The sequence below is a fragment of the Eschscholzia californica genome, unplaced genomic scaffold (assembly GCF_041429995.1).
Source record: "Eschscholzia californica isolate CP2 unplaced genomic scaffold, dmEscCali1.0.p SCAF_3, whole genome shotgun sequence".
Classification (NCBI taxonomy): Eukaryota; Viridiplantae; Streptophyta; class Magnoliopsida; order Ranunculales; family Papaveraceae; genus Eschscholzia; species Eschscholzia californica.
In genome coordinates, this window is record NW_028238420.1 from 36223504 (window position 1) to 36281597 (window position 58094).

The 58094-nt window shown below is 34.2% G+C and overlaps 3 protein-coding genes and 1 pseudogene across 4 annotated transcripts; 3 read left to right on the forward strand and 1 right to left on the reverse strand.

The window, feature by feature from the left end:
- Positions 1–14521: 14521 nt before the first annotated feature.
- On the reverse strand, positions 14522–17015 carry LOC147549894 (MYB family transcription factor). Its single transcript, XM_086671441.1, has one exon. The coding sequence runs from the start codon at positions 15984–15986 to the stop codon at positions 14673–14675; it is 1314 nt and encodes a 437-aa protein (XP_086527567.1). The 5' UTR covers positions 15987–17015; the 3' UTR covers positions 14522–14672.
- Positions 17016–27283: 10268 nt separating this feature from the next.
- Positions 27284–30324, forward strand: LOC147549895 (uncharacterized). Its single transcript, XM_086666968.1, has 3 exons — positions 27284–27816; positions 27978–28042; positions 29817–30324. The coding sequence occupies exons 1-3, from the start codon at positions 27690–27692 to the stop codon at positions 30072–30074; spliced, it is 450 nt and encodes a 149-aa protein (XP_086523094.1). The 5' UTR covers positions 27284–27689; the 3' UTR covers positions 30075–30324.
- Positions 30325–30385: 61 nt separating this feature from the next.
- Positions 30386–35009, forward strand: LOC147549896 (mini-chromosome maintenance complex-binding protein-like). The gene is made up of 14 exons (XM_086666967.1): positions 30386–30941; positions 31024–31137; positions 31249–31356; positions 31563–31694; positions 31812–31859; positions 32293–32412; positions 32572–32730; positions 32935–33009; positions 33130–33243; positions 33322–33524; positions 33900–34035; positions 34161–34388; positions 34471–34538; positions 34631–35009. Exons 1-14 carry the CDS (start codon positions 30774–30776, stop codon positions 34743–34745), a joined length of 1788 nt encoding a protein of 595 aa, XP_086523093.1. The 5' UTR covers positions 30386–30773; the 3' UTR covers positions 34746–35009.
- A 7920-nt stretch (positions 35010–42929) lies between these two features.
- Positions 42930–44913, forward strand: LOC147549897 (CBL-interacting serine/threonine-protein kinase 14 pseudogene; annotated as a pseudogene). The gene has a single exon (XR_015237843.1). The product of XR_015237843.1 is annotated as a CBL-interacting serine/threonine-protein kinase 14 pseudogene (transcript).
- Positions 44914–58094: the final 13181 nt, after the last annotated feature.

Here is a 58094-nt window from a genome sequence, read left to right on the forward strand (position 1 = left end):
GAAAATATGAAAGTTAAGAAGAATTTCATATCTATTGATTTCCCTTAGTGCAATAAAAATATAATGAGAAAGCTCGTTACCTAGCAAATCAAGTTGCCTGAAATACATCTCAAATGACTTCAGACTATGAATACCCATACAAAAATATTTTGTAATATTTATTCATTGTTTTGTTATAGTATAGATTCAGCATAGTTCAATAGTATATATTTATAAAGTAATAAGTTGCAAACCCGAGGAAGAGAGATTTGTAAAGAAATGTTGGAAATTAAAAAATACTTTAATTTCTGAGTGATAAAGGAAACCAATTTCACACAGATAAAGAAGAATGAAGAAGGAATAAACTGAATTGAATTACTTGACTTGATTTTATCTAAAATTAACTACAAAGACTGGTTTATTTATAGACCCAAATTCTACCCACTAACTAAGACCACTACTAACATGATCCCACTAACTCATTCATTAACCCACTAACTAGTACATTAACCCCACTAAAATTAACTCTCTAATTACTTAACTAATAAAATATATCTACTCATTAAAATTGAGTTTAAATACATTTAACACCCTCCCTTAAACTCAAACGACATAACGCCCATCATAATCTTCAACTTAAAGTTGAATGGACCTTCAATGGGTAATAAAAATATTTGCCACTTATTCTTCAATTTAAAATTTCACATTAATCTGGTTCTTGATCGTACTTTTTCATTACTAATTTGTCTACTTGACCATCATCTTGTTTGTACTTGTTTCTGAAAGACCATTTCAACTCAATTGACTTCTTTCCTGTAGGTAGAGAATTTAATCCTCAATTATCATTTTTCTCAATTGAATGAATTTCATCATCCATAACTGAAATCCACTCCCCATTTTTTTAGTGCTCCTTTAAAAGTGATAGAATCGGTGGGATTACAATCTGCAAAAGATACAAAACTTGCAAAATCCTCGTCAGACCCACTATTATCATTGCTTACAACGCAGTCATCAAACATTGACGACATATCTTGAATACAAGTTGAACTGGGACATAATTCTGGATTTGAATTATCATGAATATTTGGGGAAATAGGTGTAATCCTAATTAGTTAAGATTCTGAAGCTAATGTCCCATCATCAATATCAATTTTTAGTTGATGATTTTATTTAACAGGACAACCCCAAACTCCATCTTCATCACCTTCTACTGAATAGTCATCTAAATCTTCATCTGAATCTTTAACTATTCTGCAAGCTAATAAAACAGTTTCCCCTTCTTCTACATCATCTTCAGCAAAATTAGCATGTTCTGAATATTTCTTGGAAACTCTACATTCCGACTTATAATGACCTAATTTTTTGCAACGAAAACATCTAACTTTAGATTTGTCATACCTTCCAATTCTTTTGGATTCTTTACCATGGTTCTCTTCACCGTTAGAACCACCTTTTTTAAGCAGAGTCACTTTGCTTTAAAAAGCTTGTTCTATAGACCCTGCAGCAGCTCTCTGGTTCACCTATGGTCATGAGAACATAATGAACTTATCAAACCTTCAACTGAAATAGTTGAGAGGTCCTTTCCTTCCTCAATTGCAGCAACAACATAGTCGAAAAGACCTGTTAATGATCTCATGATTTTCTCAATAACACGAAGATCAGTTAAATGTTCACCATTAACCCGCAATTGATTAACAATAGATTGAACTCTAGAAAAAAATCAAAAATATTTTCAGAGTTAATCATATTAAGAGATTCAAATTCACCTCGTAAAGTCTGCAACCCTACATTTTTTACTATCTCGTCACCCTTGTAGGATCTTTGCAACAAGTCCCACACTTCTTTAGCTGTTTCAGCTCTTGAGATTTTCTCGAAGACAATCTCATCAACAGCTTGATAGAGAAAGAACAATGCCTTCTTATCCTTCTTTCTGTTCTCTCTCAAACTATCATTTTGGACCTGAGAGAAAGCTTCATGTGCTACCCGATCAACTGGTTCTACATACCCAAGTTCGACAATCTCCCAAATTTCCTGGAAGCCAAATAATGGTTTCATTTGGATACACCATTGATCAAAAAATTTCCCACAAAATCGCGGAAGCTGAGGTTGGATTGACCCGTTCATTTTGCAATTCAGTTAGTAATCACAAAATATTTCTAGTTCGGATACCAAATGTTGGAAATTAAAAAATACTTTGATTTCCGAATGATAAAGGAAACTAATTTCACACAGACAAAGAAGAATGAAGAAGGAATAAAATGAATTGAATTACTTGACTTGATTTTATCTTAAATTAGCTACAATGACTGGTCTATTTATATACTCAAATTCTGCCCACTAACTAAGACCACTACTAACATGATCACACTAACTCATTCATTAACCCATTAACTAGTACATTAACCCCACTAGAATTAACTCTCTAATTACTTAACTAATAAAATATACCTACTCATTAAAATTGAGTTTAAATAAATTTAACAAAAATACGGCGAATATTGAATTTGGGATTTCAGTGCCCCATGCAATGCACCCATGGGAGGACTCACCAAGTCAGTTTCACTATATGAAGTCTGATCAAACGCAGCAAGGTTCCTGGTTATTCCATGCTCGTGCATGATGGCGTGAATATCATCAGGGCCGGCCCTGGCCCAAAGCGAGCAAAGCCTCTCTTTGGGCCACCAAATATTGAGGGCCACATTAACCTCTAAAACTACGGCGCCTGAAAGAAAAAAGATAACCAAACTAGGCCCTGAAAGAAAACTAGTCTAATAAAGTGGGCCGTAGAAATATCCTCACCGTAAGAGGCCCACTTTTCCATCCTTGCTTTGTATTTTTGTGTGTAGGGTTGGTAGAACTTACACGTGGGTCTCAAGTTTCAGCTCTTATTTGAGAGGCTTAATTCCAATTTAGCCCCTAATTGTGACTCATTACCAACTTTGACCTCCATATTTATCTAAGAATCAGATTTGGTCCCCAACCTTCATTCCATCAACGGACCTTTCTCACTTTCTCCCTCTCTTATGCTCTCTACGTCTCTTCTTCGTGTCTCTTTCTCTTCACCTCTTTATCTCTCCGTCTCCCCATCTCACTTTTAGAAATTCAAGGAATTTTTTTCGGGAGTTTTAAAAGAGATCTCGAAGAGGATAAGGAAAAACTCTCTTCTTCATATATGTTCGAGGGATTTTATACACACACAAATATATATATATATATATATATATATATATATATATATACATTTATTGTAAAAGAAATTGAATTAAGTTTCATGTTTGTCTCGGTTAAAGTACATGTAAATACTTTTTAGAATTCTATTCCTTGAGCAAACCGGTGCACACTGTATAAACTAGTGAAACATCCAACATGTAAATCTTTCATAATATGTGTAAGCTTCTGTAAACCTTACTATTTGCAACCTCTAGATAACTCACTCACAAAGTTCATATATATATATATATATATATATATATATATATATATATATATATATTATAAAATAAATGGAGTCAAATATCATGTGTACGTGTAAATACCTTTTTAGAATTCTACTTTTTTATCAAACCGGTGTGCTATGTATAAACTGGTGCGATATGTAAATCTTTCATAATGTATTATAAAAGAAATTTGAGTCGAATTCTATGTTTGTTTCGGTTAAAAGTACATGTAAATAGCTTTTAAAATTCTATTTATTGAGCAAACGGGTGCACTATGTATAAACTGATGCAGCATGTAAATCTTTCATAATACGTGTGAGCTCCTTTAAACCTCACTATGTGCAACCTCTAGAGAACAAAGTATGGGGCTACATTTTCTTAGTTCCCTTCGGGCCTCAAAAAAGTCAGGGCCGGCCCTGAATATCATCAAACTACTCCGACTTCAGGGTTCATCAAATTATCTGTTTTCATGACATGCATTTGCCCTGAGACACCAAAACTAATCTCTACTTTTAATTTGCTAAGATTTGTTATCATAACATGCATTCACTATATTCTAACAGATTAATATAGTTTTATAAGCACGGGGTAATTTGCTAAGTTCAATGACTCGTTAGAAATCAATTAGCCAAGCCATTAAATATGAGATTTGAGTCTTTTTCAAGCCAACACTGATTAATCTCAGGGAACCGATACAACCAATGTTGGCTTGAAGTATACTCAAATCTCATATTCAATTGCTCGGCTAATTGATTTTTAACAAGTGGTTGAGCTTAGCAAATTACCCAGTACGTATAGAACTATATAAGTCTGTGAGTATATTGAAAACATATGATTTAATGCATATATTGAATGTATATAATAGTAAACCTTAATGGAGAAAACTATTTGTATACTATAATAAGAACACTACATGGTATGTCCCTTAAGTTGTACATCAAAATGGGGTACATTGCATAAGACGAAGGAGACATAAGAAAACGAGAAGGCAATTTTCAGGTGGGGTAGAGAAAGAAAAATATACAAGTAGTGAGTCCCAATGAGTTGACATTTATGGGACCAAACTAACATGGTCACCTTTCTCCTCCTTTTGTTGGGACTATTGCTAACCCATCATTTATGGCAATTTTAGGTCCCACTTTAACCTAAAATTGAGGTTTTCCTTGTTAAAATACCAACTCTATCCTTATTATGTCAAAGGATAAAGCCAACAAATAGTGAAAGACAAGGAAAGTGTACAAGATTTTCAGAAATTTTGCTTTATGCTAGATTGAAATGGAAGATGATAACCATCTATTGTTTCAGTGTGTACTCCATCACTATTTGGAAAGCACTACTTCCCCTACTTGGACAACAAAGAAGCCGCCTACTAGGAAACTTGGATGAGGGGGTAGCGTGGTGTATTGATAAGTTCAAAGGTAATTATGTCGAAACACGGTTAGGTTGTCTTGTGCTCACAGGATACATTTATCACGTGTGACGTGAGAAAAAGTCCAGAGTCTTTGAAAAGATTAGTCGACCAGCAGAGGAGGTTGTAAAATCGATTATTAGTGATATCCAAGTCCAAGTGATGTCATCGCAGATGAAGATAATATATACTATTGAGGGGCGAAGGGTATTTGACATTTGGAATTTAAACATGCCCCCTTGCATCGCCGAGTGCCAAAGCATGTAAGTGGAGAGACTCTTTGAAAGAGAGGATACAAGTTAATAAGCGTTTGATTTGTCTACAGAGGAGGCTTCGGTGCTGCCTCGCAAGATCATCAAGGGGAGTGTATAGCGACGGTGGCATGTCCAATGACACGGGACTCAATAACAATGCACGAAATTCAAGGTATAAAATTGGGACTCCCACTCCCCGTGGCGCTAAACCGGTAGAAAGGTTTTAGTAGCAACGGATTCGACACTACTTGTGTTTATTGTCAAACCATACTAGTGTTCACCCTTGGCAGACTTTTTGTCTTAAGATAAAGTCACCACTATGAGATATTTTGGACATGGACTATTTGGGTGTAATTAGGACACCAACTTTTAGCTTTCTCTTATTTCTAGTTGTTCTTTCTTGCATTAATTATAATGTGCGAGAAAATAGAAATCTATTAAGAGATATTTTATTAAGCTTATAAGCTTTTGCAAATGTAATTCCTATCAATTACAAGTGATACCTCTTCTGCTCATTCTTACTGATCCGGTTTAGAGAGCGAGTATGAGGTTAGAAGAGTGTCAAGTAGTTAGTTAAGACTCTAACTACCTTCTTAACTGACTAACCACCTCTTAACTAACTAACTAATTATTCTTTTTTGCTTACACCATCTTTACACTCTCTCCTTCTTCACCTTGGATTCTTCAATCTTCTTTCTTCCCATATAATAACTATTTTGTAATAAATTTGTGACAAATCTAGTCAAATTTACACCACATAGCATAAATTTGTCGTGAGAATAATAATAATATAAATTGTCTGCAAGGCACTGGGAACGTAATAGTATCGACCCTCGTGACAAAAGAGCGAACCCTAATTGTCAAGATAGAGAGCTATTTTTTGCTTCATTTATACATGTATATGACTAATGTTGGTACATATCGACTCTAGTGACAAAAGAGCAAACTCTAATTGTCACGATAATTAAAGAACTATTTTTTGCTATATTTACACATCTATATACCGAATTAAAAGCTTAATGTAGGCGGGTAAAGAACAACAACAATAATCAAGAAATCAATCACACGACTTGATATATTTTTTCATGATAAGATTGAACCAAACAATCTTAAAATCAGATTTGGAGAGTCTTCCTTGTGTACCCTTTCTCCCTGCTTCCACTTATCTATATTCCCATTACCACTTTCATGGTAACAAAAGTTCATTGTACATGATATAGATGTTTGATCCATAAAAACCTTTTGGGTTTCATAATGTCTTTTTCTAAAAAAGGCGATACAATATTTTTCACGCATTATTCTGCACCACACGAAACATCTTTATAAATACTAGTCTCCACCATCATTCATGTAAAATCAAATCACAACAATTAAGGGACAAGGAAACATGATATAAAGACAATGTGGGAGGGAGAAAATAAGTCAAAAGGCACAAAATATTGAATATTATTTTTCGAAATATATATATGAATAAATTGTTTTTTTATTGCCTATAAATTTTGGTGCCCATCAAATTCTATGTCACTATAAAATTTATTTTATTTTTAGTAAAACTTTGGACTAAATTACAAGTAACATGTTAGTGAACCTATTAAGTCAAGATGGTTATTTAAAAATCATTTTCCCTACCTTTAAAAGCAACATCTTCTTCAACTCTTGGTGCAAAAAAACATTAATTGTCAAAATCAAAATGGCTTGTAAGGTTAGTGTTTTCCTAATTTTGACACTTCTATTTCTACCATCTTTCTTTGAATTTAGTGAAGCTTCAAGATTCAGGAGAAGTTTGAAGATTGATGAAAATCAGTATAGTTCTCTCGAAAAAACGGGTATTTCTCAAAGTTTAGATCATAAAGAACAGAAGAAAAACAGAAAGATGGCAAGTTCATTAGATCATGATCATGTTATGGTATCAGATACTTCTGTTCCAAGTCCTGGTATTGGCCATTGAAGTTGATGATAATATAGAATATGTAAGGTGAGTTTCTGTGCACATATATTATATATATGAACATACATATATGGTAACATGAACATGCTTAATCAATTGTGCATGCACTTTTATACCCACTTGTATTTCTTTGGTTTACTTTTTTGTTCCTTTGGGTTTCTTTTTTTCTCTCAGAGGAACTAGGTATTCTTGTATTAGTTGTTTCTATGTTAATGAAGGATTATTACTAGAGGGAGGGAATGATGTAATAGTGAGTGTTTGATTTTGGTCTTCCAGTTACCATCTCTTCTTCTTCTTCTTCTTCCTGTTATTATTGATGGTGTACTTGGTTCTTCCCAAGTAACTACTAGTGTATCAATATCATTGTTCCCACTTTTGAGATATTTTTAGTAGGCTTAGCTCGTGTGGTAGATGGATGTGACTCCTAATCTTTTCTTACATCTTTTTCTTTCTTCTTTTTTTTCTTGGTGAAGGAATTGTGACTGCCCACCAAAAGATAACTCATAATTATGGTCCTAGAATGGTAGCATTGCCCTTTAAAACAAGAAACAAACAATTATTGTTCAATGGATTACAGAGACTTAGTACTAGTTTTTGAGTTGAAAGGTATGGGCATTGAATAGTGTCAAAGTCCACCTCCACCCAGTGGCATGGCAGAGAATTTGGAAGTTAAGCGGGAAAAAATATAGATAACACAAGACATCAATTAAAATAAAAAAAGGACAATTTCTACTCTGTTATTGAAACCCCGGCCAGGCTAACTAGCAGACACCTCTCCTTTTAGTCACTCGGATTCCGTCTAACTTCGGGTACTTTCTAGTGGGATCCAACCCACGACTCCCAGATTCCAATTCTGCTCCCAACTCTTACAAGATACTTCGGCGTGATGCAATATCTCATCACCGGCGAATACGCTCCTCTTCCGTAATGTCAAAGCGTAACTCTTTTTTTTTTACAAGTAATGCATTTAACAAAAATCTAAAATGAAAGAAACACAAAAGAATTTAAGATATGTATCTTTGCTCCCAAATGTTTTTGAGCAAGAACCACACACATTGAACTACACTCATTTCATTAAAAAACAATTAACAATATGTATTTAACTTCATAACTAGTCTTTAAGCATGTAAAATTAACCTAAAACTAATTGATTATCTACTTCAACAAACAAAAAAAAAATTGATTATCTATAACTAATAGTAGTTGTTGTTACCAATAGTACGAGATACCCCTAATAATAACTTGAGAAAATAAACGAAAAATTTTCAAGGCAGAGAGTACTGAACTTGTAACATCATGTTTTTTTTATGCAAAATATTTACCAACTAAGTTACATTTTATTTTTCTAAATCATTTTAGATTTTCAAACTATTAAACTTTATTAAATATTTAGGAGTCCCTACTTCTTTTTTTTTTGGTTAAGGATAGATATATTAAACAACTAAGAATTCAGGGTAGCATTACAATACATAGACAAAAGAAAATACGGAATACAAGTCCATTCTTTAGATCTTTCCTTTCTGCGAGCTCATTTTGCTAATTTATCCGCTTGAGAATTCGTTGTTCTTTTGATATGACTGAATTTCACCTGCTGAAGCTCATTCTTTAAGTTTCTTATTCCACGAATGTGCACCAAAGATTGCCATTGCACTTGATGACGGGGGTTATTCAGGTGTTTTATCAGGATGATATTGTCGCTTTCAATAATGACCTGCATGTGATTATTATCTTTCGTCCAAATAAGACTGTTGAGAATGGCTAAAGCCTCAACTTTCCTCACTGTTTCTTGCTCTAGCAATTTTCACATTAGCAAAGACAAATTTGGCTTGAGAATCATGAACAATAAAACTGGTACCTATAATCTTTTCCACATTGACAAAAGATGCATCAACATTAATTTTAATGAAAGGATGGAGAGGAGGTTGCCACTTGGCTATAGTCGCAGGGGAGGGTTTTACCTGAGCATTACTTACCTTTGGAAATGTTTTAATGAGATCTAAAATGGTATTAACATTGTATAAGGTTTGTTGAAAGCAGTGATCACATCTGGTTTTCCATATATGCCATAAAATTGTGACGAAATGAATATTATCTACGGTACAACTAATTTGATCTGAGTCCCTCCTTCTTTGATAAAATTTTGTTGTTTGAGGGGATGCGTTGCGTCCCTTAAACTCGCCCTAGCTCCACCAAAATAACAAAGAACAAACCTACTAATACCATTGTGTACAGGTTTAACTCAAACTAGCTACAAGGGCTACTTAATGTTGTTTTCCTTTTATCTCTTAAGATAACAAATTCTTAAACTTTATGTTTCAACAAAATAGAGTACACCACTTTATTTGTTTTTCTATCTGATAAATCAGAGAAAGAGTTATCTTCTCTAAACTAATTGAAAACGATGAAAACAGTGATTTCTAATTGAAAATTAAATATAACAAAGATCCGAGTCGAGGATACTTCTGTCTTTAAGACAATTTACACCCTGTATATAAGTACCAAAAATAATGGTGTATGTCTCCCATGATAAAACGGATTACCTATCAAGTTAAAGATGGTACCTCTTAATTATGATAGTCTGTCGAACTTTGTAAGCAATACGAACTTCTGAAACAATGATTTTTGAATTCTAATGCTGAAAATGAATGCTCCGAAAATGCTAAAAAAATTGATGTTTTATTTGATGAATTCTCATGGTATTTATAGGGGTATTGACACCACTTCGTATGGGTGCCTATAGACGAATGGATGCTTCCCAACAGTTATATTTGACTGTTGGTTTTCGGGTGCCTATCTTGACCGTCAGATCTTAACGGATCTATCAAGATCTCGCGCATCGAACGTCCACTGTTAGATCATCAACGGATCTATCTTAAGGGCGCCAAACATCCTGACCGTCAGATCAAATCTATGACCGTAAAATCCAAGGCTCCAATCGCTCCTCGCGACGATGCGTACGTGTGAAGTGCAAAGTGCGTGCGGGGGCCTCTAATGCGCCCTAAACTCCCATTCCCACGCCGCGCGTGCGTGTTTGCGTGGTGCAAACCACGCGAAGCAACTTTCCATTTCAAAGAACATACCATAAATATATGCAAGAGTATATATAAGGAAATAAAACTTCTCCAACATCATAAATGTGTAACTAAACTCAAATCCCGGTTTTGAGTTAATGGTACCCATTCCAAATTAATTTGGTAATAACTCATAATTGGATTTAGGTCTAAATTCAATATTTCGACGAGACGAATCTAACGAGACGTCTTGCTCGAGATTCTGATGAATATAGGTACCTCAAATTAAGGAAAAACTGATCCAGCTGCTTTTTAGCTAGGTACTGATTCCAACACTTAACAATAAGCCATGCAATAAACCGTGCAAAAATTCTTTATGCGGTCCAAACATATTATCATACTCAACCTTGACCCAAATGGAGATTGGCCAGAAGACCAAAATCTAATGATAAAATGGGGAGGGGTCCACAGTCCCAATAAAAATGAGGCGTAAGTTTTAAGTAAATTATTTTACTCCACAATAGATCTTGTTTCTGGTTTACTTGGGGTAAATTTTATTTTGTATTAAATTTTTAAGTTTCCACATTGGAGAAACAAGAAACTTTTATGAGGTATAAAATTTTGAGGGGAGATTTTTTTTTTGTTTCCCTAAAGCCCCTCACATTTCTTCTCCACTCCTGTAAGGGTTGTCGTCAAACTGTCATCATTAGCGATCTTTTACTTATTTTTATTACAAATATTTCTCTCTCCTCTCTCTTATCCCTCTCTATCTAAAACTTTGACTATAAATCTGGCTCGTTTTCCCTATGATAAATTTCTCTGGTTCTCTCTCTGCTAAATCTCTACGAAAAGAAGAGCTCTTTTGTTAGAAAGAGGTAGGATAAAGAGATAAAGGGAAGGGGGAGAGGAACGGTAGTTGGTGGTGATCGGAGGTAGGATAAGATGAGGAAGAAAAGGAAGTTGTGATAGATTGTTATCTATGAAATTTTGATAAATCCCGCAATTTTCCTTTCTAAATTTTGTACTCTAGAAAATTTTCTTATATTCTCAAAGGAGCGACCACAAAAGTTAATGGAGTGTTGTATTTGTATATAATTGTTGTTGTTTTTTGCTCAAAATATTGTTGTTGTTAATAAACGCGTACAAGACACAGAGTTGTTGTTGCTGAGAATTGAAACCTCTGTTTTGCATCTTCTTGACCCTCATCTTCAATGTTAAACAAAACTCTTATCTCAAGCTAATGATCTTGAATTTTCTAATCAACGTCAAACTAATGATCTCATCTTCAATATCAAACAAAAAACCAAATACACCAGATCAGATTAAATAAAAACATCAAATTCCTAAGTTCCGTTAAGATTTTTCGGTGGAGAACTTAGAATTCTATTTTATTTTCTTTTGTTATTTCTTACCTTTAACAAGATACTTTTTCACTATTAGGATGGATTCAATTCATCCTAAATTGAAGATCTTTTAAACAAAAAATATGCCCACATATTCAAGTTTATAAGTTTAGATCTAGGTTTCTCTAAGGAAATGCCAAAATAATGACTCATGTACGTCTAATTTTATGGAAGAGAGAAAAGGGCAAAACAAAAGAGAAAGATTTACATTACAGCTTACACTGTATAAATCTGTGCAGCTGACATAAATGAAACTGGCAAACAGTAACTCGTGGACCTAGTTTGAAATCTTTTCTTCATAGCATTCAGGGTGTATCAGGGGTTGGTGTTTTGAACGGAACCCCAATTTTCGAAAACCTAATCTCTCAAATTGAATAGATTTAACAAAACACTTACTCGAGGCATAAAAAATTAGTCAATCAAGAATAACTTTGAGGAAAGTGATTTGTTAGTTGAGGTTCTCAGAGATGAGAAGAGGAGGAAGAGAGAGGCGACGTAGAGTAGAGGGATAAAAAAGAAAGGAAGCAGTGGTGCTAGAGAAAAAAAGATAGCATTTAGAGAGTGAGAGATGGGAAAAGAAGAGAAAGAGAGTGAGAAATAAGAAATAAGAAGAAGAAGAAGAAGAAGAAGAAGAATACGGGAGAGGGAGGAGAGATAAAGATGGAAATGGTGGTGGTGACAGTGGTCGAAATATGTGGGGTTGGGGTGAGGTGAAGGTGAAAGGGGCAAGATAAAATTTAGTAAATTTTTGGATTAAAAAATAAATATGTCCTCTAAGTCAATTTTAACTGACTAAGTCTTTATGTCTCATAACTTTTTCTTTATGCCCCAAAGCGTGATCTCGACATTTAATGGGCTAACTTTTCCCACATATCACTATTGTAACCGTTGTGCCACATATAAACCAAACCCTCTTGACTGTGTACAGTTACTATGACCAAGTATTCTAAACTCAACCCTTTAAAGCAAGTCCAACCTGAGGCTGGAGGAGCTCTAATTTTAGATTTAGAGCCCCTCCCTCAATGACCAACCCCAGCCGGTCCTTGATTAAGGGTCAGCTGAAATCCCCAATAGAACGTTGGGGACACGTTCATGTTGGGGCATATCCCAGTCGTTGGATTTGTTCCAACGGGTAGTTCTTTCTAGATCTAGTTGTTGGAGAAAATCCAATTCAATCTTCTTGAACTTCTATCTCTTTCAATTTTTTCTTTCCAATCTCATTCAATCTTCTTCATTTTTTGTTTAAATTTTTCATTCAATCTTCTTCAATAGATCCCATGAATGTTAACGAAAATTTTAGCCAATTTTGTATGGAAATGTTATCTCCTCTTTACCCGTCGGCTCAATTAGAAAATGATGAAAATTTTGATGATTCTTCACACGTTCCCTCGACTGTAGATGAAACTTTTGGTGATTTTAAATCAATTGTTGTTTAGTCGTATTTAAGTAGATTAAAATTTTAAGTAGATTAAAGTAGATTAAAAAATTTCTACTGTTGTTTAGTCGTATTTGAGTAGATTACAACTTTAAATCAATTATTAGTTGTAAACAATGTTGTTTAATCGAACTTAATAAGTAAATTGGGAAAGTTCAAATTCAAATTTAAGGGCCCCAAGAGGGACTGAGGTTGGAGCTGATTTTTAGGGGTTGAGATGAGACTGAAAATTTTGGGTGAAAAAATTGATTTTGGGGTCTAAGACAGGCTGAGGTTGGACTTGCTCTTATAAGGAAAAGTCAGAAAAACAGAAAAGATAGAAGGTGGAGATGAGGATGCCACGCAGAAGGAGGTATGGGGGCGCCAATAACATTCACGCGAGGCGCCTTTGAACTTTCCTTCCTTGAATTTAATGGGCCTTTCTACTCAGCTTTCCTCATTGGGAAATTTTATATACACAAGCCATTTTCACGTGTGACACCCGCATTGGGTTGACTTGATCAATTTTTCTTAATCAAATTCATATACACTCATCATTAAGTCAGTATTGGTCAAGCTGATTAAAACATACTTACAATCTTTTGTTACTCCTTAAATGCAGGAATTCCTCTATCAATTCTTCAATTAACCACACTCACTACCCCACCACTTCAAGCGTTTTTGTCCATGGAAGCCCTTAAATCAAACAATTATCTTCTTCAAAAATAATAAAAAAAAATGTTAAGCATCTTATTGGTGTTTTCATGGTGAAAATCTTGGAAAATGGAGATTCTTCACATTCTTATTTTGATCATCAGAAAACAATAAAGACCGAATAATCACCCATCAAAAATCTCATGAATCTTCGTTTAAATTTTTCTTTCAATAAAAATTGTGTTATTCTTGAAAAACAAAAAAAAAAAACTTTATAAAGGTAACCTACCAAATGTACTTGTCTGATAGATTGCAGTATAGGTCGATATGAAGCTACCGATATGTAATGGAACATATCGGTTTTATCTTACCGATGAAAAATGCTCGGTTTTATCTTACCGATGAAAAATGCTCGGTGTTATCTGTTGGTAGTGTTGTACCGATTCCTTATGTTACACATAGGTTTCATCTTTCTGGCAGTTTGAGTATAGCAACTGTTTCATACTACCGACGGAAATTTATCAAAATTCTCTCTGCTATCTTTGGGTATGACTATACCGATGCCTTGTGTTATACATTAATTTCTTTCTAATAGTTTGAGTTTAGAATCGGTTTCATCTTACCGAGAAAAACTGTTCAAGGCATTCGACCAACATGTGTGTATAGGAAAAGTGAGTGTATTAGGGTAAAAATAGGTTTAAGTGTGAGCGTGAATAACCCTGAGTGTATAAGGTAAAAATACTAATTGTATATAACATTTCCCTTCGTGATTCCTTCCCTTCAACTTTAAACATAGTTTTGAGGCTTAAAAGTTCTTTTTCGGCCCTACACAAACAGTTTTTTTTTTGTTGAGAACACTTCACAAACAGTTGGGACGTGACAATGTTTCTAGACAGTTCGGATGTGAAAATGTGTTTGTAATGAACACGACTTACCACATAATTCATGTCATTAAAACATCTTGTGCTCGTAACACTAACAGAAAAAGTATCAAACCATAAAATCCAATGCTAGGAACTTAAAAAGTTAACTTAGATTAGATATTTATATTTACAATTCAAGATGCACAAGTCTACAACCGAAAAAACTAAATTTTGAGCATGGGTCTTGATAATAGCTATTGAAATACCATAAGTTGATCTCATCAATTGATATCTGTGTTCTTCAACTGGTGAGATAAACCTTGGACCTAATCACAATCTGCCCAACTCTGAAACCGGGCATGATCATAAACCCAACTCTCAATCTAGGATTGGAAATGAGTTTACTTGTGTCATCTATATCTTCGACTACATTCTCCATATATAGCTCTGAGAATTCAGTCCCTTTTTGAACCCGAAAAATCTCAGCTTTGTAATCTTTGGAAGTTGCCATAGCATGAAGAACCCAAACAGACTTGGCCATTTTCACAAATGCTTGATATAATGGAGTTCTTGGATGCCCAATACTTGAAACAAATGCTCTTTGATCCAAATTGCCGAAGAATGCTTTCTCCATTCTTGAATGCACAATCATTAAGTACTTGGATCTGCAGAATTTTGCAAATTCCGAATTCGGGTACTCAACTAAAGCATCAAATGGATCTTCAAACCTCAAGATATCATCGACATTATGAGAATCGAGAGGAAGTCCATGGAACATTCTCCTCGATAAATAAGCTTCGAACGCGTACTTCTTGTGAGACCTTTTAGAGTACTTGATAGAGTCTTCAATGGAGTTCACTGCAAGATCAAGATTCCAACCTGAAGCTTTCATCAAACTAATCAAGGGTTTCGCAAAATCATGGATTGATTTTGTAGCTGATTTATAGGCATCAGAAAATGATTTGGGTCGATAACTCTTTTCAAGTAAAGCTTTTTGTTTAATCTTTGAATCCAATACCTGGTTCCTCCTTTCCAACCCTTGAACTTCCTTCTGCAAGTTAAGAATTTCAGAGTCCTTAACTTGGATTTGAGACTGCAATTTCTCTAAGTAGGATTCATGATCTTGAAGCTTTTGAACCATAATAGGACCTGAAAAAGATGAACTTGATTTGGGTTTTGTGATGCTCTTAAAAGATTTTTTGATATCAGAAAGAGTCTTCAACTCTGTTACTATTCGATCATCAGCAGCTTGGATTCCTTGAGGATTATAAGGAATATGAGCTTCTTGAAGCTGAATATAAGCAAATTTCAGAGAAGAAATGGTATCAAACAGCTTCAAAACAGCAATACTAGAAAGATCTTCATGGGTTTTTATTAGGGCTTCTTCAATGGGTTGGGGATGGATTTTTTGGTCACTACATTCAGTATCTTCAGTTCCATCACTACGAACATCATTAGAATCATTTTTGTTGCTTATGGTTTGGTAAGAGGGATTAGGGTTTTCACTTGGGAAAACCCCAACAGATCTCAACTTGCAAACTTTAGCAAATCTTTGAACAATGTCAGATATATTGGAAGAAGGTTTAGAACACTTAACAGTAGTTGTAGAATCCATGAAAACAAACCCTAAATGAAGCACCTTTAGGTATATTATTGAAGTTCTAAAACATTAAAAATCAGATTGAGAGAGGGCAAAACAGAGCAAGAAGAAAGAAAGAGGGCAAAACAGAGCAAGAACAGAGATTTTCTGGAAATAGTTTCTATATGAAGGAGGATGAGGAGATGGTGGATTTCAGGCAAGGGTTTGATTCAGAATATGTGGAAATTGATGTATTATAGAGTGGAAAAGAAACTGGAGTTTGAGAAATGAAAACCCTTTCTTTAATGGCAGAGAAAAAACAGAGTGAGAAAAAAGAGAATGATTTTATCAAAGAAAACTCAATGCCAGCTCAAAAGTTGATCTTTCTCTTACATTTTTCTTTGTAGATCGATGAAAAGAGCAGAAGAAAACAAAAAAACAATGATAAAAATAAAGTAGATAAACAGTTGAAATTGAAACACCAAAGAAAGAAAACAAGATCAAATCTGTAATTATAATAACCCTAATTATAATGGAAAAGTATAATCAACCCAAGATTGAAGATTGAAACCTCTATGATGATGACTGACTCCAAATCTCAAGAATCCATTAAAGACCTTTAGCTTATCAAAAACTCCCCAGAAGCCCTAAAAGCAGAATCGAGTAATGAAAGAAGAGAGATTATCAGAGTAAGAAACCCCTTTTCACTCTCTTCCAAATCTCGAACAACTATTTGAGTTTAGCACGAAACCCTCGAAGAACGAAAACCCACCTAAATCATCTCACTCTCTCTCTCTCTCTAACTTTCTCTCACTAGAAGATTTTTAGTTCTCATAAATGCAAAATCTCATTAAATGATAGAGAAGAAAGTCTTCAACAATCTATCATGATGATGAAGAAGAACAAGTTTATGAATTCGTCCAAAACGTGAAGAAATCAGAAGTTTTGTTTTGCATCGAGAATCGAGTCAATGGAGAAAATTCCAAAACCCTAATATAGGAGTTCAGGGGAAACAGAGAGAAAATGAATTGAAATTCGAATCTTTACTATAATTAACGTTCAAAAAATAGTACGCACGCGAGGGTTGAACTTTGTTATATTTTTGTGTCAGTATAATCGAGGCTTTACTGTTTTCACACTTCAAAACTTAATGATTCAGTACACAAAATGTATTATTACTAAATTATTTACACTTCTTTACTGCCCGTTGTTGCGGAGAGAATCCAAAGCAATTTTTGTACTGGTGTTTCTATAGGCAACCCTTCATTTTAGTACGGGTGCGCGTATAGGCAGTTTTTGTAAAGACTTTCCGACAGGACATTCCGTCGCTGGAATCTTCATCACTGTGTCTGGAGATTAATAGAGATTCGACGGAAGCAATAACTTGTTTAAGAGAAGAAAAGAAACGAGATGCAAATGTTTTATCCATGAAGCAACATTTTTGTCTACTATGTCTCAAGAAAGGTTAAACAGGTTGGTTATTTTGTCTATTGAGAAACATACACGCTTGATTATTCGACAATTATTAGTGATTTCACACCAAAAAATGTAAAAAAAAACGACGTTCAAGTGATTGTAATTATCACTACCTTTTTGTTACATGAATATAATAAAAATATTCACGATACTAATACATTTTTATAATAGTTTTTCGTTGCTATAATTGAAGGGGCCACATTGTTTTTGCCTTGCTTCATGTCACCAAAAACTCAGAGTCGGCCCTGAAGATGAGTTGGATCAGATAAGGAAACAAATAAAAACTGAGCAAGGAGAGAACCTCTCCGATCTATTGTAAGAAATTCGTTTAGTATAGCGGCTACTCTAGCCACTCCCGGCATTATTATCGATAGATATTTGGAAGCCATGGATAAAATAAGACATAAAGAAGAAGAAATTAACAACTTGAAAGAAAAGACAAAATGAAGTGGAAAGAGTCGAGCGGGAACATGAGGAACCAACGTCTACTGCGGAGAGAGAGGGACGTATAGCACCGCCACCTCCTACCTTGAAGACAGAGCTCGAAGAAGAGGACAGACCTACGTTTGGCTCTCTGATGGTCCAACAATTAACAGAGACGATGAGCATAATAGTAGAATAAAAACTCCAAAACTAAGTAGTTGACACCTCCACTTTGCAGAAAGGCCTCGGGATTTCAAATGCTCCACCCTCGAGACATATGACGGGTCAACTGACCCAAAACTATTCATAAACAATCTGCACATTACCATCATGAGTTGAGCAACTGATGATGAGTGATGAGTCAACTATGAGCTGAGCAACTGTTGAATAACCTTGAACTTGGCTATATCTCTTTTTTTTCTCTCTCCCTCTCTTTGAAGCTCCAAATCTGAAGCTTCAACATAAGCGTTGATTTGAAGCTTTTGTGCTTCAGATTGGAGCAGCTTCAGTTTGACGTTTTAGAGTGACAAAGAGATAGGCAAAAATAGTGAGCGAGAGAGAAAGATAACGAGTATGTTGGTGGTGAGGTTTGTGATGAAAAGTGATTGAAAACAGAATTCGTTGAAGTTCACAGGGAATGGTAGTCTCCTGCTGTCGGCGTCCCTTTTCGAACGACTTAATCTGGTGAGAAAGAAAGAAATAAAATAGAGAAGGAAATACTTTATAAACATGGGCAAAAGGAGAAAGAAAAAATTGACTATGCAAGTTGACTAACAAAAATTTGGTCATAGGAACCAAATGTTCTAGTGGGTCTTTAAGTGGAGGGTCAAATCAGAATTAACCCATTACAGTATCATGACATATTTATGGTTTACTAGTCACATAAAAGTGGTATCAGATGGTGATACCTACTGACAGGATTCCCTTGCCTACATAAGTTAGTGGCTTCCTTCTTTTTCTTTCTCTATCGAGATAATTGCATTTGCATGAGGGCACAGAGACACTTCGAACCCTGAAGAGCCGACTATCACCATCTTTTCCCCATTTTTGAAGATATATTATGCACATATAATATGTGTGTGTTGTTTACTATATTAAAATGGCAGTAGAAATAAAATTATGGGTTTTACCTAAATACAAATAAAACAGACAGACACAGAGATAACTTACTAGTAGACAGAAGAAAGAGAAAAAAGAGTAATGGCCTAAGGAGGAATGAAAGAGTAATGAACAAAGGAACAAAGGAACAAGAGGTAAAGAACAAGGGATCTCCAATTCTCCATACACGGCCATGACAAACAATCAATCTAGAGGCCCTGTGCCAAACTTGAGTCGGTCCCTTTTATACTAGAGATAAATGATTCTTTTACCGCGAATTAATGAACAAAAACATTGAATAATTTAACTATAGAAAAACATATAAAGTCGTGAACGAATCCAAACTTACGTAATTAGGCATGGCGTCGTTATATGTGATTCGCCTAGCATTTTTTCGTGTTATACTTCTCTGATTTGTGAAGATCTTTATTTTTAGAAAACCATTCAAGATAAGTGAACTCTAGAATAAGGACTTAACCTGTAGGTTTTTTCTTTTACATAAAAAGAATTTGATTGGATAATTAAATTTTATGAATATGTACAAATTTTCTGACAAGATTACCAAATCTAAGGTGTTGTTATTCGTATTGAGTCTGAATCTGAAAAACTGAATCTGAAAATATTGAATTTGAAAAACTGAAAGGAAGTGGTTATTTTTTCCATCTGAATTCATAGGTCTGAAATTAGAAATTGATTTTTATACCCTTATCCATAATATCAAAATTATTGACAAATGCTAAAAGAAGCTGCATAATTGCTTCATAAAGCTATTTGCTAGACACAACCATTTATTTTTTGTTAAATTGCTAAACAACACCAAAGATCGATTTATTGGTTTTATCTAGCAAATAATTTTTTGAATCTTAGATTGTTAAATACAACTATGTTTTAACTTCCCAAAATTATGTACTGGACACCATTTTTTCTTTTATTAACTTATTACACAAAAATAAAATTGGTTGTATTAGTGTTATCTAATATTTTTTTAAAAAAATACTTAGACGTGTTATAGGATTTAAAAAAAAATATACATTATATTTATGTAGTATAATTTTATGTAATATGATTTTATGAAATATACATTATTAAGGTTTATACTAACCTTAAAAATATACATAGTGATTTTATGTAGTATGATTTTTACAACATGAAATGCTCTGATTGGAATATAATATTTTTTAGTTATTTATTTATACTTGGTTAACTTTTTAATTTAATGTTCGAATAAATTTTATTTATGCATAATTAATTATGGTAATAGAAATGAACCCAAGATTTTTTGAGAAAAAATTCGAATATTTGATTTTTTTTTTTTCTTTGGATTTTACCTCAAATTACAGCATGGAATGCTCTGATTGGAATATAATTTTTTTTTTATTTGTTACTATTTGGTTAACTTTTTAGTTTAGTGCTCGAATAAATTTTATTTATGAATAATTAATTATGGTAATAGAAATTTGAATTTTGAGAAAAAATTCGATTACATTTGATTTTTTTTCTTTTAGTGTTGGATTTTGCAATTTAAGACAAAATTCAATTAATTTTATTTAGTTATTTTGTGTAATAATTTTTTTAAAGTTGTATATAAATGGAGGAGAGATTCGGTTATACTTGATTTTTGGTGTTGGTTAGCAATTTAGGACATAATTTTAGTTAGTTTTATTTAGTTATTTTTGTCTAATAGTTGTCCTTAGCAAAACTGAAGTTGCATATAGTAGTATCCAAATTTATTTATCCTCTCTCAAACCCAAACCCTAACAACCTCCCTACCAAACTCAAAACCCTAGCAGCCTATCTCTCCCAAACTCAAAATCCTAACAGTCATATCATCTTCTCTCAAACCCTAGCAACCATTATTTCTTTCTCAAACTCTAACAGAAGAGCACAAGCACCACTGCATACTCTCAAATCCTAACAGCACTTTCCGTTCTCAAAACCCTAGAAGAAGATCTCAAACTCGCAGTTGCTCCTCATCAGAATAGAAGTTGTCGAAACAGAGAGAGTGAAGAACCGAGATGGAGGAGAATGCTTCGAAAATCACCGTCCCAACCTTCTCGATCTAATCTTAATCTTGAAATTTTGATGTGATTATTCTTTTGTTTTGAGAGGTGGCGGCGGCAGAGGCGATGGTGGTAACAGAGATGAAGATGTGGACAGAGAAGTATTTTCTTAAAATTTGTGGGGATATATAAGTCATTTAAATGTTTTCAGACGGTTGGAGTCCATTTCAGACTTGTTTTGAAGTCTGAAATAATTTGGTCCTTATTCAGCCTATTCAGACATCTAATCGTTCAGTCCAAATTTCAGATTTTGTGAAATTATAAAAACAAACATCTGAAATCTGAATTGGTCCCAATTCAGATTACAGATCTGAAAATTTTGAAAAAACAAACACAACATAAGTGTCTGGTAACTTACTAGAAAAACTAAACCCTCCATCTTCTTCATGCACAACCTTCCAAATTTAAAGTTTAGATAGATGGATTTGATAAAGAAAAATTAGATAGAGAGATCGACGTGTGAGAGAGAGCGAGAGAGAGAGTGAGAAAGCGAGAGAGAGAGAGAAAGGAGAATTTGTAAGAGAAAAATAGAGACGAGCAGGGGCGGCCTAGGCCCAAAGCAGCCAAAGCGGCTGCTTTGGTCCCCCACCTATTTCAGAGCCTCTTTTATGAATTCTTATAGGGTAGTTTTTATTAATGAATAAAAAGGGAAGACATTGTTATAGCTTATTGGTATATAACCTGGTTTGTGAGGTGAAGTGCAAGGGTTCAATCCCTCCTTCCCCAATAGTTTATATTTTATCTTCATTATTTTTTGCTTGTACACAAAGGGCCCTATTCTTGCTTTGGCTTTAGGCCTCAAATAAGCTTGGGCCGGCCCTGGAGACGAGATTTACGGCGCTTAATATCTTGTTTGCTAAAGAAAGCATAAGTGAGTTTTGAGACAAGAAAAGTGATGCATTATCGATCTAAAATGTAGGTTGAATTTGAGATTTTACCAAAAATATAAGTAAAAAAAATGCAATTGAGGGGGTTCAAACTCAGAAGCATTCCAATTTCCATCATTCACAACCAACCGACTTACCAATCTGGTTATCATGATTTTAGTGCTAAGTATTAATCAACTCGATATTTTTTTAAAGAACCCAATATTTCTTATTAGTTGTATAGGAATGGCAGAACCTAAGAACTCCTACAAAAGTGCTTCTTGAGAGATACCAGAGGACAAAAATTAAAATTAAAATAAAAAATATAATCGAACTAACTCTGACCTAACAATAAGTGGACGATTTTTTTTAAATGAGGTCATCTCAATATTTTTTTTCTAATTTAAGGAGCTACGCTATCATACATGAGTACATTACATAACTTTAGTATTAATTGTGTGGTCACAAATAATCAAACATGTCCTTGTTTGACTGTCATAGACTACATACTGAAATAGTCAAACAAGTACTCACCTAATATCAATTAATTTTTGAGTTCCTAGTCCAAAATCTACACCTATATCAACACATAATGTGTTGATTTCAAAACCAATCAATGCACCCATTTATACAACTAATAAGAAATATTGGGTATCAATAATTATGTATCAATAATTTTTCTTCTAAAAGGGAAAATGACTAAAAACCCATTTTCTGGAAAAATTGAACTTTAAACTATTTTTGAATTTTATTTTGGGCCTCAAACCCGTAGACCCAATATTAATACAATTTGAGATTGTACGACTAAAATTTAATAACAAGTTTACAACACATTAATCGCGGCTGAAAATTTATAATCTAACCCAGGCATTTCAAAACCAATCAATGCACCCATTTATATCAACACATATCAATCAATACTAAGGAAATTATTCTGAAAATGGCAAATCACCTTGGAGCTATGTGGTCTATGACCAGCTCCCAGCCATTAATATTGTTCAACCAAAACAGAGTTTTTAATCAGACTATAGGGGAAGGAAAAAAGGAAAGATAAGAGTCAAGTCAGACTCATGAGAGACGTCTCTTTCTTTCTCTTGTGGGTCTCTCTTTTTCTCTTGTTTGACTCTCACACATCGTTGAAAAGTGCTAGAGGATGAGCCAAGAACACATACATGAATGCCATGGTCCCTTTGTCTTTAGTCCTATTGTGTTTATGAAGCTGGTTGTGTTTTAAGGCAATAATTTTCATAAGAGACCTTGAAGGACATAATTTCTTTTCCAACAGTGATAGGATGTAATGCTCTCAAAACTTGGTCCATCTTAAATTCAAGGTGGGTGGAAATTTTCGCTTAACCAATCAAAAGCGAGAAATAATTAGAAGCGGAATACCAACCGTTCTCCCCAAATTTCGCCCCAAATTTTTAAGCATCTATAAATCTCTTATGTGCTACGAGTCTATGACTACAATTTTTGGGTCAACTGTTCTCACCAGATTTAGCCCAAATTTTTAAGCATCCTATAAATCAATTATGTGCTACGAGTCAATGACTACAATTTTGGGCCGATAGTCTATAATTACTGGACCTCATGGCCCATAGACATACATATGAGACAAGATAATATCGTTAGAGCATTTTCAATGCAGAATTTTAGTATTCAAAAAAGGAGTTTCAAAACGTGCACCATACACATAACCAACTCTCATGTTTGGTTTCCATATTTTGACTAATAAACACCTTGACTCATAACCTAGCTAATTGCTTCGTAGTTTGATTATTATGTCACCTATTTTCTTTTCAGAGTTACCCTCACATTGTTTTTTAACTTTTTTTCTCTAGTCAGCTTCTTTTAGATTTTTGACTAGAAAGCGGCAAAAGGTCGGCATTCTCTTAAGGTAAATTCTATTTGTCTTACGTAGAACTCAACTTTGTAAAATTAAAATAATGTAATGGAAATACTATCGATACCGAGTAAAACTAAAGTTGTAACCATATATATATTTGTGGTGCACTGAAGAGATCGATAGAGTTTCAACAAAGAAAAAAAGGTATAACATAACAAATCACCTTTGCAGGTACTAAACTTCAAAAATAATACCTACTTAATACAAGTAATCCATATTGAAATAAAAACCAGATTTTACCAAAATATTGTGAAATCTATCAAAGATTACCTTAATTTGACACTTGAGAAAGAAGATAAGAAAAGCAAGGATTCTAGTCAGTATAGGTTGCACTAATATATGGTCTCATGCGTGTTGCACCAAAATGGTTTGATTAAATTGACCCAATACATAAAGTAAATCAAAGATATGTTGCTTTGCCATGGCAACAGATAGGTATATCTGATCTCTCTTTTTCTCTCTCTCTCTCTCTCCTATACTTCCTCTTTCTTTGCTGCTCTGTGCTTCATCAACTGAATCTAACTGCTCTTTTCATCCCAACTGTTTCTCTCCTTCTCTCATACTCCGTATAATTATTTGGGCAAATTATTTTTAGGGTTGATTTCGAAATGCCCCCTAATTTATCACTAAATTCGTGCCTGTCCCCCTTGTTTACTGAAAATGTCCTTAGGGTTATTTTCAGTCCATTAATCGTGAACTTTCTTTCACGAAGTACCCTCCTTTTAATATATTCTCACATCAACTCTCTTTCTCTCTCCCTCTCTCTCTTTAAAACTCCCTCTTTCATCATCTCTTTCTCTTTCGTGGTGTTTAAGGTTTTATTTATTCTTCTCTGTACATTTCATCTACTTCTCTCTCCAACTTTTCTCACCATTAATAACGAAAGAGATGGAAACCCAAAACGTCAGTTTTTTTTTGTCATTAGAAAACCCTAGTCTTCTTAAATGATCTCTTTTTCTTTTTTATTTTCTCTCTCTAACCTTAATCTTCTTGACTTATCTGGGAATCAACTCTGGGGTCATCTATCGCTAGAAGTCGCCGGTTTAAAGTCTATCAAGGAGCTGATTTTAGAAAACAATGAGCCATTTGGTGAAATTCCGAGTCGGATAGCTGAGTTAACTCAGTTAGAGGCTCTTAAACTAGGTACTAAAATTCTTATACTGTGTTGTAACGATTACCCACTTTCCCCCAAGATGATCTTCTTCATACATTATCTTACTTACCCAAAGATCTAAACTTTATAAATCATACTAGTTTTATTGGATGAAAAGATTCCGAGAGAAGATTGAAACGTACTATGGTTGATCAAGGTCTTTTCTTTCAGAAGCTAGTGAGATTTTTATGGTACCTAGATAAGAGAAATGCCTAAAGCTTACAAATTATTTTCAGGTTCGTCTTATTCATCGATTTTAAGTAGAAAAGCTATAGAATTTTGTATAATGGGTAGCAGTTATCTAGCAAGAACAGTTCTAATGTAGATATAAAATACACCTAATTCACAATCTAATTACTTCCAAATTATTGGGTGTAATTCTGAGGAGTTCAATAAGACCATTATTAATCACAGTCTGCATTGACAATGGAGGTCATCGCCGAAAAAAATTAATATAGTAGTAAAATTGGAGAGATGATTAAAATGAAGCAGAATTTGTCACAGGATTAAGCAAAGTTGATGATCTTGTTCTTGATAAAATCGATGAAGATGTAATGAATCGCGTAGTATGAAAGATTACGGTGGGCGGTCTTTAGGTGATGATGAAACTTATGATGAGCCATGTACAATAGTGGGGAATGAAGACATTGTTAGGCCTAAATCTGGATCAAGAAAGCCTGATCCAAAACAAAATGAATATCTATACGAAGAGATTGAGCAGAGGTTGAAGATGAGAGGAATTGATGAACCAGATATCTGAAGACATTAAAGATGATCCACAAAGCTCTTTGACTCAATGGGCTTGTACATTCAAATATACCGGTTGAACGAATTGGAAATCAGAATTACGTGTTTATTTGAAGTTTTATATCTCAACTCATTTTCATCAAACCATCAAAATCGCAGATTTCAAACAATAATTGTAGAATTAGAAGAACATAAAAAGAGTCAATTTCTTCTTCTTCTTCTTATTCAATTTTCAAATCTAAAAATGGAACAGAGTCACCTGAATGTGACATCCAATTAATTTTTGAAAAACGAAAGAATGTAAGGAGTGAAAGAATGGGATGGGTATTAGAGATGTGGATTACACATAAGGGCAAAATGGGATTAGAAATGTTAACGTTAAAGGGTTATGACATAAAAGAAGAAAAAGGGGTCATACAGGCATCTTCAATAAACGAAGGAGTTAGGCAGGAGTCCAACCATAAAGTAGGCGGTCATTTGGAAAATAGCATCAAGTCATATTAACAACCTTAAGCTATTACTCAATCAATAATTATAGGATTAGAAGAACATAAAAAGAGTCAATTTCTTCTTCTTCTTCTTCTTATTCAATTTTCAAATCTAAAAATGGAACAGAGTCACCTGAATGTGACATCCAATTAATTTTTGAAAAAAGAAAGAATGTAAGGAGTGAAATAATGGGATGGGTATTAGAGATGTGGATTACACATAAGGGCAAAATGGGATTAGAAATGTTAACTTTAAAGGGTTATGACATAAAAGAAGATAAAGGGGTCATACAGGCATCTTCAATAAACGAAGGAGTTAGGCAGGAGTCCAACCATAAACTAGGCGGTCATTTGGAAAATAGCATCAAGTCATATTAACAACCTTAAGCTATTACTCAATCAAGGACAAAAATCAAATGAATTATTGGTAAGATATACTTATCTCATTTGGTTCTGGTGGAAGGCTTGCAATTACCTTCATATCAATAACATTGCCATCAATTCACAGCAAGTTCATCGCAAAAGCCAACAACAAATCAGGTACTACTCTAACCCTTTAGATCTTCACAATCACTCTACTACTGTGTATTTCGAAGAATGGACCCCTCCTTCAAGGAAACTGAAAATAAATGTAGACGGTGCATACACGATGACTAGAGGGTTGGCTGCGGCGGTAGCAAGAAGTTCAATGGAGAATTTATTTTTAGATTGAGAGCGAGATTTCCCACCCAAATCCGCTCTCCAGTTGATTTACTATTAGACAAACAACAAAAAGACTCGTGGCTAATTCTAGACCAAGCGAACGAGATATGTGGCTTGATCCAAGCTAACAATGTGGAATTATATTTTCGCCCTCGTGAATGTAATGCTGAGACCCACACGCTGGCGACTTCCATTTCAGGCCCTCTAGTTTGGCATTAAGCAAACCAAACACCTACTCGTTAACATTTGTTATTTTTAGTCCTTTTTTATTGATCTTCTATTTGTACTGGGCTAAATTTTAATAGCAATGGAAAGGTTTGCAACAAAAAAAAGAAGAAGATAATTTTATGATACTAAGGGGTAAAATGGTCATTGTACCCAAATGTAAAATAGAGCTTAGAAAGACAAATAAGTCAAGTAGATTTCAAGAAGAGCATATAACTTGTACTTACATTATTACAACTTTGGGCACTTCAATTAGAAGGTTTACAATTCACTCTCCAAATTCTAGAGAGAGAGAGAGACACACAGATGATATTTGTTAAATCATTTGGGTTGATAAGAACTAAGGTTCATTTCACAGAGGTCGAGTAGTTTAATTTCAATTTTTCATTAGCCTAAATTCTCACCCACTAAGCTGTACCAACAGATAATTTGTAGAGAGAGAGAGTGTGAGAATTGGATGGATTACTCAGAGAGTTGTATGAGACTGTGCAAAACCCAACTCCATAGATCTCAAGTGTAATTAAATACAAGAAATCACAAGGTGGGCTTATTTTGATTAAAGGGGTTTTGAGTTATCTCTCTCTCTAAAGTCTCATCTATGGATTGGATTAGAACCAATAAGAGCTTCATCTACAAAACAACTCTTATCTTCTTCTCCATTTCAATCTTCACTTTCTCTCTCTATTCTTTATTCAGCACTCTTGACACAAGAACTCTCTGTATCGGTAAGAAAACAAAATCTGATAATTTTCCTGATTACCCATCTCTCCTTTTCGACTAAATTTAACAATTATTAATGAATCTTCAAATACCCATTTTAGAATTTCATCTAAATGTAGCAAATTTTTTACTTACAAACTTCCTCTATTTTGCATTTGTTTGACAGGTATTAGGAATCATGAAAGGACTGGTGGTGGTGGTGGTAGAAAAGGAGCCGACTGTTATTTCCAGGTAAACTTTACAGTTTCTTCTAAATTCTATGATGATAGACTCTCTTGTTTTTCTACATTTTTGTCAGTCTAATTCAATAAGAGATTATAGAACAGAGACTAAAATGCGCCTCTGTGAATATATAAGAGAATCTGAACCGTTTAATCCAATAGAAGAAGAAAAACATAATTGTTGTTACAGAGAGTATCATCACAATTCGTACCTGTAAGAAAAACAGTTCACGGGTTTGTGATAGACGGTACAGGCGTACCGATAATTTCTGTCTCATTTTGTAGTAGACAGTCTTGGTTTTTTTTTTTTTTTTGAGAAATCGACTACGGTCTACTTATTCGTTCCAAGACATTGATACATCATAAAGATCTGATGAGCACGATAACCGCTTAATTGAAACCATAATGGAAGAGGCCTAAAACCCGACAAATTTATTACTTTATATATTGCCTAAATTACATGAGATAACTCTTGATGGCAGACTGCTTCCACCGAGACTCGATTCCACGACCTCGTGGGCTTAAGAGGGGTGTTCAACCGTTAAACCAAAGGATGGTGGACAGTCTTGGTCCTTGTTACTCGGTCTCCTCGATATAATTAACGTGCAACTGGACAAATCTATGTCGTAACCGACACCACTGGCATCCTACCCGTTAGATCCATGATAAGATTAGAAAAAAAGGAGCGTTTATAGCCGCCCCTCTTTTACACTCTTGGTACGACCTAACTCTTAATGCCCCACGGACAAGGGCAGTCGGAGCATTCGGACAAAGCCTACTTCGTGTTGTGTTTGAACAACACGGATTAACCCCATTCAGGATGTCCTTGGGTTGTTTCGACCATGGGCTTCAAACTAACGCAGATAGTGCCAAGAGAGGGACGGGCCAAGAGCAAAAATATGCATCTATAGAGCCACGCCCTTACAAAAATGTTACTATGCTCTAAAATCATTAGTTTTTTTTTTTTTTTTTGTTAATGCTCGTATAATGAAATAAATGTTTCATTTATGTTTTAATAGATTACGATTAGATAGGGGTTGGTTTCTGCCCTGTCCTCCAATCCAAACATAACCAGTTCATTATTGGGTCCTCTAGATTGTCTCATATGCCTTCTTTTTCATATTATTGGCGTTCTGTTTTGTTTTCAATTTTGCCTTTTTTATATGGTTGAATTTTTCTCTCTTCCTCGCCCTCATCCTCGTATCTGTTTAGCTTGAATACTTGGAGGTGCGTCCAAACAATTTTAAATAATTCACAATCTAGTCAAGTCCTTTGTTTGTACATATCCGTAAATAACAACTAGATCGGTCCCATAGATCTTGATAGGTGATTTTGGATATTTTTTGTTCACTAATATATTTGTCACATCCATGTGTCCTGTTCTTGGCATGTACATGCAACTTAATAGCTTCATCATGTAAAATGTGAAATGTGGAATTCTCAATTGAATTAACCTTTTGAGCACTAATGATCGAAGTCAGCCCTAGGTTACAACACCCAACACATTAGCAGACTCATCACCCCGATAATACTTTAGAAAAAGGGTTAAAGCCCTTATGTACACTTTTGTGCACTGTCTGTCTTACGTGACTAATAGGACAAGGGGCAATTTTATCTTTTCACTCTCTATTCTATGATGAATAAGCATAATTCTTTCGACAAAGATGTGACGAAAGTGTGTTTGTGTCATTGTTGTATACACTACCTGCTCATTTTTCGACCCATCCATATCTATTATATTTTTCTTAATCTTATAACTAATGTACTTTCATTATAACTAACAGGTGATCAACAATCCCTCAGAGGAAGATAAAAACAGATTGTGTGCTACGTCAATACTAAGGAGGCATTTGCTTCTTGCAAGTATAAGAAGGTTTTTGAGTGTTCCGGGATCGTCTCCTCCTCGATGCACATCAAAATGCGGAAAATGTACGCCATGTAAGCCCGTTCATGTACCCGTTCCTCCCGGAACACCTGTTACGACAGAGTATTACCCAGAAGCTTGGAGATGCAAATGTGGAAACAAATATTACATGCCTTAAGTTAGACTTTAAGTTTCTTATGTCTTTTGGTGAACTAATCATATTTTAGATGAGAAAAACTAAACTATTAAGGTATGGATTTATCTTACTAGATATAGTTATTGGTATAGATGGTAATGTTTTTTTGAAGAGATCTTATATGGATGTGAGAGAGAGATTTCACAATTTTATGATGATACTAAGAGAATATGAAAGGGTTTGATATATGTACAAATTAATTTATACTTATTATAAATATTTGTACATTAAAGAGATGGATTGAATTTATTTTTAATCTTGGCCTGCTCCCCTCGTCGCGTCTCATAGACTGAGACAGTCGGAGGACACTTGGATAGGGCCAAGTCCATGCTGGGTTGAACAACACGGACAGGGCAGTCCGAATGCTCTCGGATTGCTTAGTCCGAGACCCACGTGAAGCATCAAGAGTGAAGGCGGGTCTGAGTAATTTTGGGAATACATAAAGACGCCCCAAGAGTCTCTAACTAATCCAACGGTTATGACTCCGTCTCATGTTTGTAAAAAGAGCAACTGATAGTACTACATCACTGCAAAATGGCGGGAATACGTCATCCCCTCCCTAGCTTTGGCGGGAAGCTCTACTTTTAGGGTTATAGAGTTGAAACTTGTTCAGTCTGTAACGACTGTTTCATTTCCTTCATCCCCAAACGATAGAGAAAAAAGAAGAGTCAGTAAGCGAAAATGGTGGGTCTTCCTTTTGATTGTTTGTCAAACCCTCTCGGTGCTGTTAGGGTTACGTTTGAGAAGGCGATAGCCTCTGGTTCAGATCCCACGACTTTCAGTGACAAGGATTGGGGAGTCATAGATATCTTCCGGGATTGTCTCTTTGATCAAGGCGGTCTATCTCAGGTGAGATCTCTACATATTTATTCAATCACACCAAAACCCTAATTTTAGTAATATTGCGTTGCTTACGGATTCTTGAATTCAGATTCCTATTCTTGATTCATCAAATGTCAGTCGGATCCAATCTAATTCTCTGGTTCGGTTCAGAGGAATGGTTCAAGATATGCTTGGAAACGAGCTCTATGTTGGTGCTTTCAAGGTTCATTTTCTCTTTTAAGTCCTTTCTAGGTTTAAAACTTTAGGGTGTTTACTGTTTATGATCATGAATATGATTTCCCCTTTATTAGAAAAAAATGGGTTTTTTTTACAGGATGGATTAACATGGAGGACAAACAAGTTCACTGATGTTGCTTCGTTTCCTATGAGTTCTGCATCTGAAACTAGTGTTTGGGATCGACATCTTCTTTATTGTATTCCAGTAAGTTTGATTTATATCAACTTGAAATGAATGTTCATTTAGTAGATATGCACAGGATAAACCTTTAGTTTTGTTAGTCACACAGTTCTAATAATCTTGATTCGAAACTATCTATGAAAGTGAAATTCACTCGTAATTGAAGATTGTAGTGTTGATTTATGGCTGGTGTATTTTGTCTCTTCAATTATTTTTGTCGTTGTTTTTAGGTCCCAGGACAAAGTTCTTGGCTTCTATCAACTTCTTCTGCATCTTCACCCGAAACAACAAGCTGGACTTCCGATCATGGAGAGAAGCGGAGGAGAGAGGATGATATGCCTGTGGATCCAATGGATTCCGATGTATGGCCTATTTTATTCCTACATACTGAGATGACAATTCGGATGGGATAATCAAATCATTTAATTCGAGCAATCCTGTTATGTTTAGCTTTTCTTGACATACTCTTTAAATGTCAGGTATCAAGTCATGGGATGGAAGGTTGCTCCACAAGCACCAAGAAGATGGTAATCACTAAATCTCTAATAGTTTAATCAGTGGATAAATAAAAGTTGCATAATGTGAATGCTGTGTTCTTCTTTACCATTAAGAAGCTAAATTTTGGAAAAAAAAAAAATTGGGAGGAAATGGCAAGGAGATGATTATCAGACCATTAAATTGATGATGAAAGATATTACAGCTTTCATGATTCAATCGCGGATTTTTCTCTTTGTTAAGGTAGAAATGTGACTTCTTGAAGACATAGGATTATCCAGTTGGAAAATATTAGCCCGGAAAAATCATCCTTTGACCTTTTAATGGAAGGGAACTACCAACCGTGTTGCTTCTCTTACGAATAATTTGTCGTTTAAATGAAATTGTGCTTATGATTTTTTGCATCAACCCTATTGTATATATTTTAAAGCATTCAAATGTTTTTTGTCCCATTTGTGGTAACAGAAGGATGAAAGTCAATCTTGCCAAGCATCACATTCGCAAGAATCAGTACCCAGAGAGACCTCTCCTTTACAAAGCATGTCACCTGATTTTGATGCAAAATCTCTTCCATGTCTAGTCAAGGTATATCTAAAAGCAGTCTCTCGACTCGTGTTGTTTCATACTATCTCTGGTCCCATATATTTAACCTTCAAATATTTGCTCGATCTATTTTCTAAATTTATTTTTCCCACCCTCTGATTGAAATAAAATTTGAAGTTTATGTTGAACTGTATTATGCAGATATATGATTCACCCGAATCTGATTTAAAGCTGAATGATGTCTTTGAGTTCATTGGTGTCTTTACCTTTGATCCAGAGCTTATGCTTCCTAAGGACGAGCCTAATGAGATTGCCATTGACTTTTCCGAAGATGCACTAAACCATTTACCTCCTAACAAGGTTCGTGGATCCATTTCATCAGCTGATGTTCTTATGAACAGGTTTTGTATATCATTACACTTTCCCTAATTATACATGAATGGCTACCATTTCCAACGAAGGCCACTAGAATATACTAACCTCTCTGTTCTTACTAGAAAATCTTTATCTATCCATCTTCCCTTACTATGGATTACTTAGATGTTCAAAATTTGTAATAACCAGGTACCAAGACTCCATTGTTTAATCCACCGGAAGCTCGGAGTTCAGGATTTCCTTGTTGATTTCCCTGTCGATGTGGTAAAAAATACCTCTTCATTTCCACGGGTTTCATATCGTTCGTCACTATTTTCATATCTTGTTTTTTTCATAATTTTCAGATGCATTTATTAACTGATATTATTCAATTTGATCTTACAGTCAGTACCTAATTTGGTCAGAGGCATAAGAGAATCTCTAATGACCCATCTTACAACTGTGCTTGGTAATGATGGTATAGCAGCTCAGTGTCTTCTGTTGCATCTCCTGTCCAAGGTATTCGTTCAATCGTTCTTCCTTCTAACTTCTGAGACTTAGTTAGATGAATTTCTAAACATATCACTATTCAAGCAGGTACATGCTAGAGTTGACAATATCGCAGTGGGGAAGCTCTCGCTAAACCTGACGGGTTTTAGCAGAGAAAGTGTTTCTGTATTTGGGAGTCAACTTAACCTTGCACTCCAGAACATTGTACCTTTTACACAATCCATGCCTCTCTCTGTGGAGTATCTTAACACTGCCTTACTTGCTCCCAAGAAAGATTACCAAACAAACAGGCAAGTTCATTCACATAAATTAGCAATTCTTCCCTTTCAAGTATTAGCATTGCTGCTTCCATAGTTATCTCGTCAAGATTTGTTGGTTGGTCTTGCATCTCTCACCCTAAAAGCTAGCTGAAGGAGTAAGGCTTTCCCTCACACATGGACCACCTCTCCCTTCCACATCCTGGGACTATTCTAATAATATTGGTTCTTCACCTCGATAGGTTATGGGTATGGTAGTTGTTTTATCCGGGGCTTTGATACTAGTGTTGCCGGTCTTGGGCCTCCATTACCCTAGAAGTAGCTCAAGAAGTGAGGCCCTTCCACAATCGGTGTAGGATTATCCTTACACAAATAGCTTGAGCTAACTTTGTTTTCTTTTTATGCTAGGCTTCTCACTGGAACTTTGCAGCTTGCTGAAGGGACCCATCTAACTCTCGACGAGACAAAATTAAATGAAGGGACCCTTAACTCAACAGGGGTCGAGAATGTGAGGTTGCTTAAGAATTTAATGGACTTGCAGAAGGTATTCTGATAATATTTCTTGGGTTAAAAGTACTATTATATGAAATGAAAACTCGAAAAATTTCAATTGTTAATCGACCATGTCAACTTGCTAGCTTAATTTACTTGGTTCGCTGATTATGGCAGGTGGAATACGACTTTGAGTACTATAAATTGGAAATGTCAACCGATGTTCAATTGCTAATACTTTCCGAAGCAAAATCGAACATTTTACCAGCAGACCTAGTCTTGCCTTTTCAGCCTTCTAATGTGAGTTCATCTGTAAATGCTGATTCAAACTTACTACAAGGGTGGAGATGGTACCTAGCCACTCAAAGATCACTCGAGCACTCCATTAGCCCCGAATTGCAACAGGTATTGTAAAAGTCAAACCGAGGACAGTTTCGTGAAACAACTATTAGATTATAAATAACACGAGCTCTATGAAATATTGCAGGTTATCGAAAATGACTTAGTTGCAGCTAGACAAGAAGATAGAAGCTTAGGAACCAATGATTTCAGCAGGTTTTTTCCGACAACCTCAGATTTATGCTCTTTTTTGTGTTTTTCTTTTGATTTTTTATTAAGTTAATTGGTGAGTTTATCGAATTTTGCAGGTGGTTGTCAATGGCGCGATTAATGTCCGCTAGCTTTGGTGAAACCAGTTTAACATTAGAGCATTGGCAAATGGTCAAAGAGCTGGAAAGGATAAGGAAAGAGAGACTTAAATGAGTGATGAAGGGCGCGAGTAATGGAACTAATCCATATCGGAGTTTTTTGTTCAATTCTGAAAAAACAAATCGGTGAAGAATAGCAGTGTTTTTTCAATTGCAACATGGCATCTCTTTTTTTGTTAATTGATCTTCCAAAAAGTCTATATCATATGAAAATCCAAGTAATGGAATATGTGGGGATGAAATTTGAATGATGTTTGTAAAAAGAAAATAACAATTGGAAAAAGAAGTTGAGTATGCATATGCATCCACCACCCCTAAATATTTTTTCTATTAACAAAAAACAAAATTCTTGACTTACTAGTCACCTTATGCCAAAAGAGATATTTTGAGTTAAATAATAAATATTTACTTGCATGAATTTCTTTTATTAATAGCGTTATTAGTGTGTGACAATACTCCATGTCCTTATCATGACCATATTTAAATTAGTAAAAATCATAAGTTATTTTAATTGAATATAGAAATGATGACATTTGAATTAACATAAGAATCTTAACATTATTTGAATTAATTAGTAGTTTTATTTGATAAGCAGGTTAATCAGTAGTTTATTGAAATATCCCAAAGAATCAGTAGAAAAAAATACCATTTATATTTTGTCTAGTTTCTATTTTGTCTTTGGTGTAAATAAAGCCTGTTGGAATATCCAATTCAGATGCCCATTTTATCCTTCAAATTTTTTCAAGTATTTCAAGGTGTGAAAAGAAAAATTAATGACATGAACACTATTTCGCCTGGAAACTGACACCAGTGTTACATAGATTTTTTGGAGTTTTTGTTAAAAAATTATCTCCAATGGAACACTTTATTAGACACTCTAATATGAGGTGAACACATTTATTATAGAGTGTCTAGAGAGAGAAACTCTAAAATGAAAGTGTCTACTTGAGACTCTCTAAGTGTTAATTTTAAATTTCAACCAACAGAAAGTCTTGCTTTTCAGCTATTTTTTATCTATAGAATTGAAGAATGACATGTGTATTAAATGTAGACACTTTAGAGATCTCCATTGGAGACCAACAAAATTTAGAGTGTCTCTATATTGACATTTAGGAAAGAGAATCTCTATATTGACATTTAGGAAAGAGAATCTCTATTGATCCTTGATAACTAAGACTTTTAGAGTGTTTGTTAGAGTGTTCCATTGGAGATGCTCTTATTTATACAAATATTTTAGTATGTAAAAAGTATAATTAGCAATATAAATGCTATTTGGTGTGAGAATAGTTTGGACTGAATTGTTCTTTTTGGGGCCGAATAGCATTTCCCAATTGGCATTTTCATTTGTTTATTACATTTTCATATTTTAAGATGCAATGATATTAGAAGAAGAAGTACAGTGAAATGTAGGTTGGAGTTTTTCTAGGTAGAACCTACAAGACTGACGGATGGTGGGCTGATAGGTTGTTGAATGTTCACATCCATGACCTCCAATATTCTAGAAAACAAGTTTAAGTACTCAATCAAATAATATGTATGATAGAGTACTGCATCATTATAGCTTACAAATTATACTCACCCTTGACTCCTTGAGAAAACAAAAAATGTCGGGTCCACAACAATAATATGATCAATTTCCTATTGTATGAGAAGTACTCGCCTTCTTCTAAGTCCACAAAAATCACAATTTCCAAATATCCTTTCATCACGATCAAATTCACTTGAAAAATGATGAATGACCCGCCCACGTGACTGTTTACATGGTCGAATGTCCTATATGACTAATAGGACATGGTTATTTATTACATTTGAAATAAACTTTTTGTTCTTGCCTTATAACAATCGGTTAGCCACGAGGGTATATGTATCATGCCCCATTCATCACATGAGATGGTAGTCCCACTTTTATTATACACCAAATGTTTTGGGAAAATATACTTTGTGGTCCTAAATCCCAATAACCCATTTTAGAAGCTCCATCTTTACCACTTTTGGTGGAAAGAAATCTTACTTTTGCTTGGTCTAAGTTTATTTGGTGTTCGAAGTAGTTATTTTAATCAAAATATTTCACATAATAAGTAAAAATATCAGTGCTTTTTTTTTTCTTAGAAATAACTACAATTTTCATGTTTATTATGTGTTGTTCTGACTTGTTTGAGAAATAATATCTCTAATGATCACTGAGGTCATTTTGTATTCTTTTTGTTCTACAATATCATAAAATTAAGGATTTTTGAGCCAGGGGTCCAAAAAGTGGGGGGTAAACCCAAAAAAAATCTACTCTTGCCCAAAAATTAGTTGCAGGTCCAAATGTCAGTTTTTTTTTATTCCCCTCTTGCCCTTGGACGGGACATGCTGACGTTTTCCTGAAAAAAAAAAATGTTTGGTAAATAAAATAATTTACCAGTACACGAAAAATTCAAAGTTTCAAAATTTTTTGAAAATTTGAAATTTTCAAACGAAATTTCAAATTCCCGCCCAGCAATCCATCTCTTCCCGGTAAATAAAATAATTTCCCGTACACAAAAAAATTTCAATTTTCAATTTTTTTTTGAAATTTTCAAACGAAATCTTTTTTTTTCGAAATTTTCGAAATTTTCAAACGAAATTTCAAATTCCCGGCCAAATTTTCAAATTTTTTTGAAAATTTTAAATTCCCGGGCAAATTTTAAATTTTTTTTGAAAATTTTAAATTCCCGCCCAGCAAAAGTGTTTAGTACAGAAAAAAATTTCCAGTAAATAAAATAATTTTCCGGTCACAAATTTTTTTTTTCGAAGTTTTGAAATTTTCAAACGAAATTTCAAATTCCCGCCCAAATTTTCAAATTTTTTTACGAAATTTCAAATTCCCGCCCAGTAAAAATGTCTAGTACAGAAAAAAATTTTCAGTAAATAAAATAATTTCCCGAAAAAAATTTCGTTTCCCGGAAATTTTTCGGTGGCTGTTCCGTAATTTTGTGAACAGTACATATTCTGATGGACGGGTTGTCAGATTATTTTTCAGAAAAAAAATCGTTTCCCGAGAATTTTCGATGGCAATTTTGTAATTTTCGATGGCATGAACGGTAAATACTTTATTTTTTAAGGGCCCTTTACGTAATTTTGACCCCCAAACTGACACATTGGACCTCCCTTTCATTTTTAGGCAACTTTGGATGAAATTTTCATTTTGCCCCCCTTTTTGGACCAATGGCCCAACCCCTCTAAAATTAATTTTCTCTCTGGAAAAAATTATAGGATTTCTCTTTTCTTCTTCACCATCCTCTTCTTCTTCGTGGGCTGAAGACAGATATAATGTGTAAATAATGAACGCTGAAATAAAACCAGATTTGTCAAATATAAGTAATCACAATATAGTAATGCATATTGAGTGGTTTCAATTTGACATATTTGACAGTCTTTGTTTGTGCCAATGAAGTAAATTGTTTTGTTAAACAATGATAAAGAACCTGATGCTCATAATCTTCCAATAGATAAACATACATGTATAAAGGTACTAGAGGCTCAATGTGAGACAATCTAACATTGAGCTATCATTAGGGAATGCAACGTTGTAATGAGGTCATCACAACAACATTAAGAGTTCTGGTAACAATCAATTTGTTGAAGTACAAAAAAAAAATCATCAATAAGAACCTATGGAATAGGTAAGTAACCTATTTCTTTATGTTTATTTTTGTTGCAATAACTTATACTTCCGTTTCATTTTATTTGTAGTTTTTGAAAATTGAACTTATTAAGAAAAACTTATTAAATGTTGACAACTAAAATTACTATACGAAACTACCCACATTTAATGTATAATAATCTTTGAAAATAACATTAGTAGAAGTTTAGAACCAATTTAATTATTTTATTGTATTTGAATGAAAAAATAGTTTCAGAAATGTCATCATATTAGTAGTTAAATGAATGTTATACAAGGAAAGTTAACAAACATTTTGAGACATCTATAAAAGAAGGCCGCAACTTTGGAGAATAAAAAAAATTCTTCAGAATAAAAATTTAGTCGATAAATATTGAATCAGACGCGTCTTTTTTTTTTTTTGTTAAAAATTGACTTGATCAAACATCTCTCCCAATTCTTCATTGTCGATCTCTTACCATCTCTCTCTATTACTCTCACCATCTATGTCTCTCGATCACTCCTTATTTCTCTTTTAATCTCTCATTGTTTATCTCCCTCTCTCAAACAAACCCCGTTTCAACAAGGGAAGTGTTCCCTTTGTCGGAACCTGACATCGAGGAGGGTTTCTTGTGAGACCCTCCTCGAGAATTTTGTGGCCACAAAACGTTTTGTGGCCATGACCATTTAGTGGCTACAAAATATTTTGTGGCCATAACCATTTCGTGACCACAAAACATTTCGTGGCCAAGAGCTCTGTGTTTTTAAGGAAGGGTTTATACAGACCGGAGAGAGAGGGGGAGAAAGAGAGACTGCAAAAAAGAGAGAAAAAGACTGCGAAAAAGAGAGATAGTGAGAGAGATATATGTTTACAACAAGAGAAATAATGAGAGTGATCTACAATAAAAAAGAGATAGATCTAGAGTGAGAACGACAAAAAGATAATAAGTTAGAGAGAAAGCCAAACCAACAAGAGAGAAAGGGAAACAATGAGTTAGAGAGGGGAACAGAGGAAAGAGAAGAGGTCGAAATGGTGGTGGTGAGAAGTTGTGGCAGTGAAAGTGATAAAGAAGATAAAGATTAAGGAGTAATGTTTGATCAAGTGAGTTTTTGAACTAAAATAAAATGTTTCCTCCGAAAACATACAAAATGATGTAGATTGTTACGGAAGCGTAAAAGTAATGGAATCCACCATTATAACAATGATAAAATACGTAAATAAACTGATAAAGTAAAGAACAAAACGATAAACTTGATTAACAATAAACTTGATTCATAATATTCTCTGATCTGATGAACAAAGACAGACTGGACTTCTCTTATATAGAGATTGTACTTTCCTAGAAAGACTCGAATAAAGAAAGAAGATAACTACTAAGGATACTTTCCTTGAATTCTAACACACTAAAACATAGAAATCCTAAACACTAAAATCTGGAAACTACGCTAATGTAGTAACCTGGCCGTTACGCCCACTAATCTCTTGGCCGAAAGTCCCATTAAGGGGATGACCGCCATCATACTCCCCCGCTGCGGAACAACTAAGTCGAAAGAATTGATAAATCTGTTTTGGTGTCTTCAAATAAGTTAACATTTTCTGTACACATCTTGTTCCATGAGTATCACAACGAATATCAATAAGTTCATATCGATCTCGAGTAACAAAGTGAAGAATTTCAGTAATCTTTTCTTCGTCACAAACCGCTAAAAGTTCTTGAACAAAAGAATTCCCAAATTGATATGCCATTAGTTGAGCTACATGAACTTGCAATTCCACGAAAATCATATTGATTTCTTCCACTGTTCCTTCTTTAAGTTTATTTTGAAATATTTGACACCCATGTTGATCTTTTAAAGCCTTCATCCAACCCTCCTCAAAGTTGGTTAGAACATCACATGTCTCTGGACCATCAATCTTAAAGTGCATATCATGCCATGGTTTTCTTGGACAACCAATAGTTGGACCCGTGAAGTTGTTATTTTTCTCTCTCACTAGATTGAGAGCAATTTTGGCTTTCTCGTTGTTGTTAATTTGTAATGACACCTAAGAAGAGAACCCTCAATTACTTTTAGACAAACAGGGTCATCATCGAAAAGTAAAACACGTAAACCCTCCGGGAACTTATCATCATCGACATCATCATCAACATCAACATCATTATCATCGATAATCTTCATAACTGCCGGAATCTGACCCACAAGATAGACCTGAATTTTATTCGGTAAGATGAAAAAAAAATTGCTATCAGATAATGGTGTACCATTCTTGTCAACAAATCCAACTCCTTCTTCATGTCTGATCCCATCAACAAGATTCCTAAAAATCTTCTCAACTAGATTTATAGGGTTTATCCAAATTTCAGGAGTTGAAATCAATGAAGAGAAAGATGGACGAAGAAGTATTTTATGATTTGAAACAACTAATTATTCTCCCCGGATTATATACGGATCAAATAAATTGTTCGGGCTTGTGTTATTCAATTGAATTTCTTCTTTTTTATTCATCTCATTTAACTTTTTTTCCTCCGTCATTGAAAAGCTAGTAATTTTGTTAACAAGAACCTCCCCTTCAACAAAATCGATCATGGTGGTTGAAGGAATTTCGGATAATAATTTGTTCAATTCAATTCGTGATTCTACACAGGATAAGTATTCATTCAAGGGAAGAAAAACATACCTGAAAATACTTTTCAATTGATCCCAATCATCTATGAAATTTCTTCCTTGATTAACGAGTCTCCATTGCATCTCGATAAATTTTTCATAAACTCTCTCAGTCATGTGTTGTTCCACGACAAAAACCTTATCTTCGACATGTACCTCTTGGTTTATAAACCAATCTTCCATTTGTTGAATCCAAAAATCTATATGATATTGACAATCAAACATAGGGATTTTGGAAACGACATTAATTTTGTTTTGATCTTTTCGATCAATATAGAGTTGTTGTGCATCTCTAAAAGGATCCCAACCTAAACACGGAAATTTTTTCCAACATTCAAGATGAGAAGTATCTAAAAAAAATTTATCAGTTCCCAGATTCTTGAAGCTCTGAATACCAGCTGATGTAGATTGTTGCGGAAGCGTAAAAGTAATAGAATCCACCATTATAACAATGATAAAATACGTAAATAAACTGATAAAGTAAAGAACAAAACGATAAACTTGATTAACAATAAACTTGATTCATAATATTCTCTAATCTGATGACCAAAGACAGACTGGACTTCTCTTATATAGAGATTGTACTTTCCTAGATAGACTCGAATAAAGAAAGAAGATAACTACTAAGGATACTTTCCTTGAATTCTAAGACACTAAAACATAGAAATCCTAAATACTAAAATCTAGAAACTACGCTAATGTAGTAACCTGGCCGTTAGGCCCACTAATCTCTTGGCCGAAAGGCTCATTAAAAGGATGGCCGCCATCACAAAAGAATATGGATTCCCTAGAGAATTTGTTAGAGACTAATAACTATACTTTATTTCCTAAAGTCGTGGCCAAAATGAAATAACAAACGTATAAAATGGAAGGGGTGGGGGGGGGGGGGGGGGGGGTAGTATTTCTTTACCTTAGACGACAACTATTTCTGATAGAAAGGCACGCGTAATGCTTGTTTTATTTTTTTGATGAACAATACATATCATTAAATAACAAGAGTACTATTGCAATACATACTCGCTACAAAGTAAGGTACATTTTTTCAAGACTTAGATCTACTCTTCTTACGAGCTCATTTTGCTAATTTGTCTGCCTGGGTATTGAGGTATCTTTTGGTGTAGTTGAATTTGACGCTATCGAGATTATTTTTGATTTCTCTTATTCAGCGGACATGGATCATTGGTTGCCAATGGATTTTGTGTCGTTGGTTTCTCAGATGGGAGATGCTAGAGTGCCCAAATTTTTGGGCATTTTAATGCCCAGCTGATGTGGAATCATTAAAAGACAAGGTCTTTTCAAAGTTTGACTCCGCTTTTATTTCTAAATAAGGAAATATGTCACCCTCTAAGTACCAATTTCTAAGTCACTATATCATTTCCCTTTTCAGATACTGGATGAGGTTGATGTTGTCACTCTCTATGATTATTGATCTTTAGTTATCTTCCTCTGCACAATAGAGTCCGTTGAGGATAGCTATTGCTTCACTTTCTTCGCTATTTCGAACTCTTGAAGATATAACTTTTGCTTCTATGAATTTTGATTCTGCATTATAAACTATTAAACTCGTACTAATATAAGAGTCAATAGTGGTAAATGGTGCATCTATTACTCGTAACAATATTAGAGTCAATCGTGGTAAAGGATGCATTTACATTATTATGTAATTGAAAACTTCACACGGAGTTGAATGAAGTTAACATTTTAAAGCTAAATATAAGCAGCTCATATCATTTTACTACGTCCTCCTCCTCCACCATGTCAGCATCAAGGTCCCATTCATAGCCTTCCACATCACATTGATTATACGGTTTATACCTACCATGTCAGCCTCCATCTGGCATCCCTCCATACCACTAGTTTCTAAACCACAAGATTAATAATTGGCCTTTACTTGCTCTCTAATACCTGTCAATATAAAATAAATCTGTAAATAATAAATCCCAAAGTCAAATAGTTTCCCGTTTTTAGTTTAAATGATCTCAGCCGTTCACCTAACTACCTCCCAATTATTATATCAGACCGTACGTGTCAAATACCACCACGTGTCTAATCTAGAAGGTCTAGCCAAACGTGTACGGTGAAGATTATTTCTTACTTGTTCTTTGAGAACTTAAAAAAACGAGTAAATTAGCGTTATAAGTTATAACGCGCTATATGATAACACTAAGAAAAACAACTCCGACAAAATTTCCTTTATATAACCTGATATCTCAGCTACTTCTACTAACCATTCAAATTTTCTCTCTCTAAAATCTCTCTACTTCAAATTCGAGCGAAATTCATTTTCGCTTGAATTCGTCTTGCTAAGAAAGCTCGACCTTAACCTTCCGGGTTTCCGGCACCGGAGATCGATTTTGGAAGCGATTTCCGTCATGAATTCTTTATCGGAATTAGTCGAGCTTTCACCGGAACACGCATTATTCGGTAAATATGAGATCGGAAAACTACTCGGACGAGGCGCTTTCGCTAAAGTTTACCACGCCAGAGAAATCGAAACTGGAATTAGCGTCGCGATTAAATGCATATGTAAACAGAAAATCGTTAAAGGTGGACTAACGGCGCACGTTAAGCGTGAGATCTCTATCATGCGCCGACTCCATCACCAAAATATCGTGAAGCTTTATGAAGTTCTGGCAACAAAAACGAAGATCTATTTCGTAATGGAGTTCGTTAAAGGAGGTGAACTTTTTGCTAAAGTTGCTAAAGGACGTTTTAGTGAAGATCTGAGCCGTAAATATTTTCAACAATTGATATCAGCCGTTGGATATTGTCATTCTCATGGGGTATTTCATAGAGATCTGAAACCAGAGAATCTTCTTGTTGATGAAAATGGTGATTTAAAAGTTTCAGATTTCGGTCTTAGTGCCGTAACGGAACAGATCCGAAATGACGGAATGTTACATACACTTTGTGGTACTCCTGCTTATGTAGCGCCCGAAATATTAGCAAAAAACGGTTATGACGGTGCAAAAATCGATATATGGTCTTGTGGTATCATTCTTTACGTTTTAACGGCCGGTTATCTTCCTTTTAATGATCCGAATTTAATGGTAATGTATCGGAAAATTTATAAAGGTCAATTTCGTTGTCCAAAATGGATGTCTCAAGATTTACGCAGATTCTTATCTAGACTTTTAGATTCGAATCCGAACACAAGAATCACAATTGATGAGATTCTTCAAGATTCTTGGTTCAAGAAAGGATTGGAACAGGTCAAAGTCAATAACGAAGAATTGGATTATTTCCAAATTAACAAATCGGTCAAAGATGACTCAAACGATTCGTTCTTGAATGCTTTTAATTTGATATCATTTTCATCAGGTTGTGATTTATCAGGTCTTTTTAACGATTCGATTAACTCACAAAAAGGTGAACGATTCGTATCTGCCGAGTCACCTGAGAAAATTATTGAGAAAATTGAAGAAGTGGGGAAGAAAGAGAATGTGAGCGTGAAGAGAAAGGATCTAAGGGTTGTTATCTTGGGGCAAAATGGTAATTTAATCGTCGGAGTTGATGTTTACCGGTTAACCGATGTATTAGCGGTGGTTGAAGTGGAATCAAGCGACGGGATTTGGAGAGAAAAGTTCAGTCCTGAACTGAGTAGTTTCATTTATCAACCGATATAGTCCGTTTCCGGTTCAAAATTGTTGTTTAGCAGCCGATTATTAATGGCATTAATTTTTGTTGTGTCAGATAAAGCACGGTGGCCGGCGATCTGAAAATCGTTAGATCCCGGCACGTATTGGTTAGTGCTTGATTAATATTATTATTATGACTACTACTCCATTATCATCATAATGATGTTGTATTAATTATTTTGATGTATTGATCAAGCCAAGCTTCCAATGATTGATGAGGAAGCTTCCTTGCTTGGTTTTGTATATAATCAAAGAAATAATAGAGGGATAATCAATACAACTTGATTGATATGGAATATGGATTATATTTTCTTTTGGCATTTATCTTGGGTTTTTCTGGTAATTTGTATTGATTAATTTGTATTTTAACTAAGAAAACATTGTACAACCTAAGTTGATTGTTACCAATATTGGAACGGGATTAAGCGAAATTATTATTTGTAAGAAGGAAACTAAGGACCATACATGTTGAGTTGAGTTATTCGTTCGAATTGTGTAATCCACTAAATTCGTATTTTGAAATAATTGAGTTATAATGTCAGCCACATCTTTACATGCTCGAACTTATCAGGGCCACAGTATTTATGAATTATGGTGTCTTTATATCCAAGCTTTTGATGACACCCAAAAATTCATTTACCTCCAAATTAAGTGCATCGAATCTAGTCAAATATAGTCGGTTTCCCATTTAAGTTACTTGCAAGTTTTCGATATTGATGAGGACATACTACGGTATTATGAACCACAACTCACTGTATTGTATGAGTTGTTTAATATAGGTTTCCATGTTATTGCTATGATATACTATAGTTGATCATTTTTAATGTGACTACAATATACTACTATATACTCAATCTTTGAAAAATGAAAGGTTATGTTGATGACTGCAATATACTACAGTTCCTATAGCTAAAATCGTGCTTATTTTATTTGATTTATTATTAGTGTTAGGCTTTAAAGATATATAGTCAAATTGAATATAACAGGTAATTATTATCCTGCACTTTTTTTTTTGGTTTTGGAAATTGACTACGATCTACGATAGTTATTACATTGGCATTGATACATCAAAGATGTGATAAGCACGAAACTCCCGAATTCAAATTCTTAAAAAGAACGAGCCTATATCCGAACTAAACTATGGCCTAAAGCCCAACAACATTATTTATACCTTAATAACTCAAGTTCAATAAACCATGAAAACCACTTCTTCTGGAAATCAAACTTGAAACCTCTTAAATTTTAGAATTTATGTTAACACATTAGACCACTTGGACAACGAATTGCTGACTATTATCCTGCACTTAAAAGTTTGAATTGTTAAAAGTTTTGACAGTATAGAAACAACAAATAAATTGGAAGCAATTAGCTTAGCAACATAGCATTGGGCTTTCACACTATGGAAGATGACATAAGATTAAAAAGAAAAAAAGTAGTGAGATGGAAATATCTACCCACCTCGAAGTGGGAAAACTTCATTGGAGACTCAGGGAAAACCACTATCATCAATATTCTTTTACTGAGTATTTGTTTTGTCTTTTTATACGAATACTTCTTGATAACCTATCTCTCTAATATATAAAAGATACCTAAATTTCCATTATTGTGCTCTGAATTATTTATTATTTATATATCTAGATTAGTCTATTGAGTGATATATCTCCTAATCAATTATTGGTACTACCAAATGTTTGTCTACTCCTTCAGAGATTACTTTGTATAATCCAACGTATGTGCAACAACCTAAAACAAAGTCCTGGGTTAGATATTTGGTGCTAGGCAGAGCCATGCCAAGACTAACCAGGCTAAGCTTGCGTTAGGTCTTTTGTTTGGGGAAGTTTTAAAGGCGCCTTCACGCACTAACGCCTCCACGCACTAACTTGACTTGGTCACTTCACTTTCACGGTGCATAGTTATAACCGCCTTCCTTTGGGATGGTTTATAAGCTTCCACCGGAGGTTATTTTCACCCATTATATCCTCTTTCACCTGAACCCTAAATCTTCCAGAAACTCACATCCTCAAGTACATATCTCCTCAACGGAATCTCCTCCACACACCGACAATCTTGGAAAATACCTAGTACTACTGAAAACTTCTACTCACCTTATTGTGTTGACGTGTAGTGTCTTCTCATTTAGAAAACCACCATTAACCACCATGGATGAAGAAAACTCCAGAAAATTGAGGAAACATAAAGGAGCCTACCAAAGAGATTACAGTTGATGATTCGATTCCTAAGGAGGTATATAAACAAAACCTAACATATTATTGAATGTATGGAGGCTAGTAGTTGATTTTTTGGTGAATAAATTTTTTGAACACAAACACAAATTCAGTCTGGTCATGTTATCCTAAGTTTGTTACGGGAAGTAAAAATGGTATGGTCGAACCGAAAAAATGAACAATATTCGATTGGAACACTGTTATCGTTCAAAGCAACCAGTTAAAAAGACCTGACAAAATATTGAGACTATTATAGGTCTGGTTCAACCGTTAAAAATTGAAATAAGACATGATCTTAAATCCATCCAACTATATCTGAAAACCCCTAACAATGGGCCACAAAACTTACCCAAAACAAAGATAAAACAACAAAACATCACATTCAAGCTCATTAAAGCAAAAAAAAGATGGTTTAACTGAAATCCAGGGGTTTATTGATGTAGAAACGCAGCGGAATTAAAGAAGACGAATAAACTTAACAAGAACGATAAAATAAAGATGAAATAACTCGAAAATACTAAACTTTATTAAACTTCAAAGGGGTTTTCTCTTCAATCTGAGGATAATGGACAAACTAGATATCCTTTTATAGGATTTTGGACTTTCCTAGATAGACTTGAATTAGACTTTCCTAAATAATTAAAAGACTGCAACTTCCTAAATAGCTAGACTCAAATCTGGACCTTTCCAATTATTGGAAATACTAAAATAAGATAATTTCCTAAACCTAGATTCTCTAAGAATCTTACTAAAATTGGGACTTCCTAAAAACTACTCCTCATGGCCGGACGACCTATGGCCCGGTTTGGCCATGGAAAAAGCCTCCACGCCAGGTGCCCCTGCATCAGCTCCCCTTTCTCCAGAAGGTTCGTCCCCGGACCAATTCGATGAAGAAAATAATGTGATGCACCCACATACGATGAATTCTATCATGGCGATCCGTAATTCCCACTTTGCATGGAAGGGGCACGATAACCAAAAGACACCATTATGGATTATAGCACTAGCTTCAATCTCATATTGCAAGGAATTTCGAAAGATCGATCGTGAGAAAGAATCTTCCAACAAATTTCGACATCTCCCGTCATCTTGTAGTTTGATGAAGAAGATTGCAAATACCATACTTTCCTCTATGAAAATTCTAACCTTAAAATTCTTCTTCCAATCCATCACGATTCCTGCCTCTCTTCTTTCAATAATATCTGGAATACTCGTAACGACGATTTGACCATCATACGAAGAGGGAAAGTGTAGAGAAAGAAAAACAAACGAATCACCAGATTCCCAAATAAAAGTATGAAAATTTGCAGAATTTGCAACAATCTGAGTATTGTTATGAGTATCCTCTTGTAATATTGTGAAGTACGCAACAAGGCTTTCTATAATATCAAAGAGGGCGTCATTAGTGGAATCCTTACGAGAAGATCCAACAAAAATTGCAAACCATCGTAAAATATCTCGAAGATGAATGATCATATTTCCTTTTATATGTTGCATTGCTTCACCATTAACAAAAGTACAATCAATTCCATGAGGAAACCCAGCAGAAACACTTTCATCGATGATCACTAACGTTGGTTCTTCGGATTTGAAGTTATCGTCGTCTTTTAAAATATGAGACGGGGTTATAAGCTTGGATCTTGGGGTGCTAACAGAAACAAAAGGAAGTGCATCGAAATCCTCACGCCTAGAGTCTAAATTTTCTATCGAAGTGCCTCTAGAATCAACAAAAATAGTGGAAGAGGTAAGGGATAAGATGTGTTCACAAAGTTGAGGGTATGAGTAATGGTTTATGGTCGTTGGACTATTGTATAAATGTGGAGAAAAAGAACACACACTTATACGGTATGAAGTTGAGTAAGGAGGAGAACCCGGAGTGTGTGTAACGAGTAGGTTGACTGATTGGTTTTGAGAAGCTTCGTGGAAGGTCTGGTAGTTATTTCGGGTTTGGGTAGCCATAGGAAAGGTAAACGATGGGATTGGTGGTGTAACTAGGTGAATGGAACTGGTTGGTGATGGTTCAATTGACTTGTTATGGTGGTGTAGGGGCATGAATGGTGGTTCAACACTTAGGTGATGTGGAGGGACATTGTTTATGGATAAACTAGAATTGTTTGCTCCTGTTATTGTTGGGTGAACATGCACTTTATTAGGGTGGAGGAAAATGGTTCCTTGATTTTCCAGGGAAGGAAAAGTATTTGATGTAGTAGTGGTGGTTGTAGAATGTTGGGACGAAGATGGTGTATAACTAGTAGGCGGTTGTTGTTTAGACGGGGAAGAGTTAGAACGAATACCTTTGAGTTTGAGGTTGAAACTTCTGATTGTATCATTGATTTGATCAAATCGGTGATCAATGCGGTCAAATTTTGCGGTGTTCTCTCTCTTGTATTCGACAAACGCTTCTTGTAACATCGAAACCGAAGATAATCCTTCTCTAATGTGTCCCATTCGGAAGCGAAAGTTGGAGTCTTCTCTTTAGTAGGCGTAGTGGAAACAGTAGTGTTTACCGATTTGAGAGCTCGTTCAATGGGTATTTTTATCGAATCATCCTTTTTCTTCTTATCATCAATGACATTTTCTTCGGACAACGATGTGGATTGCTTCAAAAGTGTTGGTGTCGCGGAACGGTGAAGAGAAGATGGTTCTATCGGTGTTGGTGGTTGTAGTGAATAATAAGTGTATGGAGGTGGTGGTGAGGGTGATGTTGGTGTATAATAGGAAGATGGGGGTGTTGGTGAATATGGTGGAGGACAAGAAAGATATGGGGTTGATGTAGAGTAGTAATAAGATGGAGGTGATGGTGTAGAAAACACTGGTGGTGGTTGGTATTGATAAGGCGAAGGTTGTGGTGTATAATTAGAGCACGGAGGTGGTGGTGGTGGTGCGGTTGATGTCGGATAATAAAAAGATGGAGGTTGTGATGGGTTTTCTCTTAAGGTTTCTCCAGGATTCCAATGATAATCGTACGAGTTATTTGGAGAAAAACAAGATGTACATAAGCATTGATTCGTTATCCCTTGATGAGTATAATCTAGTTGATTATGACTCTCTTGAGGAATAGAATATAACTGATTCTGAATTAAGTGATTTGGAAAAAAAATTCCAGAATCATTCGCCCAAAACTCTGGTGGCTCTGAATACCACATGATGTAGAAACGCAGCGGAATTAAAGAAGACGAATAAACTTAACAAGAACGATAAAATAAAGATGAAATAACTCGAAAATACTAAACTTTATTAAACTTCAAAGGGGTTTTCTCTTCAATCTGAGGATAATGGACAAACTAGATATCCTTTTATAGGATTTTGGACTTTCCTAGATAGGCTTGAATTAGACTTTCCTAAATAATTAAAAGACTGCAACTTCCTAAATAGCTAGACTCAAATCTGGACCTTTCCAATTATTGGAAATACTAAAATAAGATAATTTCCTAAACCTAGATTCTCTAAGAATCTTACTAAAATTGGGACTTCCTAAAAACTACTCCTCATGGCCGGACGACCTATGGCCCGGTTTGGCCATGGAAAAAGCCTCCACGCCAGGTGCCCCTGCATCATTTATCTTCTCTGATCTTATTTCCTTCCTATGTTATTTAAGTTTGTTGTTTAACGGGGCAATTACTGAAACCCCCACCTTTTCATAATGCAGATTACTGAAACCCCCACCTTTCAGTTATAATTACAAAAACCCCCCACCTTTTTGAAAATTCTGTTAGATTTAACTTTATACCTTTAAATATTACTTTGTTACCCCTCTTACTAAAACCCCCACCTTTTCATAATAAACTTACTAAAACCCCCACCTTTTCTAATACACTTACTGAAACCCCCACCTTTTCTAAACAGACTTGGACTCTTACTGAAACCCCCACCTTTTCATAATAAACTTACTAAAACCCCCACCTTTTCTAATACACTTACGGAAACCCCCACCTTTTTTAAACAGACTTGGCCTCTTACTGAAACCCCCACCTTTTCTAAATACACTTACTAAAATCCCCACCTTTTGACCACTTTTTGACTGCTTTTTGCTCCTTTTTATGCAATTTTTTTCTATTTAAACCCAAGTTTGAGACCACCATATAAACTTCACCCATTCCATCAACAAGTTTTAGTTTAGTTATTTAATGGCTTCTTCAAGTTCATCAAATGTGTATCAAAATGCAAGATCACAACAAGAGGTAGTTTTTTTTACTTTAGTTCTTTTGATTGATTTATATAATTATTGATTTTTCAATATTCACTATGTTTAGGTTATTTGTCAATTTTGCGATCAACAAGGACATTCGGTGTTAGATTGTTCATGGATGTATTCTAGATGCACAAACGGCAATTGCAATGGAATTAGGAAAATGATGGTATCCGGCAAACCTAATTCATTTGGTGAAAAATTTCTTACTTGTCAATTTTCCGAATGCGGTGGATTTTGGTGGTTCAAGAATGAACTCAAAAAAGTTACTTCGCCGTCTTCGTAAAAAAAAATCGATATTTCAAAGTGGTTGTCATGGTTGTGGAGAACAAAACCACTTTCTCAAGCATTGTCCTTGGAATTTATATCCATGTGAGAAAAACGGATGTAAAGGCAAGATGAAGTTGTTGATTTCACTGAAAGTTCCCCACGATGGTATTCTATTTTTGAAATGTTTAAAATGGTTAACGGTGCGTTGCTGACAGTAGTAGCACCACCTATTACACGACAAATACAATCATTTTCAAACAATCTCATAAAAAATACTATAACGAAATTGGAGAATGTGAAAAAAATCGATTACTTAGTGTTGCTGACAGTGGAGGTGTTTCAGACATTCGCTTACGAGTACCTTTACCCCCAATTGAATTCCTGTCAGTCAAGTATGCAAATAAACATATTCTGACATGAAACATACATCACAAATCAAAAAAAGAAAGGGTAACTTACATTTTGTTCGATGAGCTCATAAGGTTGTTAGGAAGATATGAAAGGTACCTTACATTTAATTTTATTCATAAGTTAGATATCATTTGACACGTATAATTTCACTATCAGTTACTAAAGCATGTATATCAAACTGAAAATTGTACAAAATTCACCCTGAATCTGTCAATAAATAATCCAACTCCAATTATTAAAAATGGAATCTGATCTAATTAGGTTAAATATCATTGTATTTGTATAGTTATAATAATTATTGCATATCAACTGTTGAAGCATTGCATATCAAATTCAGAACTTTCACAAATTTCAGTGAAAATCTATGATTTACCAACACATAATCCAATTCTAATTAATAAAAATGGGTACCCAACTAAACCCTAGTCCTGAAGACTTTTTTGCTAGGTTAGATGTCATTGGATTTGTTAATTGTATATCAGTTATTGAAAACATATATATCTAATTCAAAACTTTCATAGTGAAATCCTAATTACATTAAGGTTGTGGATGAGCCCCGCGTCAACTGAGCTATATATAATACTTTATGTTATAAAACGACATATACTACTTATGTTCTATTCTTCACCACCACTCAAAATGGGTCTCTCGGTGCGACTGCACCCCTCACCACGCCCTGACCACAAAAGCGATAAGTGATAAGACTTTTTATCGGTAGGCTTAAGGCACATAGTTACATCTTATTTAGTCTCAAGGCCATCAATAGCAATAATTAACATCGTCTTGTTCTCCCTCTTTACCTTTCTTTATGACGTAAGACGATCACTGTGGTACTCTCTGATATCTAAATTACATTTAGTTTATCACTGAAAAACAATTATTAAACAATGTTTATTTTGGGCTAAGCTTTAATATAATCATATGATTTATTGTATTTTACTAATGTTTAGTTAATAAATGTTAATCTATTAAATGTTTATTAGTAAAACTTATTAAAAAAAAGTTTTTTTTATAAAAAATATAATTTTTTAGTTTATAGCCCAAAAAACGGGTCCTAATAGGAGATATAGTCCTCTATAATCCTATAAAGGGTTTCAAAACCAAAATAATAATATAAATGGATATCTAGTCCATTTGGTCCCATCTAGAGAGAAAACACAAATCCCTAGAATACCAAATAAATCATAATTCCTAATCTAACCTTCCTCATATATTATAACTGATTTGTCTTCAAAATCCATAAAGATCTTCTTCCATTTTTATCTCCCGCATTCTCTCTCCAATCACGTTTCTAAACAAAAAAAATATATATTATAACTGATTTATCTTCAAAATCCATAAAGATCTTCTTCCATTTTTATCTCCCACATTCTCTCTCTAATCACGTTTCTAAACAAAAAAAATATATACTATAACTGATTTATCTTCAAAATCCATAAAGATCTTCCATTTTTATCTCTCACATTCCCTCTCCAATCACGTTTCTAAATAAAGAAACGTGATCCATTATTTTCAGTAACCGAAACTTCTTTATTCTCTCTTTCTAAATCCGATTCACATAACAAAACTTCCATTAAACTCAGAAATCTTGTTTCATCTTCATTAGATTGTTATTCAAACATTCGTCTTCTAATCCAATACACAAGCTCAGAACTCCATTTCCATTTATATCTCTTCATATCAAGTTTATTTTCAAGATCTACAGTTTCATCTTATTATAAGGTAAGAAACCATCTTTCAAATTTATGTTTTCGCTTAACATCTTCTAACATTTATATGATTTTGTTTATAAATGGTTGTAATCACTTTATCATTGAATCATCATATCATATTTCATTAGATTTAGTTTTCCTATTGATAATAAATCGTTTTAATTATTTTGTTTACAAACCAGATTTTGATCTTTTTCTAAAACTGAAACATCTTTCATTCTCTTTTTCATACAGAAGATTTCAGATTTGTAATTTAGATTTTTGATTTTCTGATATTAGGTTTTTGATTTTCTGACATTTCTTCACATCAGAACTTTGCAATCGTACAATTTTTTATCAAGATATTATTCCGTACGGTTCCTCTTAACAGAATGTACATTATAAGTAATTCGTATTAAATTTTTCATACTTTAAAGTACATTATGCCAATTTTGGCCGTATTGCAACTGTATAACAGAATGTAAAATATATGTAATCTGTTAACAGTTATACATACTTTAGCAGCCTTATTTAAAAAGAATGTTTAATTATTCATAAAGTACGTATAATTGAGTAATATCTGAAACAGTACATGTAATTTATAGCAAATTACACATAATTGTGTTATATTACAGTGTCAATGTGATTCAAACTAAAATACTATTTATCTCCAACACATGTTGAAGTTTATCAAACATTATGGATAATTATTCATTGTTTAATGTCGTTTATGATAAATTATAAGTTTTTCTAACTAATGTACATGTTTTTTTTTTCTTGTAGTAAACCAGCACTGATGGAATTTCCTACGGAACCATCACATAAACTATAGAAGTATAAATTACGATGAAGAAGATTGTTTCTATGATCCTGTGTGGATAACGGAGTCTTATGTGAAGACTTAAAAGGAACATATAAGTCCTGCCCCTAACTTTGATGAACCACGTACATTTAATGAAGAGTCAAATACACTACCATGTTTGATTCGCCGTAGACCTGGAAGACCAAAGACAGTAAGGATCGAGAGATCGGGCAACATTCCAACGGAGTTTGTTTTTAAGTTACCTAGTCTACTATGTTATTTTCATTTACAATAAAACACAAATTATTGTTCAATAAAATTTCATTTCAGTTGTACAAAGGTTGTGTTATTTACTATACAATATACATAATTTATATATACATAATTTATGATAAATCACATACGTTATTACAAAAAACATGATTTCAGATTTACATTTCCTAACATGTTACCATAATTTATGGTACATAATGGACATGTACGCGTAAAAAACAAGTAATTTATGTTAGAAAATAATCTAAGTATTCAATGGTACATAATGGACATGCCACACATACATATGATAAATTACGTTGTATACATGACAAACGATGGTTTCCTCGTCATAAATAACACATAATTTACGAACTTGTTTCATAATTTGTATTCGATGTGTATTTATGTATGAGTAAAAACGAAAGTTAAGTGAGAGAAAGTTAAGTGAGAGAAAGTTGATATATATGTTTTGAATATTAACCCATAAATCACGCTAATTGATCTCAGAAAATATACTCTTTCCAAATCTGAAAGTTAAGTGAGAGAAAGTGATATATAGATTTGGTTTCCAAATCTGAAAGGATGAGAGAGAAAATCTGTTTTGGAAAATATCCATTTTCAAAATCTGTTTTGGAAAATATCCTTGATCCGTTACTTCCTATAAAAACCCCCAAATCACGTCCAAATCTTGCCTTTCCAGATTCTTTCTGCCCCCAAATAAAAAACCCGTGAAATATGAAGGTGAGACATTGACGGGACTATGTTTTAGAAAGCGAGGGTTTTTATGTCTATATGGTAAAAGGACTAAAAATCTATTTTTTGGGAAGATTGGATCCTAAACCCTTTTTGAACATTATTTTGGACTATATACCTATGGACTCTAAAAAATATCAAATAAATTTTTTCTTTCGACAAATGTTTACTTAATAAAGTTTTTTTTAATACATTTATATTTATAAATGTGTATTTAATAATTTTTTAATAAATGTTTATTTAATATATTACTATGATACTTATAAGAGCTTCTATCCATGGGTAAATTTTTATTGATTGTATGTGATAGTAAAGAAAGACACAGCTAAGTTTTCAAACTGTTTAAGTCAAGAAAAACATATCTCGATTTCAATATCTACAAAGTGGACATAAAGATATTAAAAGAAGTATCAAAATTTTATACCTCCTTGATACTGTCAAGATCATTTTCTAATAAAGTTACATCTTGGTTTTCTTTGACATACTATGTATCTCGATTTTTCCTCTAATTTGCGGGAATACAACAATAAATAACGAATTTGGCTTTGAAACACTTGCAAGTACCATTACCTCTTTGATCAATTCTATTGCATCATTTATATTAGTATTACATTATTTATATTTCTAATTTACAAAATGATGTAGCCTGATCCAAACTTATCTTCTCCTCCTTCCTCATATCCTTGAAAACATACGAGGAATAAATGTGGTTCTCTCTCATTTTTAAATTAAAATTAATTTTTTATTAAAAAATAATTATTAAACAAACTTTAATATAATAATTATTTACTTAAATGTTCAATTTTTTAAATATCAAAATATAAAAATGTTTATATAATTTATTATATTTTAATAGTGTTAAGTTAATAAATGATGATCTATTAAATGCTTATTAGTAAAGTTTTTTATATAAAAAAATGTATTATGTACTAAAATGTTCAGTTTTTTAAATGTTTATATAACAAAATGTATTATGAACTAAAATATCAAAATGTTTATATAATTCATTGTATTTTGATAATGCTTAGTTAATAAATGCTAATATATTAAATGCTTGTTAGTAAAGTTTTTTATATGAATAAAAACTTTTTGACAAATAGTTATTCAATAAAGCTTTTTTAATAAATGTTTATTTATAAATGTGTATATTAATATATTTTTTTAATAAATGTTTATTTAATAATATATTACTTTGACATTAATAATAAATGTTTATTTATGAGATCGTTTAAGATTAAAGAACAAAACAGTTAATAATGATAGTCGATTAGGGTTGGAGTGTTAGAGAAAGTGATTTATATGAAATCAATTTTGATTTCGCTGGATGTTAGGTTGAAAACTTAAAAACATTTTGGTCACACACCTTAATTACATTTAGGCTAAACATTATTATTTTGATAAACGAGCTTAAAACAATGCGAGCTCGAGTTCGAGTTCGAGCTCTTTCAAACTTATATGAACCGAGCTTGAACAAGTGGACAATTACTCGAACGAGTTCGAGCTGAGCTCGACAGTCAAATACACGAACCAAGCTTGAACATCTTACTACTCGGCTCGACTCGACTCGAGTACACCCCTACCTGTAACGACGAGTCGTCCTCAATCCTAATATCACGTGTGACACCAAGTCTGAGTAGTTATCGTGATTGTTCCCACTTTAGAGACCAAGACTTAAGCCTAACATGTGAGGGTTTTTTATTTTACGAAAACTTCGTAAACCTACTCAGAATGTCTCGTCACTCACAAAGCACACTACAAAAAAACGTCACATTTGTAACGGCTATTTGTAACGGCTTCCCAGAAAGCCGTTACAAATAAAGCTTTTGTCACGGCTTCATTGCAGCTGTTATAAATCTTAGCTAATTTGTAACGGCTCTATGCTAAAAAGCCGTTACAAAAAACCTAATTGAGTCGTCGCGTAATTTGCCGCTCACAATTGGGTTATTGTAACGCCTTCGTCAAAATAAGGCCGTTACAAAAACTGAATTAATGGCGCCACACATTTGCGCCTAAAACTTTTGTTATAACGGCTGCCCTGCCGATACAATTAACTCTTTTTGTAACGGCTCTTTTGTATTGCGACCGTTATAACAAAACCTTGTAACGGCTTTTGCGTGGTGGGCCGTTATAATTGTTGGAAGCCCTAAATTAGAAAACAGACCCTCCATCATTATTTTTTCTCTCTAACTCTGCTACTCGTTCTCTCCGTCGTTCTCCTTCAGTCTGAGCTCATTCTCCTTCACTCTCTCAAACTCTGGCAAGATCTCTCTCATCTTTGCTTCTGTTCGACTTTATCTTTGAGTCTGATTTGTTCTCTATCTCTAGTCTATCAGACAAATCGACAACAGCGAAGGAGCCAAGCAAAGCAGACTCTCATTCGTTGTCTCCCTCTCTCTCTCGCTCTCTCTGATTTGTGGTAAGATCTTCTCTCATTCTTGTGTCAATCTGTAACCACTTTAGTTATTTTTTATTTCTTCAATTTCTAACCACTTTGATGGGAAGTGAGCAACAACAAAGGTTTTGAAATATGAATGAGGGTTTAGGTTGATGAAATTCATAGAGAAATCTTCAACTTCTAACCACTTTGATGTGTAAATCTGTAAAAGATTTTAGGGTTTATTTGATTCCAACAACAATAAAGATTCTGGTGAGGGTTTTACCTTGAATCTTCCTTGATGTTTGAAGTTTCAACTTAATTAGTGGTTGAAATTAGGTTTTCAATATTTCATTGATGGTTGCTTTTCTTTTCCATGGATTAGTTTTGTTTTTCTTATTTCATTTATTGGTTGAACTCTCAGGAATTTTGTTGCTGGAATATCAAATCTTATAGTTTCTTTTTCTCATGGAAAGTTCAGACACCATAGATGATGTGCAAGCTAAA

Excerpts from the sequence above, each read along its gene's own strand:
- LOC147549894 (XM_086671441.1), bottom strand. The coding sequence starts at position 15,986 with ATGGATTCTACAACTACTGTTAAGTGTTCTAAACCTTCTTCCAATATA.
- LOC147549895 (XM_086666968.1), top strand. The coding sequence starts at position 27,690 with ATGGATTGGATTAGAACCAATAAGAGCTTCATCTACAAAACAACTCTT. Across the intron at positions 27,817-27,977 it reads CACAAGAACTCTCTGTATCG|GTATTAGGAATCATGAAAGG; the intron begins GTAAGAAAACAA and ends TTTGTTTGACAG. Across the intron at positions 28,043-29,816 it reads GAGCCGACTGTTATTTCCAG|GTGATCAACAATCCCTCAGA; the intron begins GTAAACTTTACA and ends TATAACTAACAG.
- LOC147549896 (XM_086666967.1), top strand. The coding sequence starts at position 30,774 with ATGGTGGGTCTTCCTTTTGATTGTTTGTCAAACCCTCTCGGTGCTGTT. Across the intron at positions 31,138-31,248 it reads TCTATGTTGGTGCTTTCAAG|GATGGATTAACATGGAGGAC; the intron begins GTTCATTTTCTC and ends TTTTTTTTACAG. Across the intron at positions 33,525-33,899 it reads AAAGATTACCAAACAAACAG|GCTTCTCACTGGAACTTTGC; the intron begins GCAAGTTCATTC and ends TTTTTATGCTAG.